The 72,089-nt window shown below is 37.5% G+C and overlaps 3 non-coding genes across 3 annotated transcripts; 1 reads left to right on the top strand and 2 right to left on the bottom strand.

The window, feature by feature from the left end:
• The first annotated feature begins 24,833 nt into the window (after positions 1 to 24,833).
• Positions 24,834 to 24,940, top strand: LOC112534295. Its single transcript, XR_003078591.1, has one exon. It is a non-coding gene; the product is annotated as a small nucleolar RNA R71 (small nucleolar RNA).
• Positions 24,941 to 62,046: 37,106 nt separating this feature from the next.
• LOC112534296 lies at positions 62,047 to 62,153 on the bottom strand. The gene has a single exon (XR_003078592.1). It is a non-coding gene; the product is annotated as a small nucleolar RNA R71 (small nucleolar RNA).
• A 6,038-nt stretch (positions 62,154 to 68,191) lies between these two features.
• LOC112534280 lies at positions 68,192 to 68,298 on the bottom strand. Its single transcript, XR_003078576.1, has one exon. It is a non-coding gene; the product is annotated as a small nucleolar RNA R71 (small nucleolar RNA).
• Positions 68,299 to 72,089: the final 3,791 nt, after the last annotated feature.

Below are 72,089 nucleotides of genomic sequence, written 5' to 3'. Positions count from 1 at the left end.
ATGCATAAAGTTTATGAATATATGTACTGAGAATCTTATCATTATAAATTTGCTTTATAATTTCTCTTACTTTGTATTTACTTTCCATGGTGTTCATCTCTAATGGTCTAGATTATTCCTTAATAATACTAAGACTACTCGTACCATTAAGAATTAAACAATGCCTTTAATATAATTGTATACTATCAATGGTGATGTATAAATTAACATAGATCATCTAATAGCTCTTTGCCTTTAGGGCATACTCTAATACCTTGGTTGCTAGACACCATTCACATCGGGAGTTATGTTCTCTCCAGCCTAATAATTCATTCTTCCACTAATCTGGGAATTCTTCCTTTTATCATTCTCAATCTCCTCGACTTGTAGCACATCATTGTACAGATCTATCAAGGTCTTTCGATTTATCATTTGAAGCCTCTCAACCCAAGATGGAAGGACATTTCGGACCACCATATGAACTTGGTCCTATTCAAAAGGCTTACTTTTCATCAATTCAACCTTATTCCTCAATCTAGTTAGAAAGTCAGATAATGGCTTGTTTGATTTTTGCTTAGTGGACTCAAAATCTCTAATTAAAACTTTGAGATGGGTATTATAGTCATATTACTTTACAAAAGAAATTACACAAATCTCGTCACCCAACTTTAACAGATCTTTGTAAGTTATGGTACTAGTTTATAGTAGGTCCTTCCAAGGACAGCATAAACAAATTAACAATTTGAGATTTACTCAATTGAGTATTTCCTATGATAGCAGCATATTATTTCAGATGGACCTCCGCATCCCCGGTTTTGTTAAACTTGTTCATCTCGGGCATTTTGAACTTTGAGGGCAACTTTTCTTCCTTAGTCAGAACTAGCTTATCAAAATTATAGGTCAGGTCTAAACTCTTGACTTCCACTATCCCTTGCGTCTTGTCCAACCTCGCATTGAGGCCACTCGTAGCTTTATTAGTAGCAAGTGTAGTTTCTATTCTTAGCCTTGTTCAACAGGTATTCATCATAATCCCAAAAGTCTTGGCGCACCCCTCTTCTAGCCTCATTAGTAACAACAACGGTTATGGTAGTAGTAGTAGTAGTTTAAGCAACATTAACGAGAGGATTAGGTGCTACTAGGGCAATTGGACCAGTAGGAGGACCTTGGGTTGCATCCATCCCAACCAAGCATTGTTAGAGCTCTTCCCGAATCGTACCCTTAGGTCATCCATAAAACATTCTAGAGAATCTCAACATCTTGTTCATTAGACCTTTTTCTAGGATTTCAGTGTCAATTGTCATCTCGGTCTCAGTTACAGATGGCAGACTCCTCGGTCTTTCTAGGTATTCCAAAATTGACCAGATCTTCAGTGATATTAGTACCATATCCAACTTACCACTATCTTGTCTCTTCCAACCTAAAAGAGAATCTATATGGCTTTAAAACAAGGAGTTGAAGTGATGCATGAGATGCATGGAGGGCATGGTGCCCATGAGATGCAGAAAGACAAAGGTTAGCAAACATAAGGATAAAATCTAGTACAACCATCCTCCCAACCTTATTAATTTTACACACGATTCAGGGTTAGTCTTTTTCCTAGGATTTTTTGTCTCAACTTACTATCAACAGAGGTTAGTAAGTACCGATGTGCGTGCCAATAGCTCTCAAAGCAATAAACAAACAAGGTGATATTTTCCTATATAAGTGCAAAGCCTACATATTTTGGGCCAAGGCCTTCCAAGATGTGTGCTTCAAACTCTTATAAGAGAAAAAATCTTCAAACTCTTATAAGGGAAAAACTCTCAAACAGCAAACAATTAAGTACTTAAGGGAAATTTCTAGTGTCATTACATAGGCTAAGTCTCGGGTAAGGATAAAGGCTCCTACAAATCAAATATCCTTCCTTTGTTCGTCTCCTCACTCAAGGGTCAATGCGACGAAGGAGATTTACTTGTATTTGTGGGTGATGATTGGCCAGTGTTGTAATTCTAACATTTCAATAGAGCTAAAGAACTACTAACCAATACCATTGGGGCTAATCAACTTCTCTTATCCCTAGTGGAGTCCCCACTATGGGCGGTGGTTTTGGGCTCGTAACCAAGTGTCCTTAGCAACTACAATACGGTAAGGCTTTTCAACCTACTTGGGAACATGCTAACTAGTCATAAAGACTAGTGCAGAGAAAGGGAGTCGCACCTTGGTAAGTCACTAGGACAGTTTTACTTCTTATATGGCATAACTAGATTCCTTACGGAAGCATCGCCACATCTAGAGATGGATCTAGAAACTAACATCCTTAATTGGGTATTCCTACCTTTAATTTTATTAGTTAATAATCCATTCCTTATAAATGAAGCATAATAGGTCTACCTAATTCTAGCCTATTTTATTAAGCCTAGCTGAATCCCCTTTTATTGGTTAGTCTAGTTAACTACTCAATTGCATGCAAAGAGGCTCGTTCAATCTAACCCAACTTTTCTATTAAGTTCAAGTTTACCGGTTTTTTAATCCTAAATAGGCTACATTTTACATACCAAAAAGCATGCTTTAACTCTCTAAGCCTAAATGGGACAATATATTAATTAAACATGGCAAAGTCCATCTATGTCTAATTGAATTTTATGATAAAGCCCAATTTAACATCTTTTTAACCTAATTAACTACGAATTGTATGCCATAGTCTAAATTTTAAAGCATGAGTCTATCTGAATTGTTATTAATTAGCAATCAAACAAGCATGTATTTTTTCCACTATTTACAGATTACATATATTAAAATCAAAAAGCAAAAAGTAAGAAAAAAAAAAGATTACATCACCAAGAAATAGAAATAAACAAAACTAATAAAAAAATGAATGAAATAGGCAAAAACTGGCGAAACCTAATCATAAGGCGAAGGTCCATAAAAAGTTTCCAAAAATCGGGCGATTAAGGAATGAACAGCCGATCAACTATTATACAGAGTCGATCGGCTCTAGGGCTAATTCCTAGGCAAAACATTCCAAAACATCTACACAATCGATAAACATGCATTAATACACAAAAGAAATGATTAATATATGAAAGAACGAAGCAAAACAAGTATATTAACTAGTTTACAAGGCAAAACAACATCAATAGGTTTTAAACAGATGAAAAACATGCAATTAATATAAAATCATATTTAAACAGATAATCAACTAAATATAGCAACTTAATCAAGATTTTTAAAGGATGACAATTTTAAATTCTAATCATACAATTCTAACAAGAATCATGGTAAAAACTTAGATCTAACATGCAATTTTCGAATAGTTATTAGTCTAGATCTTAAGCAATAAAGCCAATAAAATCCACTCCTAAACATGTTACCAAATCAACAAAAGAATCATAAAAGAAAGAGAGAGATTAATCATGAGATGATTTGAATATTTGGGAACCCTCAAGTTGTCACGGTGTTGAGCAAATCATAGTATGTATGCAAAAATCTTACTTATTGTTCTACACTTCATTGCTAACCTAAAAATTGCCCCTTGGCCTAGGGTTTCCTTTTCTATTATAAATCATTCCTTTAGTTATCAATAATTCCAAGAATTATTGATAATTAAATGGACTTATTAAAATTGTTTCTCGATCGATATATACATATTAGGATACTTATCAATAAAAACCTTCTAGAAAGTTTATTTTAATAATTGTTGATGTTTGAAATCGAAAACACTGAAAAATGATGAGAAGATATGAGTTTTGGGCTAATCGGCACTGTGTAGAGCTGATCAGCTCTATGTACAACGAAAGAGCATATTGGCTCTAGGTTGGCTAATTTTTAAAATTTTTTCAATCTAATCCCTTCACTTGGCGATTTGTCTAATTTTGACCCTAAAACTTAATTTTTGGTCAATTTAGTCCAATTTGATTTTGAAAAGTAATATTTAGCTTACTCATAACCCTAATTGAGATTCCAGCCTTCCTTAACTCCGTGACAATCGAGAGGAACAACAACTTTCATCAATGGGTTTTCTGTAATTCCCTTAATATCTTGATTCTAGAAACTAGTGCTTACACATACATATGTCCCTAACATTTTAAGAAAGTAAACGCAATAAGAAATAGTAAGAGGAAAAGCTACTCACATAGGTGCATCCATTCGGAGTGAGCTCTAGAGGAAGAATCGACTTCATGGCTAAGAGATAGTCCATCATGCCAAAAGGACTTCAATATAACACAGTCAAATCTGGGAAGATTGGACCCAAGAATCACAATTGACATGATCGTGGGAGGTGCCTCAGAAGCAGCAATAGTAGATAAACAAGAAGCACGGGTAGCCTTGGGGTAGTGAGTTGGTCGTGCCTCCCTCGACTTAGACACCCTAAGAGCACTAGGACGGGAAGATGTTAGAGTATGCCCTAAAGCCAAGGAATTGTTAGTTTATCTATGTTAATTTGTACATTATATTGATGGCATACAATTATACTAAAGGCATTGTTCAACTCTCAATGGTACGAGTAGTCGTGGTATTATCAAGGAATAGTCTAGTCCGTTAGAGATGAATACCATAGAATGTAATCACAAATGTAAGAGAAATTATAAAGCAAGTTTATAATGATGAGGTTCTCATTACATACGTTCATAAACTTTATACATAATCAATGTTTGATCAAGAATTAGATATTAATAATTGAATATTAATCAAATGCTCGAGATTAATATATTGGGCTTAAGCTCATATATATTGGGCCTAATTAAGGTTAATAAATTAAGAGCTAATCAGCCTTGTGTAATGGGCCTACGATGGGTTTATTATCCATGGATTAGAACTTAAATAATCAAAGTCCTATTAGAGAAATAACAGCCTAGCTTAAGGTAAGCTAGAGTTTTGTAGTATTCCTAAACTTTTAAGGACTTTGATTAAAAGGCCATATATATAGAAAGAGATGTATATGGCGATAGGGATTGATATCTTTGATGAGAAGAAAATTTTCTTAAGAAGAATACCTAGGTGAATCAATCAATAAGATTAATTGATTTATCCCCCTTGCTTGGAACTAGCATTTAATCTCTTACATATCTTCTCAATCTACTAAAAATTATTTAGTGAAATCTTTGCTTAGAAGCTTGTGTAGATCACTAAAAGAGGCTGGTCATTCAAGTAGCTTTGAAGTGCATCAATCATTCTTGAAGAATCAAGAATTAACAAAGCTAGAAGCACTCATTGGAATTGGCAGCATACTCCCTTTATGTGTTATCACTACTTTATATCACTTAGATCCTTGGTGGAAATTGAAAAAAAATTATTCTCTTTTATTGTGCCTTTCTCTATGTTTTAATATTAATTCCCAACAGTGGTATCATAGCCTCCATTGATTGGTTTAGTCATAATAGTTGCATAATTATTAATTGATCAAAAGCATTCAAATATGGAATTTCTAGGCTATTTTAGAGATTTTGTTGGCTGGCATAGCTATACTTTGAATTTTTAGGTGATTCTTGTTTGAGAAGTCCTGTTTTATTGATGTTCATATCCATTAATATCAAGCTTCTCAAAATGACCATTAAAATAATCAAAAGAACCTTTCTCAAGATCAAGTGTACTAGACTCATTAAATGCAACATTCATAGACTACTCAACAACCATAGACCCTTTGTTAAACACACTATAAGCATTGCTAGAGGAGAAATAACCAAGAAAAATACCTTCATCTATTTTGGATGAGAAGTTCCCAAGGTTATCCTTGGTGTTTAGAATTAGCATTTGTATCCAAATACTTTAAGATATGAAGATTTTGGGCTTTCTTTTATTCTATAGCTTATAAGAAGTTTTATTCAAAATTGATCTTTCAAACACTCTATTAATTATAACAACAAGTGTTGATGGCTTCTGCCCAAAATTGTATAATTAAAATCATACTGATTGAGCAGAATTCTAGCCATCTCAACAAGAGTTCTATTTTCCCTCTCTACAACACCATTTTGTTATAGTGTTCTAGGGGATGAAAATTCATGTGAAATTACATTTTCATCATAATAAGTTTCAAATAAAACATTTTGAAATTTCTTTCCATGATCACTTTTTATTTTGGAAATACAAAAACCTCTTCTTTATTTTGAGCTTCTCTTGCAGAACTTTGAAAAGCTTTAAATAGCATCATTCTTATGAGCTAAGAAACCAAATCCATGTAAATCTAGAGTAATCATCTACAAGCAAATGCATAATATTTTCCTCTTATCCAGCTACAAACTCATCCTTCTTGAGGCTATGAATAAGCTCCACGCTTGCATGTCCAAGCCTCCTATGCCACAACTATGAATCTTTACTAAGAGATACAAGACACTCAAAAGATTCATTAGCAAATTTGTGCAAGTTAAATGTATAGGTATTGTCAAACCTTTCTCCTATAAATATTTTCTTGTCACTCTCTAAGGGGGTGACTTGGAAACCTTTAGAATCAAAGATAATTTTGTTACCTTTATCACACAATTGACTTACACTCATAAGGTTATGCTTCAATCCATCAATTAAAAGTACATTATCAATTAGAGGAGAGTCTTTCTTACAAATTTTCTTCAAGTGTGAAAAGAGGTTCGCATTTCCAGTCATGTGCCTTGAATATCCACTATTCACATGCCAATAATCCTTTTTCAAGCATGACTTGAGGCATACCTACAAAAGCAACATTAAGTGTCTTTTCTTTTAGGTACCCAAACTATTTTGTATCCTTGAAGGTTAGTCATGGAAGTCTCTCCTAATTAGAGCCGAGCCTTCCTAATATAACAAAATACATTAATGTGCCTAAACTTCATGCAACAGTGGCATTAAACATTGGGCTTAAAGTTATTTTTGTTCATATGCCTCTTTGCCTAAGGTTCAGGTCTCATCACACTAATTGAAGAGATTTGTGGTCTTGAGGCCTTTATAAGTTTAGTGCTTGCCCTTATGAACCAAGAAAGGGTCGTTGAATTGGTGTATTGAAGGATGGGAAATTAAATTTTTTGCTTAAAGATTAATAGAGAGTAAGTAAAGAGAAAAGAACAAAGGGATTATAGTTGTTCAGGTACTAATAAACCCACGTCCACTCCCTAATTCACAATTGGGTATTCACCATATTTTCACTCTTTATAAAATGGAGATTTTCAAGCTTACTCCTAACTTATTGTTTTAGAGCTCACACCAAACCTTAGATTTTGTGTTTCAATGGCTCATGCACAACCTTCACAAGAGTTTTACTTAGGCTAACTCTCAAACCCAAACCCAAACCCAAACCTAAGTGTTTTGGCTAACACTCAAACCTCACTAGATCATTCAAGCTCTTATAGCAACTAGAATTGAATAAATTAATTGTAAGAAGAGGAAAAATTGAATGCACACTCAAGTAAGCTTTTGGAGGTTGCTGATAAACTATTAAAAGCCATTTGAGGTGGTATCCCTCAAAACCTTAAAGAGCTATTACATACAAAATCCCTAAAAACATACAAAGTTTGCTTTAAGACAATGCATTAAATGCACTTGTCATAATGTAAATCACGGTCGTGAATCTTGCTTTGTGGTCACGAAATACAAAATGTCTTCAATGGCTATCTGACGTGGTAGCATGGTATTGGCGGCTTTTTTAAATGACCGTTGGCGATTTCTGACGAACACTTGTACCTTTGAAGTTCGTTGTCACGCACTTCTGAAGGGCGGTTGTGATTCAAGTCTTTCCAACACATTTCCTACTACTTGGAAACTGCTCAAGTTCACAATCACGGTTGCACCTTCTTAATGCGATGGCAATTTTGGAGGATATTTTCTTTGAATTAAACTCTAATATCAAAATTTAAAAGAACATTAGGTCATAACTTCAATTTGCTTTTTAAGATCAAAATTAAGGATAAAGCTATATGACAAATCATTTAGGCCAACAATCTCTCCCTTTTTTATTTTGACAAATAAGTTAATTAGAGAGAGATCAAAATTAAAATAGTTGACTTTAAGTCTTGAAAGTCTTGCTCCACTTGAACTATTGTCATTTGTCAAATTCAAAAAGGTTAAAAGGAACAAGTTAACTCATAAACAATCATAGGATAGATAAAGAAAAGACAAACATAAGAGAACAAGGATTTAAACAACCACAATTATCATTAACAAAATGTAGAATTACAAAGTGAGATAAGACTTAAGAAAGCAAAAATAAAAACAAAAAAAAGATAATACATGAATGCAAATGATATGAGTGAAGTGTGATGTTTAAAGATCTTTAGAGCCACTTGATTCCTCTTAATTCTCATCCTCCTCCTCACTTGATTCATCATCAGACAACCTCCAAGAGTTTGGTTGGCAAGGAAGGATTCTATGGTGTTTTTGCATCTCAATGAGTTCTTTATGTACATGCTTAAGAAGCCTATAAATCCTTTTAAGCTTTTTGACTTGCTTGGTCATGACAATCATCATTTTGTCCCTTAGGGTGATCTTTCCTTGAGGGACACCCGTCTATTGCTCAGCCCTCTCTTCTTCACTCATTGTTTCTTCCACATCTTCCTCTTCATCTTCACCCTCTTTAATGTTCAACCTTGCTTGTTCCTTGGAGGAGAAGTGATGGGCTCTTTATGCAACCTACACCTAAGGCAGTGAACCTACCGATGCAGCCTAGCACTAGTGAGTATCAAGGTCGTATCCTTGGAGATCGGGTGAACCTAGAGTTACTACTGCTTGCTATGTTATCTAGTCTGAAATAGGGTGTGAAAGTTCTAATATACTAACTAATGGTTATGAGTGCAATTAAGTAAATGAAGGACAACGAACAATCAAAAGACAATTGCAAAGAGAGAAACAAACCCAAAAGGGAGCCTAAGTGATGGAATTCTAAAGATGGATTTTATGGATTGCCGATCTTGCTTACCCGTGCCTAAATCCTGAATTGAATCCCGGTTCCTCTCTCGAGCTTACCGAATTCCTAAACCTGCACTAACCTAATGGAATCTCTTCCTATCGGATTACTACAGATTAGCATTAAGTATGATTTAAAACTATTAAGAGTTATTAATTCTTAATCTGGCGAGTAAATTAACCTTATCTCTAAGTGTTAACTACCAGTCCTTACTATTCAATGTCCAGTTGTAACAAGCATTTCTCAATGTCAAGAAACAACCCAATAAACAATTAATTCAACGTCTCAAATTAACTGAATCAAACTTTTATTACTAAATAGCAAGAAGATTGCAAGAATGACAATTATAAAACAAACAATTAAGCATAATCCATCAACAAAGGTGAACCCCAATGGGTTTAAAAGATCTATCTACTCATGTTCATGGTTAAAGCAATTAGGGAACAAAATAAGGAAAAGAAAATTAAAGGCATGTACACCCTTCTCTTTCAAGCTGAATGAAAAACCCTAAATTTGCAAATTCAAAATCTCAAACCCTAGTTGCCTCTTGAATGCTCCCAAAGTTTGTCTTGATCTTCAATTCGATGTTGGAACAAGTGAAATTCCTCCTTCAATTCATGAATTTGATCTCTTAAGGTCTACAATTGAGGTATAGGAAACAATTGATTAAGTGTGTGTCTTGGAATTGAGTCCAAAATTCGTCCCCTTTTCCAAAAGAATTCAAAATTGCCTATATAGTTGATTCAGCAGGGCCGGAGTCCAGGCAGTGATGATTCAGCACGGCCGGAGTCCAGGCGGTGCTGAATCTATGAAGTCTGTTGTGCTGACTCCTTCCAGGCCGTGCCCAAGCTGGTGCTGAGCCACCACAGGCCGTGCTGGAGGCCGTGGTGGCTTCGAAAGTCGTGCTGAAATGGCACAACTGGGGATAGCTTTTTGGCAATTCAGCACGGCCGGAGTCTAGGCCGTGCTCAACCCTCGGGGTGCTAGTCCTCGCCCAATTTGATGGATTTTGGTCCGTAATCACACGTATTTCCCTCGATTATTGATGATGTCCTTCGAAAATGGCCTGAAACGAGAAAGGAAACAAAAGACAGGTGATTCTAGCATAAAACGGGATAATCATGCATAAAAATGTAAACAATCGAGCATGAAAACATGTGTAGTATGATGCTTATCAAATTACCCCATACTTAAAATTTTGCTTTTCCTCAAGCAATTTACAACTCACTCCTCAAACAGATACCAAATAACTCAATCAAATGCATTGCAGGAGGTTAGCTTAAAACAAATTTCAAAACTCCATAATGATTTTTCCCAAAATCCCCAAATCACTAAATCCTTAAGAGAGAGAACAAACTTAATAAAGTTGCTAAAGTTAAAATGATAAACCATCTAAATTGAGAAATTGAGAACCATGCCTCACAAAATGTCACTCAAAACACACAAGTGTATATAGGTGAAAGAAGATCGCCAAGCTCTCAACGCAAAAATACAGAAAAAGTGCTTACCATAGGCTTGCTTATATATCCAATCTCCACTACTACGAAATAATCAATAATCATGATCAAAGGGTCTTGAGCCAGGTTGTAATGGGGTTAAGGTAGGGTACGTATAAATATGGAAAGTAGGCTACAAGTTGCTGGAAGTTAAGCAAGTAATGCAAGAAAGTAACGAAGGATCAAGTGCTGTACCAAAATGAACACTAAGTTGCTCTAAAAATAAGATGATGCTCAAAATGAACTAAATTAATACAAAACGAAGGAAGAAGCCACTCCTGGCTATTCTGCTTCGACACCAATATCCAAACCTCCAAAATCCCTTACTGGTTTAAACAGTGGTGGAATTACTACGGTAATGCCCCTGAGACTCTTATTCCCGAAGTCTTACCCCTGTTCAACCTCTTCAAAGCAAATTACAAACCAAATTCCATGGAAAAGCGTTTTTCCCCGCTTCTCCTTTTCTGTTCAAATTTCTTTTTACCCTGGGTATGTGTATGGTACTTTCACTTCAATCTGCTTCCAGATGGTGAGATTACACTTATCCGTCGATTCAAAGTAAAATGGTGGGATAAATTCAACCACCAAGACAAACTGTCCCTAAAAGCCGTTCAAAACTTCTTGACCAAACATAGCTTCTTGCCTCCTCCTAAAGAACAAACAACGTTCTTGACACAAAAGTCTTTTCTCCTTCCACAGCTTGCTGCAGCCCAAACCGAAGAAGATTTCCTACAACTTATAAAGCAGTTGTCTGAGACAGCTTCTTCTAAAGGCAAATCCAAAGCCTCATCATCATCCTCTTCCAGTGCTAGTACTGCTGCATTCGATTTGGATGATCCAGCGGGAGACGATTGTTATGGGATTCTCAAAGTCTCATAAATATTATCTTCTTCTTTAAAAGCCCATGGGTTGAAAACCAGAAATGGTAGCCCAAGGTTATTTGTGTTGGGCCAAAAATCCCACACTAAAGCCCAGAGAAAAAAAAAAAGAAAAAGAAAAGAAAAGAAAAGAAAATGACAAAAGACAAAAGAAAAAAAAAAGTCAAAAAAGCAAAAGATTCCTTCAAAGCATGGCCGACAACTTTCTCAAAAGACAGTTGGCATTATCAAAAGACTCCAAAGCAAGTGAAGCATCTCCACAAGACTCCAAGGACAAGTGGAATCATTTCTACTCCACTAAGCAAAGCATCCAAAGCCCGTGACAAGTATCCAAAGCTCCAAGACCTCTATATATAGAGGAGTCCTCCTTCTTCATCTCTCAAAACTTAGAAGAGAGAAGAAAGCATTCTAGAGAGAGAAGCTCTTCTGTTTTCTAGATCTCACAGAAGATATTAGAGTGAAAAGAGTGAGTAAGAGAGAGAGAAATCTTGTCACTCTTCTTGTAAGTCTATATTTTCTTCTGTTTCAAAGTACTACAAAGTTGTATGTTTATTTAAAGCTTTCAAAGATTGTTTATATGTTTATGTTCAAAGCTTGTTATTATTAATAAAGCAATTCAAAGTTTATCTTCTTTATCTATCTTCTTCTTCTTTCCCCATCATCAAGCGTATGCTCTGTGCTTGCCTCGTAAAGAGGATCCTGCACATCAGAAACTTGCTGATTGTTTCTGTTCAAATTTATTTTCAGATCTATAAGTTTATAGGCTAGAAAACAGATTCTGCAAGAGCATTTAAAGCTCCCACAGGCTGTGAATGCGTGAATCTGGTTACAACGCCACGAACTTAGATCTAAATCTTCACTGTTTATTATTTCCTTCTATTTTCTAGATCTTATTTCTGTTTTAGTATAAGAGCCAATTGGGTTCCGGGATTAGAAGCATATCTACATTATAAAGATTTTACATTCATTTTAGACTGCATCAGGTTTCCTATAGGCAAGTTCTGTTCATTTTATCTTGTGATAGTAAGTCCCGACGGACGAGTAAAAGTCGAGAGTCGTGGTCCGTGCTTGTCTAGAAAGTTATTTTGGTTTAGGTTAAAATGAATTTAGAACCTTTCTTCTGTAGATCTTCTTCTTTCTCAAATTCTTCTGCCTCTGAATCATCGAGGTACAAAGGTCTAGTAAATAGTGAAGAAATCACTATTGAAGATTTTTCAAAGCATATTGACGATTGGGAAATACCCAAAGTCCAAAAGAAACAAATTTATGAGTTTTCAAAGTTCCCTCTCTTCAAGACTGATTTTACAATCAAGACTGAAGAAAGAGATATCCAAATTTCAAAGCCTTTTGAAGAGATTTATCTCTTGAATCCAAAGACCCTCCAAAAGCATATGGAGGAAGAAGGAAGCCTGGTTCAACAAACCCATCTTTCTCATCTTCAACAAGATGTGGGTTTGAAGAGAATCCTAGATCAACTGCAAAATGATTTTATTCAAAGAAAAATTTCTGATTTCCAAATGAAGATTGAGAATGAACTCACATTCGATCTTCCAAATGCTTTTTGGAATCGAAAGCAACATATGGTAGATTTGCCATATGAAAATGATTTTTCAGATAAGCAAATCCCTACTAAAGCCAGACCCATTCAGATGAATGAGTCTTTAGAAAGCCATTGCAGATTAGAGATTAAAGATCTTGAGTCTAAAGGTTTAATTTCAAAGTCTAGATCACCTTGGTCTTGTGCAGCTTTCTATGTCAATAAGAATAGCGAGATAGAAAGAGGAACTCCTAGGCTAGTGATCAACTACAAACCCTTGAACAAAGCTCTTAAGTGGATTAGGTATCCTATTCCAAATAAGAAAGATCTTTTACAAAAACTGCATTCTGCATTCATCTTTTCAAAGTGTGACATGAAATCAGGATTTTGGCAAATCCAGATTGATCCAAAAGATCGTTACAAAACGGCATTTACAATCCCATTCGGTCAATATGAGTGGAATGTGATGCCTTTTGGATTAAAAAATGCCCATTATGAATTTCAAAAAATCATGAATGACATTTTTAATCCATTTTCAAAGTTCTGCATTGTCTACATAGATGATGTTTTAATCTTTTCAAATTTCATTGAACAGCATTTTAAACACCTAGAAACGTTTTTCTATGTTGTGAAAAAGAATGGTTTAGTGGTTTCAAAGTCTAAGATATCTCTTTTTCAAACGAAAATTAGATTTCTTGGTCATTACATCTCTCGGGGTACAATTACTCCAATTGAGAGATCCCTTGCATTCACTTCAAAGTTTCCAGATAAAATTTTGGAAAAAACCCAGCTTCAAAGATTTCTTGGTAGTTTAAATTATGTCATGGATTTTTATCCTAATTTAAACTGTCTTGCAAAGCCTCTGCATGATAGGCTAAGGAAAAACCCTCCTCCTTGGTTTGATCAGCATACAAAGATAGTCCAAAGCATTAAAAAACAAGTTTTAGAAATTCCTTGCTTGCATCTAGCTGATCCTTTTGCATTTAAGATTGTAGAAACGGATGCATCAGAGTTAGGATACGGTGGGATTCTAAAGCAAGTTCAAAATTCCATAGAATGTATTGTCCAGTTTACTTCTACTCACTGGAATGATACCCAAAAGAATTATTCTACTATCAAAAAGGAAATCCTTTCGATAGTTCTCTGTATTTCTAAATTTCAAAGCGATCTTTTAAATCAAAAATTTCTTTTAAGGATTGATTGCAAGTCTGCAAAAGAAGTTTTACAAAAAGATGTCCAAAATATAGCTTCAAAACAGATTTTCGCCCGTTGGCAAGCTATCTTATCCGTTTTTGATTTTGAGATTGAATTTATTCGAGGAGAATCAAATTCTATTCCTGACTTTCTAACCAGAGAGTTCTTACAAAAACAGGAGTGATACAAAATGCCAAGAAAATCAAGTCCAAAGAAGAAAAGTCCACTAGCTAGTTCAAAACCGGCCCAAATTCAAAGACCGTTGAAGGAAGTTCTCCCTTCAACTTCAAAGCCCATCAGGACTTGGACTGAGATAATCCAAGAAGAAATTGATCAATCGGATCCAGTTCAACAACAAATGGATCCTTTCAAAGCCGATCAAGCCAAACAAATTCAGGAATGGCTTGCTCAGCAAGACCCTAAATTCATTCAAAGTGTGGAAGAATACAAAAGACAAATGGTTCAATCCCCACCGAACCATCTACAAAGCAAATTATTCCAAAGCCAGAAGCGACTCCAAAGTCGTCCTCTTCCTCTACAAAGGGTAAAGGTATACTATCTATCCCTTTTCAAAATACCGAGATAGAGATTTTCCCTCCAAATCTATCTCAAAACTCAAATAGTTTTTCAAAGCCAAACTCTCAGGAGATTGTTTTGACGCAATCAAAACGTTTTAAATCAAATGAGTATTTGGAAAAACCTATTTTTCAAAATGTTTTAACCATTGAGGAAGGATTCTGCACAGAAAGCCCCTCAAAATTGGTCTCAAAGATTTTTCCTCCAGGTTGGTTTTTTAAACCCTAGAATATTTTAAAGCCTCAGGCTTATTACCAGTCAATCCTTTAGGTTACTGGTTCAGCCAAATTCAAGCATTTCAAAAAAGACAAAGCCCATAAAGACCCTGCATATTCAACATGCACAATCCAAAGAATCCTTCACCCGTCTGATTGGGGTATGGATTTACACTCTCCTCGTTCCTTCCCTACTTCTCTAAAAAGAACCTACCCTTCAAATCTAAACACCTCTTTCTCCTATTGGGATTACCAGCAAGCCTGGTTCAATACCTTTCTTATCCAAAACGAAGGAAGAAGCCACTCCTGGCTATTCTACTTCGATACCAATATCCAAACCTCCAAAATCCCTTACTGGTTTAAACAGTGGTGGAATTACTACGGTATTGCCCCTGAGACTCTTATTCCCGAAGTCTTACCCCTGTTCAACCTCTTCAAAGCAAATTACAAACCAAATTCCATGGAAAAGCGTTTTTCCCCGCTTCTCCTTTTCTGTTCAAATTTGTTTTTACCCTGGGTATGTGTATGGTACTTTCACTTCAATCTGCTTCCAGATGGTGAAATTACACTTATCCGTCGATTCAAAGTAAAATGGTGGGATAAATTCAACCACCAAGACAAACTGTCCCTAAAAGCCGTTCAAAACTTCTTGACCAAACATAGCTTCTTGCCTCCTCCTAAAGAACAAACAACGTTCTTGGCACAGAAGTCTTTTCTCCTTCCAAAGCTTGCTGCAGCCCAAACCGAAGAAGATTTCCTACAACTTATAAAACAGTTGTCTGAGACAGCTTCTTCTAAAGGCAAATCCAAAGCCTCATCATCATCCTCTTCTAGTGCTAGTACTGCTGCATTCGATTTGGATGATCCAACGGGAGACGATTGTTATGGGATTCTCAAAGTCTCATAAATATTATCTTCTTCTTTAAAAGCCAATGGGTTGAAAATCAGAAATGGTAGCCTAAGGTTATTTGTGTTGGGCCAAAAAGCCCACACTAAAGACAAAAAAAAAAAAAAAAAAAGAAAAGAAAAGAAAAGAAAAGAAAAAGACAAAAGACAAAAGAAAAAGAAAAGTCAAAAAAGCAAAAGATTCCTTCAAAGCATGGCCGACAACTTTCTCAAAAGACGGTTGGCATTATCAAAAGACTCCAAAGCATGTGAAGCATCTCCACAAGACTCCAAAGACAAGTGGAATCATTTCTACTCCACTAAGCAAAGCATCCAAAGCCCGTGACAAGTATCCAAAGCTCCAAGACCTCTATATATAGAGGAGTCCTCCTTCTTCATCCCTCAGAACTTAGAAGAGAGAAGAAAGCATTCTAGAGAGAGAAGCTCTTCTGTTTTCTAGATCTCACAGAAGATATTAGAGTGAAAAGAGTGAGTAAGAGAGAGAGAAATCTTGTCACTCCTCTTGTAAGTCTATATTTTCTTCTGTTTCAAAGTACTACAAAGTTGTATGTTTATTTAAAGCTTTCAAAGATTGTTTATATGTTTATGTTCAAAGCCTGTTATTATTAATAAAGCAATTCAAAGTTTATCTTCTTTATCTATCTTCTTCTTCTTTCCCCATCATCAAGCGTATGCTCTGTGCTTGCCTCGTAAGAGGATCCTGCACATCAGAAACTTGCTGATTGTTTCTGTTCAAATTTATTTTCAGATCTATAAGTTTATAGGCTGGAAAACAGATTCTGCAAGAGCATTTAAAGCTCCCACAGGCTTATGTAGGGGTTGTTGGTTATTGACACATACAATAAGACTGAATATCCAAATTGTTTTTTTTTTTTAATTGAAGGGAGCATCTATGAAAAATCTAGCAACTTAGTGAAATATATGAATGCAGATTTATCCAAAATAAAATGCAGTATAAACTTACATAATTTCCAGCAACAATGGTAGAAAGAATGGTCAAACGAATAGAAGTGATAAAATGAGTGTCACTGTTATTATTATCACGAAAGGAAAGGCTAAGGCTCAAAATTGGTTCACTAAGGGAAAAACAGGGTTAGGCTTTTTGGCCAAATTGTGTAAATCCTAAGTGCCCAAATCATCTCACGATTATTGACAATTCATGTAATCTCAAAAGACATCGAAAAGCAAGTTCTAGAAACAGAGATTCTGTACAATGCTCACTAATGAAAGAAAAGGGAGCATAAAAATAGTGATGCACCAATTGGCTCAAAATCTCACCATTTGAGTGGGTTAAAATTGCATGACAAAGTTTCAACAGTCAATCACAATAATAAGCAACAATATTAATAGTGTTCTATATCTAAGATAAAGTAAAATGGAAGAATTAAGGAAAAACACCAGTTTTACCTAGCTGGATTGTAATTAAGAGATTCGTTCATTGCCTTCTTCAGACAAGGTTCGATAAAAGCTATAAGGGAATCCATTCAAAGGAGAAAAAGTCATCAACTACTTAATTAAAACAAAACTCAAGATAGGCATAACATCGGTAGATACCTACCCCACATTTTAGTATAACACTGTCCATAGTGTTAGAGAGATTAAGACTGAGCAAGCATATGATTCACATATTATGGTTATGAAAGATTATGCTTTTTTTTTTAACTAAAAAGGCATAGTGTTCTACTTAACATAAACAAACAAATGCAAGGAAATAACATAAAATTAAGCATGGTACAAGCAAGAAAGTAAAAGGAGATAATAAAAAAAAATAAAATAAAAAATAAAGAAAAAGGAAAGAGGAAAATATCACAAAATTTTGTTTCGCTAGGAGTCTGCTGATGGTGTATCCTCACTGGTTGGATCTGTTGGAAGTTGGGGGGCAGGGAAATTTGCTGAGGAAGGGGGCGGTGGTGGATCAGGGTCTGTGAAGCATGTTGCCAAATCGAACTCCATATCATCAATGAGCCGCTGATTTTGTGCTCCAGTCTCTGCCATCTTTTGAATCTGCACTACTATGAAGTCTGTCTGGGTGGCCTGCCTTTCTAAACCACTCATGAGTTGTTGAAGCACACTGTTCAAACCGCCAAACTGTGCCTTCGTTTCTTCTTGAAATCGCACAAACTCAGTATACTGCTGCTGCTGTAAATCGCAGACTCGATCTAGACGGTCGGCCATAGCACTGATCTGAACGCTCGATGTCCCTGCCGAATGAGAGGATGAGGCTCTAGATGAGGGCATAAACACTCTAGCTAGGTTAGGAATCCTAACATCCGGAATCCCGGCCGACGGATGTTGGGCTCCTCTAGCCGCTGCCTCTCTAGCCTCCCTGATTATTGTGCTCACGAGCCTATATTCAATACCATGTGGATGTTTACTGGCCGTGATCATCTGCATGTTGATCATCTGTCTGATCCCTAGTGGTGTCATGTCACCAATATTTGAAAGCTTCGAGAGAGAGTCGTCCAATACATCCAGTCTCTTAGCTAACCTAGTCACATACGGACCGAAACAACAATGCATCTTGTTCTGGGCGTCTACTATAAATGAACGAACTTGGCTAGCCAATAAATATCCCAAGTCTAACTTCTTCTGATGTTGCATAGCCCAGAGAATAAAGACATCAGTCTGTGTTACTGCCCCAAAACTGTCCCATCGGCTTGTAATAGTGTAAGCTAGTAGGGTGTAAAGGTAGTGGAGATGGTTCGGTAGGCTAGACGCCTTAGACCTGCTTGGGTAGTATGTTTCCGGCCTCATTACCAATGAGTCCCACATGGTGTCATATGAAATTGGGTGGATGTAGAGACATCCCTGATACTCCTCCCCCAAGATTTCTTGTTCAGTCCATAATCCCAAATGCATGCCAAATTGTGGGACCGACATCGAGAACTCCCTTCCCCCAAGCCTGAAATAAATTGCATCAGGCTGATGCTAGTTTATGATCTGTTGCTGCAGGAAGAAGGTGCTGAGGAACTCGATCGTAAGCTCACGGTAGGTTGGCTCAATGATGTCAAAGAATCTCGCATACGGCAGAGTCTCGAACAGTGTGTGCACATCTTGAGCCAATCCCACTCTCTCTAGGGATGTGAAGTCTATGCAACGGCCCGCCATCACTTGCTTCCATCTCATGACTTAGAATCTACTTTCATTGTCTGCATTAGGGAATGTCCACAATGGATGACAGCCAAGTGTGGATGGGTTCACAGCAAGTGCTTTCCAAGGTCGGACTAATTGCTGTTGTGGTGGAGGTAGAAGTGCTAGTGCTGGTGCTGGTGCTGGTTCTGGTGCTGTGGAGGAAGATGTTCCTTCACCACGCGATTGCTTGCTGGTAGCAACGCGTTTCAGTTGCTTTCTACGAGATTTATCACGGTCCGTCATATCACCTGATGCAACGAATTATTAGTTTTTTTTTTTTTTTTACAAGAATTCAAGTTAATGAAAGAAATAATCTACCGAAAATCAATAACATAATGATTATAATTCGACTAACCAAAAACTTGTATAAACTAATAAGCCAATACATACCAATCTAATTTATCGTGAACCAGCAATTGCAATTTTAGTCTAAACATTATTCATGCTTTGCATGCTGTAGGCAAATTTTATTTCCACCAAACCCCACACTTATCATTTTCATAACCGACTATACCGCATACACAACAACTAATGTAAATTAACCTAACCAAGGTCATATGGTTACAATATAAAGCCACCAAGATATCCTAGCATGTCCTAACAAAAGTATATGTATAAAATAGAAGTCAAATCATAAAAAAAAAAATAAAGCAACAAATGACGAGACTTACTTGAGTTCGCTGAGGAGAGTGAGAAGGGTGAGATAAGGGTATAAGAACAACACCTTTGAGCTAAGAAAAACAAAAGGGAAGCAAAATTTTCAGAGGCCTCCCCTTCTTATAGGCACGTGGTCGGCACGGGTGAGGGTATGGCCGTGCTGACCAGCACGGCTAGGACTCAGCCCGTGCTGAGCCTTTAGCCTTCTTATGATGGACCTTGGCACGGGCAGTGGCACGGCCGTTCTGACCAGCACGGCATGGGGTTGTATCCCGTGATGCCTTCGGAAGCTGTGACCATTTATTCTTTATCCTTCAACACGGGCTTGACTCTGGCCGTGCTCCTCAGCACGGCCTGGTGTTGTAGCCCATGATGGCCACGGAAACCATGATGAAACGGGGTGTTTCTGGGCTTTCCTTTGCCATCTCGAGTCGCCTTGCTCCATACCTGTATTTAACACATATACGCACGTAATTAGATTATAGAACAAGTAGATATGGTCAAACGGAAAAGTCTGTCCTCTCCGATTACATAAGTCCGAAAAATTAAAAACCCTAATTACTGTTAAGCAACTATAATAAAGTCAAAGGAAAATAATGAAACAATCACAACTAATTAAAAACATGAAAGTATAATCCAAGTCGAATGTACAGAAGTGCTTATTTATTTATTTATTTAGCAGAGTCTTAAGCTTGACTCATTCGGATCACCCTTCCTGTGCATACAAAGCCAGGTCAACTCGTTGCTCACTAATCAACGAGTTACAATAGTATCGCTTTAGCCGATGGCCGTTCACTTTGAAGTCTCCTTTCTCTGGATGATGCAACTCTACCACTCCATATGGAAAGACTTGTCCGATCTGAAATGGTCCAGACCAACGAGTCTGCAGCTTTCCGGGAAACAAACGAAGGCGAGAGTTGTAAAGCAACACTCGATCCCCAACCTGAAACTCCTTAGGCTCACGAATCCTTTGATCATGCCATTTCTTAGTCCTTACTTTGTAAGTTGAGGAGTTTTCGTACGCCTGCTGGCACCACTCATCCAGCTCACTCGGCTGCCATTATCGCTCCTTACCTGTAGAATCAATATCAAAGTTACAAGTTCTAAGGGCCCAAAGTGCCCTATGCTCTAACTCAACAGGCAAATGACATGACTTTCCATAAACAAGGCGATAGGGCGTAAAACCTATAGATGTCCTAAAAGCAATCCTAAACGCCTATAATGCATCATCTAACTTAAGGGTCCAGTCCTTCCTACTGGTACTAACGGTTCTCTCTAAAATACGTTTAATACCCCTATTAGTTACCTCAACCTGCCCACTAGTCTGGGGATGATAGGGAGTAAAGAATTGATGAGTAACTCCGTACCGTTTAAGTACTTTCTCTAATTGGGCGCTGCAGAAATGTGTTCCTCTATCACTAATAAGCGCCCTAGGTATGCCAAACCTAGCAAACAATCGCTTAAGGAATCTGCAGACAACCCTGGCATCATCGGCTACAACCGAGCTTGTGCCACTTAGAGAAATATTCAACAGCAACCAGAATGTACTTATTACCATATGAAGAGGGAAAGGGTCCCATGAAGTCAATGCCCCAAACATCAAAAATCTCAACGACTTGCACACCAGTTTGGGGCATCTCATCACAAGAAGAGATATTACTTTCGCGCTGGCAAGGGTCACAAACCTGAATAAATATTCGTGCATCTTGGAAGAGCGTAGGCCAATAGAATCCTGCCTCTAGCACCTTCCTCGTTGTATGGTTTGCTGCGTGATGACCTTCAGTGGGTCCCTCATGGCAGTGCTTCAATATTTAGAGAGTCTCTTCGCCATATACACAATGACGAATCACCTGATCTGCACATACTTTAAACAAAAAGGGATCTTCCCAAATATAGTATTTCAAATCAGCGAAGAATTTCTTCTTTTGCTGATAAGTCATACCCTTTGGTAGAACCCTAGCAACCAAATAGTTAGCGTAATCTGAAAACCAGGGAATATCAGTGTATACCTGAGTGACATATAAATGTTCTTCTAGAAATCGATCGTTTATGGCCGTCTCATCAAGTGCATCCAAGTGAGGATTTTTCAATCTCGACAAATGGTCCGCTGCCAGATTCTCCGCGCCCTTCTTATCCTTGATCTCGACATCAAATTCCTGTAACAGAAGAATCCATCGAATCAATCTCGGTTTCGCATCATTTTTCAGGAATAAGTACCTCAACGCCGAGTGGTCCGTGAAGATAATGGTTTTGGAGAGGACAAGGTATGATCTAAACTTGTCGAAGGCGTAAACAACAGCCAATAACTCCTTCTCTGTGGTGGTGTAGTGTTCCTGGGCTCCTGTCAAAGTCTTGCTAGCGTAGTAAATGGGTTGAAACTTCTTTTCAATCCTCTATCCAAGCACAGCTCCAACTGCATAATCACTAGCATCGCACATCAGTTCAAAAGGCAGCCCCTAATCAGGAGAAACCACGATTGGGGCTGTAGTTAGAAGTTTCTTAAGTAACTCAAAAGCTGCCAAGCATGCATCATCAAAAATAAAAGGTACATCTTTAACTAACAATTAAGTGAGAGGCCTAGCAATCTTAGAAAAATCTCTAATAAATCTCCTATAAAACCTTGCATGGCCCAGAAAACTCCTAACAGCCTTAATAGAACTAGGAGGAGGTAGCTTAGATATTACTTCTACCTTAGCTCTATCCACCTCCATCCCAGCCTGAGAGATCTTATGCCCTAAAACAATCCCCTCTCTCACCATAAAATGGCATTTTTCCCAGTTTAGTACCAAGTTAGCCTCAATACACCTAGCTAACATGCGCTCCAGGTTTGCCAAACAAAGAGAGAAAGAATTACCAAAAACAAAGAAGTCATCCATAAATACCTCCATAGACTCCTCAATCATGTCCTTAAAAATAGCCATCATGCACCGCTGAAATGTAGCCGGTGCATTGCACAGTCCGAATGGCATCCGTCTATAAGCGAACGTCCCATAAGGGCAGGTGAAGGTAGTCTTCTCTTGGTCCTTAGGTGCAATAGGAATCTGAAAGTAACCTGAAAAGCCATCAAGAAAACAATAAAACATGTGGCCGGCTAAACGTTCAATCATCTAATCAATGAAAGGAAGAGGGAAATGGTCCTTTTGAGTTGCATCATTAAGTCTACGGTAATCAATGCAAACTCGGAAGCTTGTTACCATCCGAGTAGGGATCAGCTCATCCTTCTCATTCCTTACCACTGTAATGCCTCCTTTCTTAGGTACAACCTGCATAGGACTAACCCACGAACTGTCAGAAATGGGATATATCAAACCTGCATCAAGAAGTTTAATTACCTCCTTCTTTACCACTTCTTTCATGTTCGGATTGAGTCGTCTTTGAGGATGAACAACCGCCCCAAACTGGCCCTCCAATGAAATCTTATGAGAGCAGAAACTTGGATTTATGCCCGGGATATCGGCTATCTTGAAAGCAAAGGCCTTCTTGTACTTCCTTAGAACTTCCAACAGCATGGCTTGTTCTTTAGGAGTTAGATCGGCTGCTATGATTACTGGTAAGCGCTTCTCTTCATCCAGGAAGGCATAAACCAAGTGGCTCGGTAACTCCTTCAGTTCTAAGACTGGTAGGTCCTTGAATGAAGTCTTTACTTTCTGCACCCCAAACCTGTCAAGAAAAAGATAGAGATCAGTTGACAAGCTCGGCTCAGAAGCCAATAAAACAGCGAGTTGCTCCAACACTTGCTCGTTGGACAACTCCTCCTCATCCTCAGCTAATGCTACTTGCAAAGGGTCAGAACATAAAATTTCTTGCAAATGGACTCAACCACATCATCAATCACATCAATAGAATATACAATATTATCATAGTCCAGTGACTGTCTCATGGAAGTGGCTAGGTCAAAGGTAATGGTCTCATCATTAACTCTAAGCTTAAGCTTTCCATCGCTTACATCGATAACAGCCCTCGATGTAGCTAGGAAAGGCCTACCCAGGATAAGAGGCACAGTGCTCTCACCCTCCATATCCATTACCATAAAATCCATAAGAAAGATAAATTTATCTACCTTTACAAGTACATCTTCAACAATACCTCTAGAAATTTTAACAGTCCTATCTGCTAACTGAACACTCATCCTAGTAGGCTTAGGTTCATGCAACCCTAATTTGGCAAATAAACTAGTGGGCATTAAGTTAATACTAGCTCCTAAATCAGCCAATGCAGTTTGTTCTGGAGAATAGTTGAACACTCCTCATTAAGCACCACCTGACCAAGATCCTCCAACTTCCTCTTGTTGCTCAAAATCTCCTTTAAAAACTTGGCGTACTTCGGCATCTGTGAAATTGCCTCAACAAAAGGTAAGTTAATTTTCAGCTGCTTAAATAAGTCAAGAAACTTACTATATTGCTTGTCCACCTTATCCTGCCTCAACCTTGCAGGATATGGAACCGGGGGCTGATGCTCCCGCACAGGGCTCTTTTGCCTGTCTTCTTTCATTTTCTCATTCTCTACCACCTCAAGGTCCGGTCCTTCCTTACTGGCTCGACACCGCACGATTGTATTATCCTTATCACCAAAGGCAAAGAACCAGTCAATTTCTTACCTGAGCATAAGGTGATAGCCTTGCAATGCTCCCTCGGGTTTGACTCATGAGTGCTAGGGAGCGATCTTGAAGGTCTCTCCGAAAGCATCTTAGAAATTTGGCCAATTTGAGTCTCCAAGTTCGAATCGAGGCCCTGCTGATTCCTAAGTGCACTATCGGTCTGCTGGAATCTCGTTTCAGAGACGTCACAAACTTCATCATAAGCTCCTCTAAATTTGACTTCTTTTCTTGTGGAGGAGGAGCTTGTGCAGCCCACCGGTTGTTGCTTTGTGGTACGTTGATGAAGTCTTTGAAAACCTAACGGACCCTGGGCATTATTGTTCCTCCAACTAAAATTGGGATGATTGCGCCATCCAGGGTTGTATGTATTGCTGTAAGGGTTATTCTGCTGCCTTGGGGGATTCCCCATATAATCAACCTGTTCAACATCAGAAGACATAGTAGAATTAGATGGAAAACTAGTAGAAGAAGAAGCAAACATACCTCCCGCAGTACAGTTCGCACTGTAATGTGGGCCACCACAAAACTCGCAGCCAACGTTCGCTACATGAACCGACATCTGGAGTTGGTCGATCTTTTTGGCTAGAAGCTCCACTTGAGCTGCCAAGGCTGCTGTAAAGTCCACTTGGTTGACCACTCCCTGTCTTCCTGGTCGGCTCCTAGAGGATTGCCACTGATAGTTGTTCATGGCCATTTCCTCTATCAAGTTCTGAGCCTGCTCGGGCGTCTTACTATTTAGGGCCCCACCTGCTGCAGCATCCACCATCTGCCTCGTTGCAAGGTTCAACTTGCTGTAGAAGGTTTGAACCTGCATCCACACTAGCAATTCGTGATGTGGGCAGCATCTCAAAAGATCTTTAAATCTCTCCCATGCATCGTACATGCTTTCATCATCAAACTGCACAAAAGAAGATATGTCATTTCTAAGTTTAGCAGTTTTAGCGGGAGGAAAATACTTATATAAAACTTTTTCGGCCAACGCCTTCCAGGTAGTGATCGTCTGTTGTGGAAAAGATTGCAGCCATCTCTTTGCTCTGTCCCTCAAGGAAAATGGAAACAATCTCAGCCTAATGGCATCATCGGTTGTTCCATTTATCTTGAATGTGTCACAAATCTCCAAAACGTTGGAGATATGTGCATTGGGATCCTCGCTGAGCAATCCTCCAAACTGCACACTTTGTTGGATCATCTGGATAACATTGGCCTTTATCTCAAAATTGTTGGCCGCTATAACAGGTCTGTCTATACTTGTTTTCGTCCCATCTAAAGAGGGTCGAGCAAACTCGTACATAGTCCTTTGATCATCATCGGCCTGGGTGTTGAGGTTCTCCATCGCGTCAGTTCCTTAAACCTGAACCGTAACTCTGTCCTCCTCCTCAACTGCCTGCAAACGTCGTCTCAATAATCTGAGAGAGCGCTCCGGGTCAGATAAGGGTGCTATTGGATCAGGGTTAGAGCTCCTAGTCATATACTACCTGAAATCGACAACCAAACAACCACCAATCAATCAAATAATATAACAATAAATAATAATAAAAATAAAGAATAAATGAATAAACAAATAATGACTAAATTAACACAAAAACAATTCACTCTAGTTCACCGTTACTGTTTCCCCGGCAACGGCGCCAAAAACTTGATGGGCTCTTTATGCAACCTACACCTAAGGCAGTGAACCTACCGATGCAGCCTAGCACTAGTGAGTATCAAGGTCGTATCCCTGGAGATCGGGTGAACCTAGAGTTACTACTGCTTGCTATGTTATCTAGTCTGAAATAGGGTGTGAAAGTTCTAACATACCAGCTAATGGTTATGAGTACAATTAAGTAAATGAAGGACAACGAACAATCAAAAGACAATTGCAAAGAGAGAAACAAACCCAAAAGGGAGCCTAAGTGATGGAATTCTAAAGATGGATTTTATGGATTACCGATCTTGCTTACCCGTGCCTAAATCCTGAATTCAATCATGGTTCCTCTCTCGAGCTTACCGAATTCCTAAACCTGCACTAACCTAATGGAATCTCTTCCTATCGGATTACTACAGATTAGCATTAAGTATGATTTAAAACTATTAAGAGTTATTAATTCTTAATCCGGCGAGTAAATCAACCTTATCTCTAAGTGTTAACTACCAGTCCTTACTATTCAATGTCCAGTTGTAACAAGCATTTCTCAATGCAAGAAACAACCCAATAAACAATTAATTCAACGTCTCAAATTAACTGAATCAAACTTTTATTACTAAATAGCAAGAAGATTGCAAGAATGACAATTATAAAACTAACAATTAAGCATAATCCATCAACAAAGGTGAACCCCAATGGGTTCAAAAGATCTAACTACTCATGTTCATGGTTAAAGCAATTAGTGAACAAAATAAGGAAAAGAAAATTAAAGGCATGTACACCCTGCTCTTTTAAGCTGAATGAAAAACCCTAAATTTGCAAATTCAAAATCTCAAACCCTAGTTGCCTCTTGAATGCTCCCAAAGTTTGTCTTGATCTTCAATTCGATGTTGGAACAAGTAAAATTCCTCCTTCAATTGATGAATTTGATCTCTCAAGGTCTATAATTGAGGTATAGGAAACAATTGATTAAGTGTGTGTCTTGGAATTGAGTCCAAAATTCGTCCTATTTTCCAAAAGAATTCAAAATTGCCTATATAGTTGATTCAGCATGGCCGGAGTCCAGTGATGATTAACTGCCGAGTCCTGTTCGACTCCTTCCAGGCCGTGCCCAAGCCGGTCTTGAGCCACCACAGGCCGTGGTGGCTTCGGAAGTCGTGCTGAAATGGCACAATTGGGGATAGCTTCTTGGCAATTCAGCACGGCCGGAGTCCAGGCCATGCTCAACCCTCGGGGTGCTAGTCCTCGCCCAATTTGATGGATTTTGGTCCGTAATCACACGTATTTCCCTCGATTATTGATGATGTCCTTCGAAAATGGCCTGAAACGAGAAAGGAAACAAAAGACAGGTGATTCTAGCATAAAATGGGATAATCATGCATAAAAATGTAAACAATCGGGCATGAAAACATGTGTAGTATGATGCTTATCAAGAAGGAACTTGCACCCAAGATTATGTCTAAAGAGTCATCACTTTTCTTTTTTCTCACTTTGGAATGAAGAAAGTAGTGAAGAGTGATGTAATTAAAGCCCATGGTTAAAGGATGTTTTAAGAAGACAAGGTTGGTAGAGGTAAGAAGTTTGAATAATTTTCAATTACGAAAACATTCATTCTCAAGAAGATTTTGAGAGATGGACAAAGTGGTCAATGAGAAAATAGGTTAACTGCATGGGTTTGTTGTGGATCATGCAATAAAGAATGCATAGATCTTTTTAGGTGATTTTCTCATTGCCATCATACCTTCCATGAATAGTAAGGGTGATGATCCTATGAAGGGTATAATGAAGAAGACACTTAAGTTGGAGTTTTTGTCTAGTTTTATTTTTATAGAAATTTCTTGACTAAACTTATTTGGAGATCTCCTAGAGCGGTGATGCCTTGCTTTTGGAAGTTGAATATGGTAGCAACTTCACTTCTTGTGAGGGAGAATATCTTACCAAAAAGGTTGAAAAAGATGCCAAAATATCCAAGGTATCCTCCTTGACTCTTACTCACTTCCAAAGAACATAGGAACTCTAATATAAGTTACTTTTGGCCATCCATGCTTAGGTATACAAGCTTCTCCATTTGAACATTGTTGAGATGCTTGAAAACATCTTCATAATCCCAAGTTTCTTAAGATCCGCGTTGAGGGGAACCCTTGATGCTTCTAACTTTTTCTTTGCAATAACCTTGTATTTACTTCTTGCTTTTTGGCTTGTGCCCTTCATCCTTGTTAGGGTGTCTAAAGAGGAGGCAAGCAAATCTTTATCTAGGACCTTACCTTCGCCCTTCTAGCCTTGAGATGAAGTTTTCTTTGGAGCCATGAGAATGAGATGAAATAATGAACAAGTAGAGAAGACTTTGAAAAATGCTTTTCAAAGAGAATTTTGCTTTGAGAGAATAGGAATGAGTTAAAGTTATCAAGGAGTTATCAGGGGGTGTATTTATACACAAAAAGTTGTTAAAAAATAGTAAAAAAGCATTGAAGAGGTGTAACTCCTCGTAAATTGTTCAAAATAACGATAAAAGAATTATAGAAATTGTGTAGTTCACGATTGCAAGCATGGAGTGTGACCGTAGATTTTGAATTTTTGTTAGAATAGCTAGTTTGACTAGCTTCACAATCGCGATTGCTAGGGTGTTGACTATGAAAATGCGTAGAATTACCTAGAAGCAATGCTTCAATTCTCTCTAGTTTTCACGACCGTGCCTTTGCATCACGACTGCGATTTTTGAAAATTTAGCAAAAGTTAAGAGATCTTAAAGAGAAAAGATATTAGTTTTTTAGTCCTATGAAACAAGTAATTCATATTGATGTATGAATGGATGCAATGACAAGGAATGCATTTATTGGCTTCTTGTATGGTTCTATTCAATCAAATTCCACAAACACAGAATCAAACAAGACATTTCTATTTGAGACAATTTCCATGAAACGTACCTAGTTCCTTTCTAATAAAGTTTAATCTATCTTCACTAAGGGGTTTGGTAAAAATGTCAGCAAGTTGATTACTGCTATCAATAAATTCTAGCACTACATCACCATTTTGGACATGATCTTTGAAAAAGTGATGCCTAATATCTATGTGTTTACTCCTAGAGTGTTGAATAAGGTTCTTAGATAAACTTATTGCATTAGTATTATGGCTAAGCACTTGGTCACAATCCTTAAGTTTTTATTTTATCCAAAGAATTTGAATACAACAACATCTTGCCGCAACATATTCTGCTTCGGCGGTGGATATGGCAAACCGAGACTTGCCTTTTGCTAATACAAGATACTAAGCATTCACCTAAGAATTGGCAAGTTTTGGAGGTACTTTTTCTATCTAAGAGACTACTTGCATAGTCGGCATTGGAGAAGCCAACTATGTTAAATGAAGTATCCTTGGGATATATAAAGACTTAAATGCATACTATCATGCAAATATTTCAAGATTCTCATAACGGCATGCAAATGAGACTTTTAAGGACTAGATTGAAAATGAGCACACAATCAAACACTAAACATAGTGTCCAGTCTAGAAGCCATTAGAAAGAGTAGTGATCCGATCATACCTCTATATTTCTTCTAATCAATTGGCTTACCTTTTCATCCTTGTCCAATTTTGTTGATGAGCTCATTGGTGTCTTGGCAATCTTACATCCCTCCGTTCCAAACTTTTTGAGAAATTCCCTTGTATATTTGGATTGATTGATGAAGATACCATCCTTGCATTGCTTGATTTGCAATCCTATGAAGAACTTGAGTGCATCTGTCATGCTTATCTCAAATTCCCTAGACATACACTTAGAGAATTCCTCACACAAAGATTCATTAGTACCACCAAATGCTATGTCGTCAACATAAATTTGAACAATTAAGTTGTCATGCTTATGTGTTTTTATTATTATGCCAACCTTCCCTTTCGTAAAGCCATTTTACAATAAGAAAAGTGTTAAGCCTTTCATACCAAGCTCTAGGAGCTTGTTTCAAACCATACAAGGCTTTACTCAATTTGAAAACATAGTTTGGATGTTCATGATGTTCAAAATCGAGAGGTTGTTCAACACACAATTCTTCCTCTATAAAACCATTTAGGAAAGTACTTTTGACATCCATTTGAAAAATTTTTAAGATTCATGTGACAAGCATAGGCTAGCAATATCCTAATGAGCATAGGTTTCATCATAGTAAATGCCTTCCTCTTAATTATAGCATTTGGCGACCAATTGGGCTTTGTTTTTAGTAATTGAACATTGCTCATCAAACTTGTTTTTATACACCCATTTACACCCCATAATTGGATGATCTTTGGGTCTAGGAACAAGTTCACAAACATTGTTGCTCTTAAATTAGTTGAGTTCCTCTTGCATAGCAATCACACAACATTCATCATCAAGAACCTTACTAATGGTCCTTGGCTCAATTTGAGAGATAAAAGCAAGATTATTATCTAAATTTTTGAATTGGGATCTAGTACTTACACCTTTGGTGAAATCACCTATGATTAGTTCTTTGGGATGCCCCTTTGGCTCCCTCCATTCTTTAAGAATCTCTTTTGGTGTTTCTTCTTGAGGTGTCAAAGAAGGTTCAACCTGTTAATATTGAGTTTGAAAAGATTCTCCCATTTGATTGTCCTCATCATTAAATTCAAGCTTCTCAAAGTTACCTACAAATTATCAAGAGAACCTTTCACAAGATCAAGTGTACTATACTCATAAAAACCAACATTCATGGACTCCTAAACAGCCATAGACTTTTTGTTAAACACCCTATAAGCTTTACTAGAGGAGGAATAACATAAATATATACCTTCATCCATTTTGGATGAGTATTTTTCAAGATTGGTCTTGGTGTTTAAAATGTAGCATTACTTCCAAATACTCTTATATATGAGATTTTAGGCTTTCTTCCATTCAATAGCTCATAAGATATTTTGTTCAAAATTGGTTTTTTGAGAATCTATTAGTTAAATAACACGATGTATTGATGTCCTCAGCCCAAAACTAAGTGGGTAGACCATACTTACTGAACATTGTTTTAGCCATCTTTATAAGTGTTCTATTTTTTCTTTCTATAACACCATTTTGTTGTGGTGTTCTAGGGGATGAAAACGCATGAGAAATACCATTTTTATCATAAAAGGATTCAAAAGAGATATTTTCAAATTCCTTTCCATAATTGCTTCTAATTTTAGAAATACAAAAAACTTTTTCATTTTGAACTCTTTTTGCAAAACTTTTAAAAGCTTCAAAAGCATCATTCTTATGAGGTAAGAAACTAACCCAAGTAAATCTAGAGTAATCATCAATAAGGACATGCATAATGTTTTCCTCCTAGACTAACAACTCTAGTAGGGCCAAACAAATCCATATGAATTAATTGAAGAGGTCTGGATGTACTTACTACACTTTTGTCTTTAAAGGAAGCTTTGTATTGCTTTCCTATTTTGCAAGGTTTGCATGTTTTACCCTTTGTGGACTTTACCTTGCCCAATTCAATCACTAGTTCATCCTTCTTTAGCCTATGAGGAAGCTTTATGCTTGCATGTCCAAGCCTTCTATGCAAAAAGTCTTCACTAAAAGAAGCAAGACACTCAAAAGAAGTTAATCGTGTAGTTGTTGCTAAACTTTCTCCTCAAATATTTCCCTAAGGAAGTGACTTGGCGACCTTCAGAATCAAAGGTGATCTTGTTACCTTTATCACACAATTGACTTGCACTCATTAGGTTATGCTTCAAACCAATAACAAGAAGTACATTATCAATAAGAGGAGAGTGTTTCTTACTAATGGAGCCAATGCCTACAATTCTAGATTTGGCATTGTTTCCAAAAGTTATCTTTCCTTCATCAATCTTCTTCAAGTGTGAGAAGAGGTTGGCATTCCCAGTCATGTGCCTTGAGCAATTGCTATCCACATGTCAATCTCCTTCTTTCAATGTTGATTTAAAGCATATCTAAGAAAATGAAATTAGGTTTCTTTTCCTTTAAGTACCCAAATAATTTTGGCTCCTTTAGGATTAGCCATAAAGGTTTCTCCTAGTTAGAGATGCGCCTCTCTAATGAAGTAAAAGACATTGATATGCCCATTCCTCATGCAATAGTGTCATTGGAAATTTGGGTTGAACTTCTGTAGGTGGTAGTTTTGGGCGCACACCCAAATGTCTTTAGTGACTACGGTACTATAAGGCTTTCCAACCTAATCGGGAACACGCTAACTAATCACTAAGACTAGCGCGGAGATAAGAGTTGCCACCTGGGTAATCACGGTGACACTTTTACTAATGAGTGGTGTTTCTTAAATTCTATAAGAAAGCTTACGCCACAAATCCATAGATGGATCCGGAAGCCAACTTCCTTATTCATGTTTGTTAGTCTTTAATTTTATTGTTTAATAAAAGCAAACAATTTATACACAGGCATGCTAAAACAATACACATGATTCATCTAAGTTTAGCCTATTTTATTCAAGCCTAGCCCATATTAGAGTTGTTAGTCAGTTATGCATGTAGCCCACTTAGTCTAGCCCAATTACATGTTATGCTTTTGATCTCCAACATCTAGATCTAATGGACTACTTATTATGATAAGGCCCGTCCATTATGATCCTAATCCTAATTAAGCTCCAACCTTAACTAAAGCATGCCAAGGGTTGGTAAGTCTACTTGGGTTTTAGAGTTTTAGGCCCAATTAAAGTTGGTTAACCTTTGGACTATAGTATTCATGTTGGATCTAGTTTTGATCCCAAGTCTATGTGGCCCATTTTAATTAATCAATCACCTATCACATAATTAATTAACTATACAATAAGCAAAAATAAACAAAATAAAAGCAGAAAATAAACCTAATTAATACAACCTCGCTTACAACTACGATTACAAAAAGAAAAAGACCTAAAAATTATACAAAATGCCAAAATACATCAAAAATCATCCAAAAAAATAAATAAAATGGAGGCTAGCTTTGCACAACGATCAGCTATAGGTTCCAAGCTAGTCTTTCATTGATTCTTCACTGTATTTTGCATCCCTATAGCTAAATTTCACAGACACGGACAGAGAAATTAATTAGATGAAAAAAATAGGATAAAAATATTAAAATAAAAAAAAAGGAGTCAATTGAACAATAAAAACCCTAAATTGATAAAAAATCCTAAAAAAACTAGAAGTAAAATAAATGAATAGATAGCAAATTAATCATGCAGTCATATTAAACATGTCTAATTACCTAATTATAATGGAAATATAAACTTAAACATTAATAATATGGAAAGTTTCTAATCAGATCCAAAACCCTAATTGGCAAAATTATCAAATTCAAAACCTTAGAGTTCTTATTATCATATTCAAAACCCAATTAATATACAGATTCAAAAAAAATAATCTAATCATAATAATCATAAATCATAATCCTAGTCCTGTTTCTAAAAACAAACAAGAAAAAGGAATGAAGGAACTAATTTCTAGGATGATGGTGGATGCATATTTAAATGAACCCTCAAGTTGTCATCGTAGTTGATAGATCTACGAGTCTCAAGTGATGAGAATGTAGTTGACTCAAAGACCGGGTAGTAGTCTAGTGCTGGATCTAGTGTAGAAAAACTATTGTCGATTTAGAAACAGGTTTCCAAAACACGATTCTTTCTTCAGTGGCTTGTTTCTAAAAACAGTTCTTTCTTAGTGGCTTAAGTCTTTTGTAGTCAAATAAGAACGATAGTCTCTTTCTTTCTTTTCTCTCTCGATTTTGTCTATGTATTTTCTATCTCAGTGTTTTTCAAGTATTAATATCACTTATTGTCGAATCTCAGTTCTTTATCATTCACCCTAACCTTAATCACCTCTTTCTATTTATAAAGATAGGGTTTCAAGGGAAATCCTAAGGGAGACGGTAGATTTTAGAATTATATCGATAAAAATCTAAATTTATTTTTAAGATTTAAATAATTATCAATAAGAATTATGATTATCATCAAGAAAACCTTCTAGAATCTATACCTGGATGTAAATCATTGAGGAAAATGATGTCAAAGAGCAAAAACCCAATTGGCTCTGTGTAGCAGAAGTTTAAAACTTTATAATTAGGTCTCTAAACTTGTGAAAACTATAGTTTTGACCCTCAAACTTTATTTTTCTTGATAATTAAGTCCAAATTGATTTTAAAAAGGTAATTCAAGCTATATTAACATTAACCCTAGCCTCGAATTTGCTTGTCCTTCATCTCTTCAGACCCAAGAAGGTAGTAACTTCATTATAGGGTTTTCCATTTTTTTCCTCGATATCTAAATCAGAAAAGAGTTGCTAATAGCTGCCCCTGATTTTTCAAAATTTATGAGCATGCAAATTCGTTAAATAAATTAAGACAAATCATAGACATAAAGGATATAGCAAAAGGATATGTGAGCTATAAAAGCCACACCTCGTAAGCTCGAACTTCGATCACTGATTCGATGTGGACTTCGCGTGCTTGGGTTGAGGACTTCGCCTGCTTGAGGACTTTGCTCCTTAGATTGAGAACGTCGCCTGCTTTTTGAAGGAAGTATGCCCGTTGATTTAGGATCCATGCCCATTGAATTGGGAGCCACACCCATTGAATTGGTGATTGCAGAGACTTCGCTCTAGCTATTTTCCATTCTAGGATACAATTTACCGCTTTGGGTCAATTGGATAATTTTTCACTTTCGGGTACTTAGGTTGAGATTTCCCACCTCGAGGAACAGTCTAAATCATTTTGACTCTTTTAAGAAGCTATACTAGCATCTGGCCCATCTAAGGACTAAAACATAGTTTTACTGGGCCAGGGACCAAACTTGTGATTTTCTCAAAAATTCGCCCTCAGTGTACCAATCAGGCTTCTATTTGTTTTCTACGGATATGCACCAACATTATGGACTAAAACTTGATTTCGACGGGTTGGGAACCTAAATGACATTTTTCCCCTTCCTTATGACATATATGTAGGCTTATGTCCATATTTCTTTCATTCTATCCATTTTCCTTAGTTTTCTCTATAAAGCCTTTGCTCTTTTTTTGACTTCTCCCTCAATTCTTAACCGTTTTACATGAAATCAGTCTTAAAATGGCAAGCTCATCTTCTAGATTTGCTAGATGCATTCCAATTGTACTAGAATGAGAGTTTTCTGCCCCAATTTCTCATTAAAATGATCTTGGACTTGTGAAAGGAGAGGAGATTCCTCTTCTAACAAAAGTGAACACTCATCGCGTTTCTCTATCCATCGAAGAGGTAATTTCTTGGCTTAAACTTCATTTTCTAAGATAAAAAAACTTGGTATATGCATTGTTTGCTCGAAATACATGGAATATTGCAAAAAAAGCAAGAAAAAGTTTGAAACCCTAACCTATAGAGCCGATTGGCTTTACATATAGCCAATTGGCTGTGTATAGCCGATCGACACTACACAATCGGTCATGCATAGGCCAAATGAAGGTTTTTTGGATCTTTTTATGAAACATAACATTAGATAGACATATACTTACCTCTTAAAAGTATTTTTGTATGCACATGACATTCAAATACTTGTGTTTTGACCTTTTGAGGTGATGTAGTGTCAATCCAATTTTTTAAAAATTTCTACGGCGCATCCGAGTGGTTTAATTAGGTATCTAGCTTCGTCCAAGCCAAGATTGGGGACACTGACTTTCTTTAATTTGTGGCCACACTCCTATCTGTTACTAGGAGGGTCGATCAATACTTTAGTCTACGCTTTACTCGAGAGGTGGATGGACACAACTCACACCTTCCACACTCTGGTTGGTGAGTTGACTCTCTCTCCTCTTTCTTTTTCTGCTATTACTAGTATCGACTTCTCTGGCATGTCTGTGCCATTCGACAATGCGATTCACCACTAACATTCCATTATTCGAGATAGCTTTATCACTCACTTAATCGGGTTCTTGCCGACGTTCAAGAACTAATGATGCATCACTTACCTATGCATCCCTCTCCATTAATAGGGCTTCATTCCTTAGAATGCTTGGGAGGTTGATCAGCTAGCCCGAGCATTTCTAGTGTCCCTATTTGGTATTACCTTGTTTAATGACTCGGAGAACTCATTAAACTTCCATTATCTAGCTCTTCTACGGGACTTGGACTAGGTCTCTTCTTATGATTGGGGATCTGTGGCTCTCGCATATTTATGCCATCAGAAAGACATTATCGTCCGAGGCAGCAAGAGGATCTGCGATTTCTGGCATGCAATCCATGTAAGTTGGGCACTAATCTTCTTTTCCTTAGTTCTTTTTATATAGACACTGCGTATGCTGATTCTTTATTCTGCAAGTTTGGGCTCGAGAGATTGGCCTTTTGATGGGCTCAAAGGCCATATGCATTTTATGGGCTCAAAGGCCATATGCACTTTATGGGCTTTTCCTTGCTTGAGTAGATAGGGGTCGAGGAGGACTGTTATATTGGAGTGGTCATAGGTTCACGTGCACTGCATGTGAATCAATAGTTTGAGCTAGGACATGGTAAATATAATTTATTAGTAATATTCATGCTTTATTTATACTGTTATTTACCTTTTTATAGTTTCGCATATACAGAGCGATTGGTTGGGAGACTATAGCCAATGAGAGCCTTATATGCTATCTGTAGCTGACCTCGACTAGAGAAGGATCCTACTGGCAGGACCTACCTGTGGGCAAGGTATTTAGGTGAGAGGATTTACGACTGGGAACAAGGTTCAAGTAGGCGTCGAGTCCCATTATCTCCTCCTTTTTCCATGTTATGGACAACAGATCTCTTTGGGGAGGAGCCAGCGAGATGTTTAACTGGGTATGACGAGCTTAAGGACCTTACCATCCAATCTTGGCTAACGAACTATACCTCATTCATCCCTCAGCTGTTGAAGGTTGTGCCTCTTGGTAATAATGTCGTAGCTCAGGTATTTTCTCGGATTCACTTAGAGTTCTCTTTTTGTCATGTACTGCTCTTTTAATCCTTTATTTGTAGCTTGTCCATAAGGCTTATGCTGCTCATGAGCCAATTGAAGAACGGTCCCCCCGATGCTCCAGGCCTTCCACGTCACAGGTTCTTCTACTAGTGTAGCTTCTACAGCACCTCCTACGGCCATGTCTGATGTGGTTCTAGAGATTGTTTCATTCCCTTCTGATCTGATGGTCTTGTATTGGAGTCCACTCGATATGATGGAGCACCAGCTCGCCATGGATTAGTATTTTCCCCAATAGTTCATTTGGAGCACTTGCACTCACATAAGCTACTCTTCTCTTATATGCTTTCACCTCTTGGCTTTTTTAAAAAGGTTAGTGACATATATACAAATACAGGCCTAGAGGGATCAACTCGAGCATGTTCATCGACTAGTCGATGCTGCAAGGAGACAATTCTTCGTTCTTAGTAAAGACTAGCGGGTAAGAATCAAAGTAAATTATCAAATGCAAATGTATGCATGTATATAATGCGCTAACTAATCTCCTTTTAGGTTTTCAATAGAGGGAACATGAAGGATTGCAGGGGCATTTGGACGATCGATAGTGTCAGTTTGATGCTCAGCAACGTTAGATCAATATACAAACCCTTCAGTTATCAACCTTGCAGACCCAAAGGATGGACACTGAATCAAATAACAAGATGGGTGATTCAGAAGAGAACTTTAGCTTCTAATCCTTTTTTGCTTGTACTTTTCTTATTATTGCTTGTAAAACTTGAAAATTTTATAGACTTTTTAACTTTTAAAGAGATAAAATGTGGTTTTGGATTTTGGATTATCTCCATTTCGCTTATTTCTTTTCCTTATTATTGCATTTGTATGAGCTTGCGTGCACTTAAAATCAAGTAAGCATCTGAGAAACTGCCAGAATTAGGCTAAAAATTGCACTAGGGTGCCATATAGCTGATCGGATGTATGCTCAACTGAATTAGCTATACGTACAGCCAATCGGCTCTATGGTTGCAAAGTTTGATTCAAACACTAATTTAAGGCCTATATAACCCACTAGCCTTGCTTACTTGTTCATATGCAATTTCATACTTCAAAAGTCAAAAAAAATATGTCTCAGAAAAGCGCCAAGAGCGTACAAACTCTTCTTAAAACCTTAACTAGTGATGATTGGACCAAACTTGGAAAATTCCATCTTTCATCTTTTAAGGCCATGCAACATACCAAGCTTGATTATGGGTTCCTCCATTCTACTATCAAATTTTAATGTCCAAGAGACTATGTTTTTAGATTCAACGGACAAGAGTTGTGTCCTATGCTTGAAGAATTTTCTGTTGTTCTTGGTATTCTCATGGATTCTACACATCCTATTACCTTGCTAAGACTTAATGAGCCCTTCCATGGAAAACTAGTGGATTTATTCAACATTCCCTTAACTGAGGTACTTTTCCATTCTGCTTACGAGTACATTACTCTTACTTCATTGATCTCTTATTATGAAAAGAAGGAGAAGGGCCCGCCATCTTGGATCCTGATGTTGGGCTTTTGCCTTAGTGTCCAATTTTTGTTGATTTCTCCTTAAGGAGGGGGAGGTATCAGAATCGCTAGCATTATAAATTAGGTGGAGCATGGAGCGGACCCAATTCCAGTCATTTTGGCTGAAACCATCATTGGGTTAGACATTGTACAAAACCCATCAATAGTTTGGTGGCAGCCTCATTCTCTTATAGGTACACAACCAAATCTATTTTCTCTTATCTTCTTTATTCTTTTGCCTTAACTTTTACTTAAGCCGCCCTTTTAGTTTTTTAGCTTAGCAAGCTTTTGTCTCAACTTTTGCCTAAGCCGCTCTTTTGGGTTTTCAACTTAGCTTCTTTTCTTCTTTTCTTTTATTTCCATTTATTCATCTGTTTTTGCAGATTTGGTTATGGGAGAAGCTTCAAATACTTACCATCCTAAAGGATATTGTTAAATATGAGCCCAAGCATGTGCAAACCTGTTCTGTCATTATCCTACGAGGTAATGATGGCTGGATTTCCTAGATGAAAGGCATTCCACACACCCTTTCATTGGAATTATCCTTAGTGGAGAATTAAGCATATCACACTCATGTTATACGGTGATTGTGTACCCTTAACCGGACTGCGAGCATCCACTTTCTACACTCCTTCAAGACTTTCCCATCAGTACGGGCCAAAGTAATGAATTTTGAAATTTTCTCCTAAATCCGAAGGCTTCCCACTTCGATAGAATTTCCTAGATAAGATTAAGAGACTCTAGCCCTATCGAGATGTAGAGTGGAACCTTGACTTTGAGGGTGATTTGACCACTGATGACAACTTTAAGGCTTAGGTTCAGCTTCAGATTTCCACTTCTCCCGGATTTGCCCGATTAAAGAGGACTCGAGAACTAGCTATTATATCTAAGAATGCAGATGCATATGCGAAGAGAATGAGAAGAGATTATGCTTCTTTTTAGATCTCATTTATTTTTCTTAGAACTTTTAGCTTTGTTTTTATTCAATTAGTGCGTAAGATTTTAAATAGATATACATATGTTTGATAACAGAATCTAAATAACTTTATTCATTTAGTAAAAGCCCATATGGGTACATTCTGATTTCTCGTAATATAACTCCTGTCATCAGCCAGTCTTTTCAAATTTTCTAGCTGATTAATTTCTCTCTTTTGCCTTGACTTTTGCTTGACTAGCCCTTTCAGGTTTTCTGATCAGTAGACTATCTTTTTCTATTATTCATTTTTTATTTTATTATACATGGTATTTCTTGAGACGATTATGTTGATTGGCTCAGTGAACTTGTTCCTCTCTAGGTTTGAGATCTTAGCTGCACCATTGGGCAGGATCTTCTTTACCAAGTACAGGCCTTTCCAGTTTGGCCTGAACTTCCATCTCAGGTCGAATACAGTATGTCTTGCACGCTTCAATACTATATCACCAGCTCTAATCTTTCTTGGCTTTACTTTCTTATTGAATGTTGTAGCTATCCTTTTCTAATACAAATGCATATGGTATAGGGCTTTCATTCTTTTCTCATCAACCAAAGCCAATTGTTGGTATCTTTGCTCAACCCACTGCTGCTCCGATATTTTAGCCTCCAATACAACTTTCAAAGACTTTAAATCAAAAGGCAAAATTGCCTCAGTCCCGCAAACCATAGAGTATGGCGTTTGTCCAGTTGATGTTTCCTCGGTTGTCTGATATCCCCAAACTGTAAAGGGTAATCGAAACGACTAGTCCTTGTGATTCCACACCATCTTCGAAAGTATTTTCTTCATATTCTTCTTGGTCGCTTCTACTGCTTTATTCTTTTAAAGTCTATACGAAGAAGACCTATAATGCTTAATCTTGTATTCCACTAACAGGTCCACTATCTCACCCATGAACTGTACCCCATTATCTGTCATGATGTGATGCAGGATCCTGTATCTACATATCAGGTTCCCTTTTATAAATTTGACCATTTGCCTTGCCCTCACAGTAGTGAATGACTCGATTTCGACCCATTTTGAGAAGTAGTCAATTACTACGACTATGAACTTGTTCGAGGGAGGTTTTTATCTCATAGATAATGTTGATCCCTCAAGCTGTAAAGACCAAGGAGATGTTAAGTTATGTAGCTCAATTGGAGGCACATGACTCAGGTCACTATACAGTTGGCATTCACGGCATTTCCTCAATAGTGCTATATAATCTTTCTCCATTGTTAACCAATAATATCCTTGTCGTATGATCTTCCTAGTTAACACTATGTCATTTGTATGAGGCCTGCATACTCCTTTATACATTTCCTCCATCACTAGTTAAACTTTTGCTTTAGTCACACATCAAAGCTGTACACTCGACACCATTCTCCTATATAGGAATCCCTCATGGCTGATGTAGTTCCTAGATTGAATCTGCAATGCGTATCTCTCTTTGGTTGTCACTTCTTTTGGATATTCCCTACTTTCTATGAACTTCTTCAGATCGTAGAACCATACTTTCTCTTATAGTCCCGTCTGAACTTGCATTATATGATCTCCTTGATAACAAGGCACACCTGATTTCATGATCACCAAAGGCTTCATTGATAACCGCAAGGGATTGACCAACATAGACGACATAGTAGCTAGTGCATCCACCATCTGATTCTCATCTCAAGGCAATTGTACAAAGGAACACATGGAGAAGATCCATACTAAAGTTTTGAGATAATTGACGTACTGCTTCAGCCTTTTTTCTTTTATTCCCATTCCTCAAGGGCTTGTTGAATTCCCAGCATAAAATCCTTGTAGGCCATCAAATGCTTAAGTCTGCTTAAGTCTTACTGCCGCAACCGCTTCTAATCCAAATAAACATGCTTCATACTCTACCATGTTATTAGTCACTTTAAAGTCCAATCTCTTGGCCATTGTCAGCATCTCCCCTTCTGGCATGATCAAAACTACTCCTAAGCCTGCCTCTCTCGTGTCTAGAGCTCCATCAAAGTACATCTTCCATTTATCAATCTCGATTGCCTTTAAATTCTCATCAAGAAATTCTGTATCCCAAGGGTCATCTACTTCGATCGCGTTTTGATCTAGAAACTCAGCTACAGCCTTACCACCTTCTTAGTGATGTAGTCTTTGTCGAATTCTATTAGGAGTACTAACCATCTAGCCAGCTTCTCCATAAGATATGGAGTTTCAAATATGTACTTCAGAAGGTCTAATTTTGAAATTGCTTGCACCTTATAAGACTGAAAGTAGTGCCTCAACTTTCTCATAGCCCATATCATGGCTAGGCACGTCTTTTCCATGAGATTATACTTTGCTTCGTAAGGCAGTAACTTCTTATTGAGATAATAGACCACATGCTCTACATCATTGGATCCGCACTGTGCTACCATTGCTCCCATAACTTCCTACTCCAAAACCAAGTAAAGGATCAGCGGCTTGCCATCTTTCAATAGCTTGAGTACCGGGTGGCTTCATCAGATACTCCTTGATTATGTCGAAGGCCTTGTGATAGTGTTTATCCTACACAAGGGGCTGATGTTTCCTTAAAAGCTTAAAGATAGGATCACATACCATTTTGAGCTTGGAAATGAACCTGCTGATGTATTGCAAGCATCCCAAGAAACCTATGATTTCTTTCTCGGTCTTCGGTGATGGCATCTCTTGAATGGCTTTGACCTTGTTCGAATCGATCTTTATGCCCCGCTGACTTACTATGTCCTTAATAGCTTCCCTGATGTAACTCTGAATACACTCTTCTTCAGGTTGAGTCTCAGGTTACACCTTTCCACTCGTCCTAAAAGCTTATCAAGAGCTTGAAAGTGCCCTTCCCTTGTTGCAGACTTTACCATCATGTCATCAACATACACCTCCACCTCTTTGTGCATCATGTCGTGAAATAAGGTAGTGGCTGCTCTCTAATAAGTTCTCTCGCGTTCTTTAGTCCAAAAGGCATTACCTTGTAGCAATATGTCCTTAACTCGGTATGAATGATGTCTTCAGCTTATCCACTATCGCCATCATGATCTGGTTTCACTTAGAGAACCCATCTGTAAAGGAGTACATCGCATTTGAAGCAGTACTGTCGACTATTACATCTATATGGGGAAGAGGAAAGTCGTCCTTTAGGCATGCCTTATTCAAGTCCCCGTAGTCCACACAAATTCAAACCTTACCATCTTTCTTCGGGACTAGAACAATGTTCGCCAACCATTCAGGGTAGTCAACCATATTAATGAAATTGGCCTTAACCTACTTAGTGACCTCTACTCATATCTTCTCTGTCCATTACGGAGTCTTCTCATCTTTTGCTTAACTAGCTTGATATGCAAATGAGTCGGGATATAGTGCTCTGCTATTTTCCTGTCTAGACCTGACATGTCATCATAGGACCAAGTAAATACCACTTTTCTTTTTTCTATTATTTTCTCGAATTCTCTCCTCTCCTCAAGAGTCAAATCATGAGCTATCAAAATGTTCCGTGGATTTACATCTACGCCTAAATTAAATGAATCAACTTGTATGGAATTGATGTCAAACATGCACATATTATGATTATCAAAATGCACACTAGCATTAGAAAAAACATCACACAAGTATGCAAAATCATTCATATCATTAATCTTAAAGAGAAATAAAATATCATCCTCATAAGTGTCAGATATTATTACATCATCATAAAATACACCAATCATATATTCTCAATAAGCGCATCTAGTTCCTCTTAGCTTATCTTTTCTGAATGAGTAGCAGGCTTTTCTAGTTTCAGCTCTTCTATCTTGGTGGTGACCTTCTCTCGGACTTTCTTGATATAGCTCGACCATCCTGTCGATAATTCGGTTCTTGAAAATCTCGAACCCTGGTACTTTAGTCCCAGCTATTAACAGGTTCGAGCTCCCCAAAAGTAGGGCTTGTACTCCTAGACGAACACGTCTTTTAGACTCTTGCCCTTTGTCTTGCCTTCATCTTCTTCTTTAGAATATAACAAACCTCGTTAAATCTTCTGACCTTTGATGTCCGGCAGCTCCATAACAACCTATTGATTTTTTCCCAGCCCCATTCTAGGCATGAAGTTCATTTTCTTAAACATGCTAGCTACTTTAGGATCCATGTAGTCCTCATAGAAAACAACCACTTGGAATCCAGTGGGGGCACCTCTTTAACAGCTTCTTGAATTGTTGAGACAATCTTACCACTTTTGACATTGATGGTGACAATCTCGCCTTCATGAGGGAATTTTACCTTCTGATGTACTATAAAAGGGACTCCTCCTAGGGCATGGAACTATAGCCTTTCCAATAACAGTGCAAAAGTCATCAGGATGTCTAAGACAATGAACTCCACCCAAGATTCAATAGAACTTGTCTTCACTAGTGCTGAAAATGTCCCTTCTACATCTATTTTTTGTCTCGTCATAGGCCCTTGTGACCTTGTTTAATGGTTTTAGGTCCTTCATAGTCATCCCTAGTTTAGGGAGTATGCAAAAAGGACAAATGTTGATAGCTGACCCATCATCAACCATTACACATGGGGTTGTCTGTCCTTTCATTTTTGCTGCTACGTAGAGGGCCTTGTAGTGCTCTCTTTCCTCAAATGGTAGGTCTTTATCTGAGAAGGTGATCATCTCGATGGTCTTGTCAATTACTGTTTTGATCATCTCCTTAATGGTAGCTGTTGCACTTACACTTATACTAGATAAGGCCTGAATTAGCCTCTCTGTGGTCTGACAAATGCATCAGTAGTTCCCAGACATTAGCTGTCTATTTCTCCTTCTTCCAATGTACTAGCAACACGGTATCCCCATCTTCAGGCATTTGCTTCTCTTGCTTCAGCTCTTATACCCTGGCTTCTTTACCCTTTCCAACTAGTTCGACTTTGGAATCACTGTCTACCTAGATGTCCTTGGCCTCAACATCTTGAACTTCACTCTCATTCCTAAAGCTATACCAGATGTCGATAGCCATGACCGACTTCTTTTCCTTTTCTTTCCAGACCTTTAGGAGGCAAGGCTCACAAGTGGCTTGATCATCATCTGATCCCCAACCACTTGGCACTATATCCTCAATTCGAAGGGTGGCCTTGAATATTGAACCTTAAAGTCATATTTGCCTGAGGATTGCCCAAGCAAGTCTTTACACTCATGTCTAGGAAGTTGTTTAACCTCCCATTCTCTAGAGTTAATTAAGTCCTGAACTAAGTGCCTAAGACGGTTGCACTAGTCTGTCACATCCCTAACAGCCTGGTAATACTCACACCATTATGAGGTTTAAGATTTCCTTTTCGGGATTGGGGCTTAAGCTTCCCGCTCTATTTCAAGTGTCAGAACACCATGGATAATGGTGCCTTTAGCTCAGTGAAGGTTGTTTATGGGCTATCTAGATTGGCTTCTAGCTCGATTTGGAGTAGATCCACGAAAGAGTTCATGATCTCCTCTTCGCTGAAATCAAGGTTGATCATGGACACTTAGCTTGGGGGTGGTGTATTATTATAGTTTGGTAAGGGGTTCCTTCTTGTGCTGGATGCAGTTATTGATATGGTGGCCAAGTGCTTGTTAGAATTTACAATAGGTGTTGGGTTTGTATCCGGGTGCGTTACAGTTTGGTAGGTTCTTTAGGGTGGTAGGTTAGAGCATGCCATTCTGAATCAATCTCTGAAAGATTTTAAATAGAGGTTGCTTGAAGTTGGAGAACTTCCTTGGTTGATGTACAACATTTACATTTAGGGTCTTGCCCCCCCCCCCCCCCCATCTTGGTACTTCACCCTTTCGCCGATTCTCATAGTCTTTCTTTGTCATTCTCTATGTCCTCGACCTGTAGCCCATCATGGTGTAGATCCATGAAGATCTTAGGTTCATCATTTGCAACCTTTCGACCCATCTTGGAAGAATATTTCGAACCGCCATACGAACTTGGTCCTTTTTAGAGGGTTTATTCTTTATCAGTCCCGCCTTATTCCTCCATATCGTTAGAAAATTAGAGAAGGACTCATTTAGCTTCTGATTAATGGATTCAAGATCCTAATTGACACTTCCAAATAAGTGTTGTAGTCATACTGGTTGACAAAAGAATTGCATAAATCACGCCATTCAACTTTGGCGGATTTTTCCAGATCATGATACCAGTTGACAGCAGGTCCTTCAAGTGATAGCATAAACAGCTTGACATTCTAGGTCATGCTCAGCTGAGTAGTTACCATGATAGTTACATACTGCTTCAGACGAACCTTCGGGTCACTAGTCCCGTTGAAATTGTTCATCTCAGACATCCTGAACTTCATAGGCAGCTTGTCTTCCCCTATCAAAACTAGCTCTTCGAAATTATAGGTAGTGTCCAAACCTTTGATTTCCATCATATCTTGCATCTTGTCAAGCCTGGCGCTCAGACCACTCATAACTTTATTATTGGAAAAGGCAGTCTCCCTCTTAGCTTGGTCTAGTATGAACTCATCAAACTCCCATAAATTTTAGGGCACTCCCCTTCTAGCTGGGTCTTCAGCATTGGCATTAATATTAGCCACAACAGCAGTAGCAGCTGTAGTGGTGGTAGCAGCGGCCTCAGCAACAACAACAACCGGGTCAACAGTAATAGGGGGTCAGTCAATGCAATAAGATCAATAGGTGTGGCTTGATTTGCAGCCATCCTGGCCAAGATTTTTTGGAGCTCTTCTGGAATCACACCCCTCAAGTCATCAATGACAACATTCTTAAGGATCTCGACGTCTTGTTCATTAGCTCTTTCATTGGCCATTTCTTTGGTAGCTTGACATCTTGGTCTTTTTAGGTACTCTAACACAGCTCTGATTCTTAGAGAAATGGGCACCCTTTCCAATCTCCCACTATCTTGCTTCTTCCAACCCACAGGAGAGTCTATATGGATAGAAAACAAAGGTTAGTATGATGCATGATGCATGTGCAATGCACAAGGACATACAAAAAAAGGTTAGCACATATAATGATATACAATTCATCCTTCCAACCTTATTGCTCTCGCACACGGTTCATAGCAGTCTTTCCTACATAGGATTTTGGGTTCGGGCTTCCTATCAACAGGGGATAGTAGGCCCGACGCGCACGCTATAAGCTCTCAAAGCATATTAAAACAAATAAAGTGACATTTCTCAATATTAGCATAAAAGCCTGCAAATTTTGGGCTTGGGGCTTGATTCCACATTTCTAGGCCAATGCCTTTCAATACTTAGGCTTAAAATACTGACAAGGAAAAACATCTTACATAGTAAGCAACAAGGCACCTAACGACCCAAAAAGCACTTAATCATGATCACCTTTTAGGCCTACTTGGGTATTGAGCATTTACTTGTAAGAATGAATTCCTTGCAATGGATAATTAATTGCAACTCTGGAAAAAGGAATCCAGTCAATTTTTTATTACATAATATTACATAAAATCATTCATATATGTGTAGACATGGCTAACATTTTACATTTTATAAGATCTATACATATAAGATTTTTTTTATATGGATCTGTTTGATTCGTTTGATTCTTACTCGAGCTGGATGATGAAAAATTATCATGTTTGGTTCCTTCGGAGGATGGATTTATAAGAATTCACCTATCCTAATAACAAAAAAACCTGACTTGAATGATCCTGTAACTACAGTCATTACCATGAGTTAAGTCTTAGATAAGGATAAAAGGCTCCCCCAAGCAAAAAGTGTTCTTCCTTGGCTCGTCTCCCACTCAAGGATCCATGCGACAAAGGAAATTCACTCATTACTTGTGAGTGATGGTAGCCAATGTTGCAATTTTAGGATTTGAGTGGAACTAAAGAACTGCTAGTTGATGCCATCGAGGCTATAGGAACCAAAGTGTACAGTGTGTGAAAGTATAGTGATGCGAGAATAATCTGTTAAATAATAAAATTAAATACAAGCATACACTAGAATCAGCTTCTCTTATCCCTAGCGGTGTTGCCACTATAGGCGAGAGTCTCGAGCGCGCACCAAAGAGTCCTTAGCGACTATGGCACTCTAAGGCTTTTCAACCTAATCAGGAACAAGTAAAGGCACATAATCGCCATATACCTTAAGTGTGACAGGCCTGATTCTCCACTAGGAACAGGACCATTGAATAAGTGTATCCAAGATGCCTTTCATCTAAGAAATCCAACCATTATGGTCTCGCAAAGTAACAACTGATCAAATTTGCACATGCTTTGGCTCGTATTTATAAATGTTCATTGGGATGGTCAGTATCTAGAGCTTTTCATGCAACCAAATATGTAAAAGGAAAAGAAAAACAAAAAAAAAAAGGAAGCTAAGTTGAAAACCTAAAAGGGCAGCTTAGGCAAAAATAGAGTCTACTAAGTTGAAAACTCGAAAAGGGCGGCTTAGGCAAAAATTAAGACAAAAAGCTTGCTAAGTTGAAAATCCGAAAGGGCTGCTTAGGCAAAAATTAAGGAAAAGAATAAAGGAGAGAGAGATTTGGTTATTGTGGGCAGCGGTTTCAGGCTCGAATTAAGGAAAAAAAATAAAGGAGAGAGAGATTTGGTTATTGTGGGTAGTGGTTTCAGGCGCGCACCCAAGTGTCTTTAGTGAGTATGGCGGTGTAAGACTTTTCAACCTAATTGAGAACATGCTAACTAGTCACTAAGACTAGCGTAGAGATGGGAGTCCCCACCCGAGTAATCATCGGGACACTTTTACTAATGAGTGGTGTTTCTTAGATTCCATAAGGAAGCTTACGCCACAAAATCCAAAGATGGATTCGGAAGCCAACTTCCTTATTTGTGTATATTAGTCTTTAATTTTATTATTTAACAAATTACTCCATATAAATGCAAGAAATTCATACACAGGCATGCCAAAACAACATACATAATACATTTAAGTCTAGCCTATTTTATTCTAGCCCAACCTGTATTTAGGTTTGTTAATTTAGCTTACTAGTCAATTATGTATAAGGCCCACCTAGTCTAGCCCAATTACCAATTATGTTCTTGAATTCCAGCTTTTTAAACCTAATGAACTACTAGTTATAAGAAGGCCCATTATTTGTGATCTTAATCCTAACTAAGTTCAAACCCTAATTAAACATGTCAAAGCCCGCTAGTTTACTTGGATTTTAGGGTATTAGGTCCAGTTAAGGTTGATTAGCCTACTAGACTACCAGATTCACGTTGGAACAATTTTTAGTCCTAAGTCTATGTGGCCCATTTTAATTGATCAATCACTTAATCATATATTTGATTAACATATAATAAAATAAAAAATATAAATAAAATAAAGCATAAAGTAAAACCTAATTATTACAACCCGCCTAAAACTACAATTGCGAAAAGTAAAAGACCTAAACCTATACAACAACTAAGAGTACATCAAAAAAATTGCTAAAAATACAAAAAATGGGAGTCTGGCACGAACAATCGATCTACTCTATGTGAAGAGCTAATTGACTCTAGGGCCCTTAGGCAAATTTTCATCGATTTTCCTTCAATCCTCAACACAATTTTGCATTTCTAAAGCCGGTTTTTTCACATGCACAGACATTAAAAATCATTTAAAATGAGAGAAAATAGATTAAAAAAATCAAAATAAAAGAAACATAAGCCATTTAAACCATCAAAACCCTAAATTACTAAAAGAAATCCTAAATATTACAAACTAATAAAAGGCAATCAAAACAAAGGCTTTTACAGGTTCAATTACTTAATCACAATGATAAATGGATCTAAACATTGATCCTATAACATGTTTCTAATTAAATCTAAAATTCTAATTGGCAAAACATCATATCTAAAAAAAAACCCTAAGTTCTTATTATTAGATTCGAAATCCTATTAATCATGCATATTAAAAAATTAATCTAATATTATAGATCAAAATCCTAATCATATTTCTAAGAACAAATAGTATACAAAAATGAAAGAAAGAAATAAAGAACCGATTTTTATGATGAATGTGCATGTATGGTGGAAGGAACCTTCTGACTGTCATCGCGAATGTTGGATCTGTGAGTCTCAGGCAATGAGGAAATAATTGAATCGAAAACCGAGAAGAAATTCAGTGTTGGATCTAAACTTAGAGAAACCTTCCGTCAATTGAAAAATAGTTTCCAAAAATGCTCTTTCTTTAGTCACTTATTTCCTAAAATAGTTCTTTCTTTAGTGACTTGGATTCTCAAATGATGGCTATGACCGACAGTACTTTTTTCTATTCTTTTTTATTTTCTCTCTATTTGTTCTCTTTCGATATTTCTTCTCTTGATTTCACTTACAGTCAATTTTTAGTTCTTGGTTCCTCCTTGAAATTCTAAACACTTCTTTCTATTTATAAAGGTGAGGTTTCAAAGAAAATCTTAGAGAAAGCGATAAATTTTATAAAATATCGATAAATATTTCATTTTATTTCTTAGAATTTAAATAATTATTGATAAAACAATGATTTTCATCAAGGAAACCTTCTAGAATCTACATCTAGACGTAAGAAGTTCAAAAAAATAATGTCGTAGTGTCAAAATCTCAATCGGTTCTATGAAGAGTTGATGGGCTCTGATGTTCGTAAAATACACACATCTAAATGGGGTTTTTAAGATTGATTTTATGGACATTTGGATGTGAATTGGTCTCAACACTCACCTTATACATATGTTTGTGTGCATTAGGTCCAAAAGAGGACAAAGGATGAAAAAGGAAAGAATTGGAGCATAATTGGACGTCAAAGCTGTCGAAACGAGCTAAGTACGAGCATGAGGAAGCTGAACATGGCCGTGTTGATCTCAACACTGGTCGTGTTCTCAACACGTTCACAAACATGGGTCGTGTTACCAACACGGGGACAAACACGGCCGTGTTGGACATCAAAGAAGAAATAGATTTTAGGGAGCACGGCCACAAAGAGGAACACGGCCAGGAACACCATCCCGTGTTGAGAACACCCCCAGGAACACGGCCGTGTTGGAGGTGACAGGGGGTATTAATTAAAAGAACGAAAAGAGAAAGAGAGGAGGCTAGGGTTAGAACGTCCCAAAACCCTAATTTTTCTCTCCCTAAGGGTTTTCTGAGCTGAAACCAAGGGAAAAGCAGACTTGGATCAAGGTTTCAATCAGATTTCCTTGAAGGATCGAAGATTGGGCAAGGTTAGTTGATTGATTTTCAAATCGAGCAAGAGGAACAAGAATCGATTCAATTGGAGCAAAAGGATTTGGGGCTGTTTACTCTCATCCAAGGGTATAATCGGGTTTTCTCTACCTTTGCTTATTGTTGTAATTGAATTCTTGTATATTTGAGAATGAACATGATTAGCTAGATTGATTAAATCCATTGGGATTTCTTTACTATGTTGGCTTGATATTATATTATTGGATTGTTTGAGTTAGTTTTGTATTCTTCTTGTTTTCAGTATTAATAAGATTATGCATTATTCATGAGACGTTGTGAATTGTGATGTTTAGATTGCTTTATGAGATTGAGAAATCCGTTTGGCAATTGGAATTTTGAATAGCAAGAACTGGTTAATAATCGCTTAGAGATAAGGATAATTAACTAGCCGGATTAAGAATTAACAAAGCTTAATAGAGGCGGTTTAAAGCTTAATGCTAATTTAAGAATCAATCGTTAGGAAGAGATTCCAACTTTAGGTTATTAGGTTTAGGAATTTGGTTATCTCGAGAGAGAAACCGAATTCGGTTAAGAATTCGTCCACGGGTAGCATAATTAGACTCACCGATCCTTTATCTTTTGTTTGATTGCCAACTAGTTTAGATTCCCTTTGGGTTTGTCTTCTTGTCTTGATTATTTCACTTATCAATTACTCCTACATCTCCCTTAGAACTTAGCTCGTAGTTAATAGTTAGTTTAGAATTTATTCATCATCCATTTTAGGTTAATATAACAAAGAATAAAGGAGTAACTCTGGGCTTTCGCTTTCCCGAGGAATACGACCTTGATACTCGCCATTAGTGCTAGACTGCATCGATAGGTACACTGCCTTAGATTGTAGCTAACACGAGTAGCACACATCAGGCTCTGTAGAGAAAGCTGAAAAATTTGCAATGTAGTCCCTGATTTTTTTAAAAATTATTTTGACCCTCAAACTTAATTTTTCTAACAATTAGGTCCAAATTGATTCCAAAAAGATAATTCCAATTGGATTAACCTCACCTTAGCCTCAAATTTGCTTGTCCCTCACTTTTTAAGACCCAACAAGGCATTAACTTTCATCATACGATTTCCGCTTTTCCTTCAATATCTAGATCTAAAAAAAGAGTGTTGACAGCTGTATACCTGTAAGAGAATGAGGCTGCTTCTAAACCGTTGATGAGTTTTATACAAGTCTAACCCAATGATGGTTTTAGCCAAAATAATGGGTATAGGATATGCTCCATACTCTACTTGATCAATGATGCTAGCAATCTTAATATCTCCACCTTTCTCAGGAGAAATCAACATAAATTGGACATAAAGGCAAAAGCCCCGCATCTGAGTCTAAGCAGGTGGTCCTTTTTCTTTCTTCTCACAACAAGAGATTAAAGAAGTAACGGTAATATGCTTACCAACATAGTAGAATAGTACTTCAGCTTGGGGCAAGTCAAATAGTTCTCCTAGTTTACTAGGAAAAGGATCATCAAGCCTTAGCAAAGCAATCAAATAAGAGGAATCCATAGGGCCTCTAAGGATGGTGTAGATCTCTTCATTTATGGGGCATAACTCTTTCCCATTGAATCTAAAGACATGGTCTCTTTGACACCAAAAGTTGACTACATAATGAAAAACCCATGATCAAGCTCGGTGTGTTGCATGGCTTTAAAGGACGAAAGATGAAATTTCTCAAGTTTGATCCAATCATCACCAGTTAGGATTTTGAAAAGGGTTTATAGGCTTTCGACACCTTTTCGAGACATGTTTTTCAACTTTTGAAGATGAAAATTATGTAGGAGGAAGTGTGAGGGTCCATGTGTATTTATAGGCCTCAAATTAGTGTTTTATTTGAACTCTAGAACTGTAGAGCTAAATGGGCTAATCATACAACCGATCATATGTGCGCACAGCCAATCAGCTGTTTGATGTCATCAGGCCGTTTTTCGACCTTTTGAGGGTTTTTCAGGCCCTAGTTTGGTGTAAGTCCAAAATGTGCAATATATAGCAAAAAAAGGAGGATTTAAACACCAAAAGTGGGAAATTTTATATATCAAAAGTCGAGTTTACAAAAGAAAAAAATAGTAAAAAGAAAAATACAAACAATGACAGAAAAATCAAAAGCTGGGGTTCTCTCCCAAGTCTCCCATCCCATCGTCTGAATCAATGTCCATCCCTTGAGTCCATAAGGTAGATAGCTAAAGCGTCAGAGTATCGATCCTGCGCTACTAAGCATTAATTCGATGATGTCGGCCGTCCACCTACCCTTGCAAGCTCTCATGGTCTCTCTATGGAAAACCTAAAAGGAGATTAGTTAATATGTTTTATACATGCATAAATGTTATATTTCATAAAACATTTTTTGCTCTTACCCGCCAGTCTTCGCTGAGGATGAAGAGTTGCCTCCTCGCAGCGCTAACCAATTGGTGTACATGCTCAACTTGGTCTCTCTAAACCTGTGCGATTACTATTATGTGTTACTAACCTTTTAGAAAGAAAAGACGTGAAAAATACAAAGGAGAATGTTACTCACGTGTGTACAGGCACTTGGAGTAAATTTCGGCAGGAGGCAGTGCTCTATGGCAAGCCAGTGCTATATTGCACCATGAGGACTCTAGTATGAAACCATCAGATTAGGGAGGAATAGGACGCTCCCTGGAATCATGTCTGATGTGGCTATAGGAGGTGCTTCGGAGGCAGCACCAACAAAAGAACTTAAGATATATGAGGGTCTAGAGCATCGAGGAGATTGCCCCTTGGTCAGCTTAGGAGCTATAAGGGCACGAGGGATGAACTACAAACAAAATGGTTGGATAAATAAGCAGAATAAAGAAAAATAAAAGATTCAAAGTAAGTCAGAAGAAGTACATGAACCATGGTGTCATCATCGAACAACACAACCCCTAGCAGTTGAGTAATGAAGAAGGTATAGTCTGTCCTCCAGGATTGTAGTGAGATCCTCAAGCTCATCATATCCCGCTAGGCATGTCACTAGCTCCTCCCTAGTAAGGTCTGCTGTCCAGAACATAGAAAGGGACGAAGACAAGGGGACTTGGTGTTTGTTAAGACCTAGCTCCTATCTATAGATCCTCTCACCTGGCTAACATGATCCTCCTATGCTCGAGATCAGCTATAGAAAGCATGTAGGGATCCCAATGATAATGCTCCCCCAGCCAATCGCTTTGGATCTATAAATTGAAAAGGTAAGTAACTTTATACATAAATTTTAAATATGACTAATAAATCTTTATTTACCTTGTCCTAGGTTAGGGAGTTGATCCACATACAGTGCACATGAATTTGAGCCTACTCTAATGGGACACTCCTGCTCGAGCCCTAGTGACTTAAGCGAAGGAAGCCCCGTGATGTGCAGATGGGCTGTAAACCCACTAGAAGGCTGATCTCCAAGGCCCAGACTTGCAAAATAGAAATCAGTAGTCGTGATGCAAATAAAAGGGGAAGGGGCAAAAATAAAAGATAGAGTGGAACTTATGTGAATGGTGTGCCAGACGCCGTATGTCCTCTTACTCCTATAGATAGTAATATCCATTTGGCGGTACAAATAAGCAAGAGCAGATAACCCCTAATTGTAGGAGAAGACCTCGTCTAGATCCCGCAAAGGGACCAGATAGTGAAAGTTTAGTGAATTTTCTGAGTCATTGAACAAGGTAGTCTTAAAAAGATACACCAGGAATGTCCGGGCCATCTGATTCACCTCTCAAGCATTTTCAGGAATGAAGCCTCTATAATGGAGAGGAATGCTCTAGTATGCAATGCAGTGGGTGTTCTTGCATGCCAGTAAGAACCCAAGCAAGTCCATGATATAACACTCTCGGACATCAAAGCACTGATCGTGAATGGTATCATCAAAAGGTACAAGTGTATTGGTAAAATTGATCCTCGTAATAATAGTAAATGAAAATGGCAAAAGAGTCAGCTCACCAATTGGGATGTGAAAGGTATGGGTAGTATCCATCCACCTCTCAAGCAGCGGGTATACGAATGTATGATCCGTCCTTCTAGTAACGGACGGAAGTGTAGCCACAAGTCGATTAAAGTTGGTGTCGCCGATCCTAGCTTGGACAAAGCACAAGAGCTCGTCAAACCACTTACGGCCCCCATAATAGTTTCCGATGAACTGGATCAATACAATATCACTCTGGAACAATGCAAACACAGGTATTAAAACACAATGCACATAAAAAAAGGACTCCAAACAAGTAAGTATTGGATTAATCTAATTTCTTTTACTATAAGATACCCTAAAACCTCATTTTCTGCCTATGCACAGTTGATTCGGACTGTTCAGAGTTGATCGGCTCAACACAGAGCTGAATCGGTGCTGCAAAGAGAGAATCGGCTCTACATATAGCTAATCGGCTTTGTAGGTTAAGGCACTTAGTTTTCTTCAATTTTTATATAATTTCTCATGCGTTTTGAGTAAATAACGCGTGTATCTAGTATATAAGTGACAGGAGACAAAGTTTAAATTTGAAAAGAATACCTCTCTAGCGGCCGAAGATGCTCAATGAGTGTTCAATTTTGCCAAGAGAGGAATTTCCTCTTCTTTTACAAGCCCTAAGTCATTCTAGCGAGAAATCAGTGGTGAGAACTCCCAGTTGGGTGCAATCGGAGTACGTTCGGGTAATCTAGAAGATGAGGCTACCATTTTGAAACTAGTTTCACGAAATTTGATCAAGAATTGGCTGAGAAATCAAGAAAAAGCAAAAGAGAATTTGAGAGAAAACAAAGGGAAAATGAGATAAAGTGATTTGTGAGTGGATGTGAGGATATATATATATATGCCTTAAAGAGGGCAAAAATGTCATTTAGGCCCCTAACCATTTGAAATTATATTTTAGTCCTTAAATGGAACGAGCACCAATGCAAGTTCCCAAATGGCACGTGGAAGGCTAATTTGCATCTTGAGGCAAAAGTTTTTAGGAAATTACAAGTTTGGTCACTGACCCATTAAAATCACATTTTAGTCCTTGAGGAGGGTCAAATACCAATGTAGCTTTCAAAGGACATCAATTGAATCAGATTGCACTCTAAGGCTGGAATTTCTAATAAAAAAATACCTAGAAATGGAAAATAACCAAATTGACTCAAAATGGTAAATCACCTCTTGAATGGAAAATAGCCAAAGAGTAGTTTCTGAAAAAGTAAGCGGGCATGGTCCCCAAAATGATGGGTGTGGTACTCATATCAAAGGGTGCGGCTCCCATATTAACAGGCATGCCTCTCATATGAACAGGCGTAGTTCCCAAGTCGACAGGCGTGGTTCCCAAACCGGCGAGCGTGGTTCCCAAACTCAAGCAAGCAAAGTCCTCAAAACTCAAGTGGGTGTGGTCTCCACATCAAATTAAATTTCTTTTCGAGCTTACAAGGCGTGACTTCTATAACTTATCAAGGTATCATTTTTACCGTCCTTGATATTATGATTTGTCTTAATTTATTTAAACGCATGCATGCTTATAAATTTTGACAAACCGGGGGCAGTTGTCATCGTCCATTTTTCGGATCTAGATATCGAGGGAATTACGGAAAACCCGATAATGAAAGTTATTGCCTTTCTCGAGTCTTGGAGATTGTGAAGGGGCGAATCTGAGAGAAGGATATGAATAATTGGACTTAAAATTACTTTTTTAGAATCAATTTGGATCCAATTGACAAAAAAAGTTTGAGGCATAAAACAGCAACTTTCACAAGTTCATGGACTAAATTGTCAAAATTTCATGAACTTTTGCTTCTTAAAGCCAATCGGCTTTGTGCACAGCCAAATCGCCTCTCCATAGAGCTGATCAGCTTAACAAAGACCTAAATTGACTCTATTCAGAATCGATTAGCTCTACACAGTACTGATTGGCTGTTTTCAAAATTTGACACCGTTTTGTGTATATTTTCGACCTAAAATGCTAGAAATTGGTAAAAATAAGTTTCTAGAAGGTATTTATGATAATTATTGAGATTTTTAAATATTTCTTAAAAATAAAAGATTAAATCCATTTTTATGTGATATTTATATGATAAAGTGGAGGGATAATTACAGTCTATTTTTTAAATAATTAAATAATTATTAGTATCTCTTAGGATTTTCTGACTCTACTGCTATAAATAGATGAATGCACCCTAGAGCTAGGGTTGACAGAGCTTAGCATAGAGTAACACTGATTAATTATTAGAGCAAGAATTCCTTAAGGTTTTCTACATCAACATATATGTAGAGTGTACCCTTGGCAAGCCACGAAAAAAGAGCTCCTAAATTAGGAAACCCATTGAAGAATGATAAGAACCTTTTTAAAATCCCAAAAAGCATAACTAGATTCCCATATACTCTTTGATTCAACAACTTCCTCATCTCTTGAGACTTGCAAAACGACAACCTAAGACGAGGCAAGCACAGAGCATACACTTGTTATAGAATATGCATAAGGGGAGATATTAACAAGCTTCTGATGTGCAGGATCCTCAGACGAGGCAAGCACAGAGCATACACTTGTTATAGAATATGCACAACAATGTAGAATGAAAATAACAAATTCTTATTGATAAATAAATATACAAACTTTGAAATGAAAGCTTTAAAATGAAAGCTTTAAACAAAGAAATATAACTTATAAGAGTAGTAGAATACAAGAGGAAGGGTTTTCTCTCTCTTTTTCTCATTAACACTCTCTTCTCACTATATTTCTTATAGTAGGACTTGAAGAATACAAGAGTTTCTTGTGATTTTTCAGTCTGCCTTCTTTGGTAGCTCCTCTATTTATAGAGGTCTTCAGCCTTGAGCCTCAATAATTCTTTCTTTGGATGCTTTCGATAATGGAGTGAGGGGCTCCATTTCTTTTCTGAAAAGAAGTAGGAATTGTCTGCCATGCTTCATTATTAAGGAATCTTCATCATTTTCTTTTTTCTTTGTTTCTTTTTTTTTTAAAAGTAACGGTGCAGAGTCTTTTGTCTTTTTTTCTCTTTTTGAAAAGACTTTATTATTATTATTATTATTGGGTATTTGGTCTATTGCAGAAAATTAACCTGGACTGCCATTTCTGGTTTTCAACCCAAGGGTTACAAGGATATCATTTGATGGGCTTAAATATCCAAAAATAGTCATCTTCATTCAAATCACCATCCAAATCAATTGCTGCTGAGCTGGTGCTGGAAGAGGAAGATGAAGCTTTAGATTTTCCTTTTGAAGAGGCAGTCTCTAACAACTGTTTGATTAATTGTAGGAAATCTTCTTATGTTTGAGCCGCCGCTAGCTTTAGAAGAATTAAAGACTTTTGTGCCAGGAAGGTAGTTTGTTCTTTGGGAGCTGGCAAGAAGCCATTTTTTGTAAGAAAACTTTGTACCACCTTTAGAGATAGTTTTTCTTGGTGGTTGAATTTATCCCACCATTTAACTTTGAACCTTCGGGCAAGGATGATTTCTCCATCTGCTACTTGGTTGAAATGGAAATACCACACACATACCCATGGGAGGAAGAAGTTTGAACAAAATAAAAGCAAGGGAGAAAAACGTCTTTCTATTTTGTTGGGTTTGTAGTGAGCTTTGAATAGATTAAACAAAGGGAGAACTTCTGGTATTATGGTTTCTGGAACGTTACCATAATAATTCCATCATTGTTTAAACCAATATGAGATTTTGGAAGTCTGGATTGTGCTTGTGTTGAAGTAGAAAAGCCAAGAATGGCTTTGTCCTTCATTTTGTAAGAGAAAGGTATTAAACCAAGCTTGCTGGTAATCCCAATAGTTAAAAGTTGTATTGAGGCTTGAGGGGTAGGTGTTTTGGAGGGAGGTTAGAAAAGATCTTGACGAGTGTAAATCCATTCCCCAATCAGAAGGGTGAAGGATTCTTTGGATAGTGCATGTGAAATAAGCTGGGTCTTTGTGGTCTTTATGCTTTTTGAAGTATTTGAATTTTGTAGAACCAATTACCTCTAGGATAGACTGGTAATAAGATTGGGGTTTTGTTTTATTCTAGGGTTTAAAGTACCATCCTGGAGGAAAAACTTTTGAAACTAATTTTGAGGGGCTTTCTGTACAAAATCCTTCCTTAATAGTTAAAATGCTTTGAAATTTTTGCTTTTCTATGTATTCATTGGTTTTCAAAAGTTTTGTTTGAGACAAAACTATTTCTTGTGAGTTAGGCTTTGAAATGCTTTGAGAGTTTTGAGATAGGTTTTGAGGAAAAATTACTATCTCAGGTTTTGAAACAGGGATAGAGAGTATACTTTTACCTTTGTTTGAAGAAGAGGATGACTTTGGAGAAATTTCTGGCTGAACTTTAGCCACAGGTTTTTTCTTTGAATATTCTTCGACTATCTTTAAAACTCGGGAGTTTACTGTGCAAGCCATTCTTGAATTTGGAATTGCTTTTCGGCTGGGTCTACTTTGCTTTTGTCTATTTCTTCTTGGATGATCTCAGTCCAGGTTCTGATAGGCTTTGAAGAGGAGGGAAAAATCTCCTTTTTTAGGCTTTGAACAGCTTTTATATTTGTTGTTGGCTTTTCTTCTTTATCTTTTGCTCTCATTTTTCTCGGCATTGTCACTCCTATTTTTGAAGGAACTCTCTAGTTAGAAATTCTCGCATTGAATTCGAATCTCCTCTTATGTATTCGATTTCAAAATCAAAAATGGAAAGAATGGCTTGCCATCTGGCAAAAATCTATTTTGAAGCTATATTTTTTACATCTTTTTACAACACTTCTTTTGCAGATTTATAATAAATTCTTAAAAGAAATTTTTGATTTAAAAGGTCACTTTGAAATTTTGAAATGCATAATACTATTGAAAGAATTTCCTTCTTGATAGTTGAATAATTCTTTCGAGTATCATTCCAGTGTGCAGAAGTAAACTAGACAATGCATTCTTTTTTGTTGTGAATTTGTTTGAGAATTCCACCACAACCTAAATCTGATGCATCAGTTTCAACAATTTTGAATGCAAATGGATCAGCTAGATGTAAACATGGAATTTCAGAAACTTATTTTTTAATGCTTTGAACAATCTTTGTATGCTCATCAGACCATGCAGGGGGATTTTTCTTTAATCTATCATGGAGGGGTTTAGCTAAATAGTTTAAATTTGGATAAAAATCCATAACATAATTTAAACTGCCAAGGAACCTTTGCAATTGAGTTTTTTCTAAAATTTTATCTGGAAATTTTGAAGTAAAAGCTAGAGATCTTTCAATTGGGGTAATAGTTCCCTGAGAGATGTAGTGTCCAAGAAATCTAATTTTCGTTTGGAATAAAGATACCTTGGATTTGGAAACAACCAGACCATTTTTCTTAAGAACATAGAAAAATGTCTCCAAATGTTCGAAATGTTACTCTAGAGAATTTGAAAAGATTAATACGTCATCGATGTATACAATGCAAAACTTTAAATAAGGATTAAAAATGTCATTCATAATTTTTTGAAATTCAGAAGGAGCATTTTTTAATCCAAAAGGCATCACATTCAATTTGTACTGGCCAAATGGAACTGTAAATGCAGTTTTGTACCGATCTTTAGGATGAATCAGGATTTGCCAAAATCCTGATTTCATATCAAACTTTGAAAAAATAAAAGCATAATGAAGCTTTTGAAGAAGATCTTTTTTGTTTGGAATAGGATATCTAATCCATTTTAGAGCTTTATTCAAAGGTTTGTAATTAATTACCAATCTAGGTGTTCCCCTTTCTATTTCACTATTTTTGTTGACATAGAAGGCTGCACACGACCAGGGGGATATGGATTTGGTAATTAAACCTTTTTGTTCTAAATCATTGATTTCTATTTGATAAGCATCATACTACACATGTTTTCATGCCCGATTGTTTACATTTTTATGCATGATTATCCCGTTTTATGCTAGAATCACCTGTCTTTTGTTTCCTTTATCGTTTCATGTCATTTTCGAAGGACACCATCAACAATCGAGGGAAATACATGTGAATATGGACCAAAATCCATCAAATTAGGCGAGGACTAGCACCCCGAGGGTTGAGCACGGCCTGGACTCCGGCCGTGCTGAATTACCAAGAAGCTATCCCCAATTGTGCCATTTCAGCACGGCTTCCGAAGCCACCACGGCCTCCAGCACGGCCTGTGGTGGCTCAGCACCGCTTAGGCACGGCTTGGAAGGAGTCGGCACAATAGACTCCACAGATTCAGCACTGCCTAGACTCCGGCCGTGCTGAATCATCACATCCTGGACTACGGCCATGCTGAATCAACTATATAGGCAATTTTGAGTTCTTTTGGAAAGGACACGAATTTTTGACTCAATTCCAAGACACACACTCAATCAATTGTTTTCTATACCTCAATTGTAGACATTGAGAGATCAAATTCATTAATTGAAGGAGGGATTTCACTTGTTCCAACATCGAATTAAAGATCAAGACAAACTTTGGGAGCATTCAAGAGGCAACTAGGGTTTGAGATTTCGAATTTGCTAAATTAGGGTTTCTCATTCAACTTGAAAGAGAAGGGTGTACATGCATTTAATTTTCTTTTCCTTATTTTGTTCCTTAATTGCTTTAACCATGAACATGAGTAGCTAGATCTTTTGAACCCATTGGGGTTCACCTTTGTTGATGGATTATGCTTAATTGTTAGATTTGTAATTGTCATTCTTTCAATCTTCTTGCTATTTAGTAATAAAGGTTTGATTCAGTTAATTTGAGACGTTGAATTAATTGTTTGTGGGTTGTTTCTTGACATTGAGAAATGCTTGTTACAACTGGACATTGAATAGTAAGAACTGGCAGTTAACACTTAGAGATAAGGTTGATTTACTCACCGGATTAAGAATTAATAACTCTTAATAGTTTTAAATCATGCTTAATGCTAATATATAGTAATCCGATAGGAAGAGATTCCATTAGGTTAGTGCAGGTTTAGGAACTCGGTAAGCTCGAGAGAGGAACCGGGTTCAATTCAGGATTTAGGCACAGTTAAGCAAGATTGGCAATCCATAAAATCCATCTTTAGAATTCTATCACTTAGGCCCCCTTTTGGGTTTGTTTCTCTCTTTGCAATTGTTTTATTTTTATTGTTCGTTGTCCTTCATTTACTTATTTGCACTCATAACCATTAGCTGGTAATGTTAGAACTTTCACACCATATTTCAGACTAGATAACATAGCAAACAGTAGTAACTTTAGGTTCACCGGATCTCCAGGGATACGACCTTGATACTCACTAATGCTAGGCTGCATTGATAGGTTCACTGCCTTAGGTGTAGGTTGCATAAATAGAGTATCAAGTTTTTGGCGCCGTTGTCGGGGAACAGTAACAGTGAACTAGAGTGAATTGTTTTTGTGTTAATTTAGTCATTATTTGTTTATTTATTTATTCTTTATTTTTTTATATTATTTTTGATTGATTGGTGGTTGTTTGGTTGTCGGTTTCAGGTAGTATATGACCAGGAGCTCTAACCCTGATCCCATAGTACCCTTATCTGACCCGGAGCGCTCTCTCAGATTATTGAGACAACGTTTGCAGGCAGTTGAGGAAGAGGACGGAGTTATGATTCGAGTTCAAGGCCGACGCGATGGAGAACCTCAACCCTAGGCCAATGAGGATCAGAGGACGATGTACGAGTTTGCTCGACCATCTTTGGATGGGACAAAAACTAGTATAGTCATACCTGCTGTAGCGGCCAACAATTTTGAAATAAAAACCAACGTGATCCAGATGATCCAGCAGAGCGTGCAGTTTGGAGGATTGCCCAGCGAGGATCCTAATGCACATATCTCTAATTTTTTAGAGATTTGTGACACATTCAAGATAAACAGAACAACTGATGACGCCATTCGACTGAGATTGTTTCCATTTTCCTTGAGGGACAGAGCTAAGAGATGGTTGCAATCTCTTCCACAGCAAACAATTACTACTTGAAGGGCATTGGCTGAAAAATTTTTATATAAGTATTTTCCTCCCGCTAAAACTACTAAACTTAGAAATGACATATCTTCTTTTGTGCAGTTTGATAATGAAAGCATGTACGATGCATGGGAGAGGTTTAAAGATCTTTTGAGATGCTGCCCACATCACGAATTGCCAGTGTGGATGCAGGTTCAGACCTTCTACAGCGGGTTGAACCTTGCAACAAGGCAGATGGTGGATGCGGTGGGGCACTAAGCGATGGAGACGCCCGAAAGGTGCTCGGGAACTGATAGAGGAAATGGCCATGAACAACTATCAGTAGCAATCCTCTAGGAGCCGATCAGGAAGATAGGGAGTGGTCAACCAAGTTGACTCTACAGTAGCCTTGGCAGCTCAGGTGGAGCTTCTAGCTAAGAAGATTGACCAACTCCATATGCCGGTTCATGCAGCGAACGTTGGCTGCGATTTTTGTGGTGGCCTGCATTACAGTGCGATCTGTACTGCGGGAGGTATGTTTGCTTCATCCTCTACTAGTTTTCCATCTAATTCTGCTATGTCTTCTGATGTTGAGCAAGTTGACTATATGGGGAATGTCCTAAGGCAGCAGAACGATCCTTACAGCAATATATACAACCCTGGGTGGCGTAATCATCCCAACTTCAGTTGAAGGAATAATAACGCTCAGGGTCCACCTGGTTTTTAGAGACTTCATCAGCAGTCGCAGCAAGATTCAGTTGGGCCTGCATAAGCTCTTCCTCTACCAGAAAAGAAGTCAAATTTAGAGGAGGTTATGATGAAGTTTATGACGTCTACGGAGATGAGATTCCAGCAAACTGATAGTGCACTTAGGAACCAGCAGGCCTCGATTCAGAACTTGGAGACCCAGATTGGCCAAATCTCTAAGATGTTGTCTGAGAGGCAGCAAGGAGCGCTCCCGAGCACCACTGAGTCTAACCCGAGGGAGCACATGAACGCCATCACTTTGTGTTCAGGTAAGTTAGTTTCAGCTCCTTCTCAGCCTATTTTTTATGACACCACTATTGATGTGCAGGTTGAGGCGAGCAGTAAGGATAGGGAACTTGAGGGACAAAAGGTGAAATCAATTCTAGTCAGGGAATATCAACCTAAGATTCCTTATCCTGCTAGAGCTAAACAAGCAGAGGCGAAAGAGCAGTTCAGTAAGTTTTTAGATATTTTTAGAAAACTGCATATTAACTTGCCTTTTATTGATGCATTAGAGTAGATGCCGAAGTATGCTAAGTTCTTAAAGGACATACTTAGCAGAAAAAGGAAGTTGGAGGAGGTCGCCTATGTTCAGCTTAACGAGGAGTGCTCAGTAGTGTTTCAGAGCAAGTTACCAGAGAAACGTCACGATCCAGGGAGTTTCACTATTCCCTGCACTTTAGGTAATTTGTGTCTTGATGATGCATTAGCTAATTTGGGGGCTAACATAAATGTCATGCCCACTAGTTTGTTCAATAAGCTAGGTTTGGGGGAGGCAAAATCCACTAGGATGTGCATTCAATTAGTCGACCAATTACATTAAGCTTCCTAGGGGAATTGTGGAAAATGTGCTAGTTAAGGTAGATAAGTTCATATTTCCTATGGACTTTGTGGTTTTGGATATGGACAATGAGCATGGTGTACCATTAATTTTGGGGAGACCTTTCCTTGCCACAGCTAGAGCTAAAATAGATGTATTTGAGGGGAAGTTAGAACTTAATGTAGGGGATGACTGTGTCACTTTTAGTTTACCCTCATTTGATAGTTCTTCCACCGACCATGTTCATGCCATTTGTAGTATTGATGGAATTGATCTTGCATGTAATACACAACCACAAGATGTACAAATGGATGATGCTATACATGTTTCTTCCCCTATTAGTATGTGTTATTCATCTGAAAAAAACAACTTGTATCAATATGAGACTTTGTGCTATGATAGACCCGAGAAGGGTAGTTGCAAGTTTATTTTTTGACAGGTCACTTAGCCGGAATTCGGAGTGGATGAATGGACATCCCAAATTGGTCCAGAGAGCGCCTCCTTGGTCATCTACCGCACACATCAGACCTTCTCATTGCGCTTATATGCCTCGAGCCCCAACTTACATTGAGCCTACCTTTTTAATTTGCCCGCGATGCAGGAATGCTGATGCAGAGTCCAGCTAGATGACTCAAACAAAAAGAAGCGCCTTCGGGAGGCATTCCCGAATCTATTTTTGCCTTCTGAATTTTTGGACATTTTTATTTTATTTTATTTTATGTAGTTATTTGTAATTAGATATTTCAGTCTGTTTTTAGTGAGTTTGATTTTGAGGACATGCTATCTTATTGAACCTTTTACTAGATGTTGCTTGGGATGTGTTTATTCTTGAGTTTTGCAGGAGTTAGCCTACTTGATGCTCGTACGTAATTTCGAGGACTAACATATTTTGAAGCGTTAAAGTACATATCAAGAGCAGTATCTAGTAGACTTTCTAGTTTTTATCTCTTTTTATTGTCTTCTTTTTCTCTTAGTTTTCCAATTTCTTTTATGGACTCCCATAATTAGTTTCATTTTACGTATTTTATTCCTTTTATTTTGGAGTGCCTACCTTGTTCACACTGAGGACAGTGTTTTTCACAAGTGTGGGGTAGGTACCAGGTACCAATTTTGTCTTTGCTGTTTTTATCTTGTTTTAATTTCCTTTATTGATTGAGTCCGTTCATTATTACTGTCCTTATCTTGAGTTTTGTTTTAATGGAGTAGTTAATGATTTTCTTTCTTTTGAATGGACCCTTATTGCTTGTATCGAATCTCTGTGGGAAGAAGGCAATGAACGAATCTCTTAGTTTCAATCAAGCCAGGTAAAACTGGTGTTTTTCCTTAATCCTTCATTTTACTTTATCTTAGATATAGAACACTGTTAATATTGCTGCTTATTATTGTGATTGACTGTTTAAACTTTGGTTTGAGAATTTATGCAATTTTAACCCACTCAAATAGTGAGATTTTGAGCCAATTTGTGCATCACTATTTTTATGCTCCCTTTTGCTTCATTAGTGAGCATTGTACAGAATCTCTATTTCTAGAACTTGCTTTACGATGTTTCTTGAGATTACATGAATTGTCGATAATCGTGAGATGATTTGGGCACTTAGGATTTACACAATTTGGCCAAAAGCCTAACCCTGTTTTTCCCTTAGTGAACCAATTTTGAGCCTTAGCCTTTCCTTTCGTGATAATAATAACAGTGACACTCATTTTATCACTTCTATTCATTTTACCATTCTTTCTACCATTATTGCTGGAAATTATGTAAGTTTATGTTGCATTTCATTTTGGATCAATCTGCATTCATATATTTCACTAAGTTGCTAGATTTTTCATAGATGCTCCTTTCAATTAAAAAAAAAAAATTGGATTTTCAGCCTTATTGTATGTGTCAATAACCAACAACCCCTACATAAGCTGTTGTAATATATATACATAGTATATAAATTGAAAAAAAAACAAAAAAAATAAAGAAAAAGAGTATTAATTTAGTTCAAGCATCATCTTATTTTTAGAGCAACTTAGTGTTCATTTTGGTACAGCACTTGATCCTTCGTTACTTTCTTGCATTACCTGCTTAATTTCCAGCAACTTGTAGCCTACTTTCCATATTTATCCATAGTCTACCTTAACCCCATTACAACCTGGCTCAAGACCCTTTGATCATGATTATTGATTATTTCGTAGTAGTGGAGATTGGATCTATAAGCAAGCCTATGGTAAGCATTTTTTCTGTATTTTTGCGTTGAGAGCTTGGCGATCTTCTTTCACCTATATACACTTGTGTGTTTTGAGTGACATCTTGTGAGGTGTGGTTCTCAATTTCTCAATTTAGATGGTTTATCATTTTAAATTTAGCAACTTTATTAAGTTTGTTCTCTTTCTTAAGGATTTAGTCATTTGAGGATTTTGGGGAAAATCATTACGGAGTTTTGAAATTTGTTTTGAGTTAACCTCCTGCAATGCATTTGATTGAGTTATTTGGTATCTGTTTGAGGAGTGAGTTGTTGATTGCTTGAGGACAAGCAAAAGTTTAAGTATGGGGTAATTTGATAAGCATCATACTACACATGTTTTCATGCCCGATTGTTTACATTTTTATGCATGATTATCCCGTTTTATGCTAGAATCACCTGTCTTTTGTTTCCTTTCTCGTTTCAGGTCATTTTCGAAGAACACCATCAACAATCGAGGGAAATACAAGTGAATATGGACCAAAATCCATCAAATTGGGCGAGGACTAGCACCCCGAGGGTTGAGCACGGCCTGGACTCCAGCCGTGCTGAATTGCCAAGAAGCTATCCCCAATTGTGCCATTTCAGCACGGCTTCCGAAGCCACCACGGCCTGTGGTGGCTCAGCACCAGCTTAGGCACGGCTTGGAAGGAGCTCCAGACGGCTTAGACTCCTACCGTCAATCATCACATCTTGGACTACGGCCATGCTGAATCAACTATATAGGCAATTTTGAGTTCTTTTGGAAAGGACACGAATTTTTGACTCAATTCCAAGACACACACTCAATCAATTGTTTTCTATACCTCAATTGTAGACATTGAGAGAACAAATTCATTAATTGAAGGAGGGATTTCACTTGTTCCAACATCGAATTGAAGATCAAGACAAACTTTGGGAGCATTCAAGAGGCAACTAGGGTTTGAGATTTTGAATTTGCTAAATTAGGGTTTCTCATTCAACTTGAAAGAGAAGGGTGTACATGCCTTTAATTTTCTTTTCCTTATTTTGTTCCTTAATTGCTTTAACCATGAACATGAGTAGCTAGATCTTTTGAACCCATTGGGGTTCACCTTTGTTGATGGATTATGCTTAATTGTTAGATTTGTAATTGTCATTCTTTCAATCTTCTTGCTATTTAGTAATAAAGGTTTGATTCAGTTAATTTGAGACGTTGAATTAATTGTTTGTGGGTTGTTTCTTGACATTGAGAAATGCTTGTTACAACTGGACATTGAATAGTAAGAACTGGCAGTTAACACTTAGAGATAAGGTTGATTTACTCACCGGATTAAGAATTAATAACTCTTAATAGTTTTAAATCATGCTTAATGCTAATATATAGTAATCCGATAGGAAGAGATTCCATTAGGTTAGTGCAGGTTTAGGAACTCGGTAAGCTCGAGAGAGGAACCGGGTTCAATTCAGGATTTAGGCACAGTTGAGCAAGATTGGCAATCCATAAAATCCATCTTTAGAATTCTATCACTTAGGCCCCCTTCTGGGTTTGTTTCTCTCTTTGCAATTATTTTATTTTTATTGTTCGTTGTCCTTCATTTACTTATTTGCACTCATAACCATTAGCTGGTAATGTTAGAACTTTCACACCATATTTCAGACTAGATAACATAGCAAACAGTAGTAACTTTAGGTTCACCGGATCTCCAGGGATACGACCTTGATACTCACTAGTGCTAGGCTGCATCGATAGGTTCACTGCCTTAGGTGTAGGTTGCATAAATAGAGTATCAAGTTTTTGGCGCCGTTGCCGGGGAACAGTAACAGTGGACTAGAGTGAATTGTTTTTGTGTTAATTTAGTCATTATTTGTTTATTTATTTATTCTTTATTTTTTTATATTATTTTTGATTGATTGGTGGTTGTTTCGTTGTCAGTTTCAGGTAGTATATGACCAGGAGCTCTAACCCTGATCCCATAGTACCCTTATCTGACCCGGAGCGCTCTCTCAAATTATTGAGATGACGTTTGCAGGCAGTTGAGGAAGAGGACGGAGTTACAGTTCAGGTTCAAGGAACTGACGCGATGGAGAACCTCAACCCCAGGCCAATGAGGATCAGAGGACGATGTACGAGTTTGCTCGACCATCTTTGGATGGGACAAAAACTAGTATAGTCATACCTGCTGTAGCGGCCAACAATTTTGAAATAAAAGCCAACGTGATCCAGATGATCCAGCAGAGCGTGCAGTTTGTAGGATTGCCCAGCGAGGATCCTAATGCACATATCTCTAATTTTTTAGAGATTTGTGACACATTCAAGATAAATAGAACAACCGATGACGCCATTCGGCTGAGATTGTTTCCATTTTCCTTGAGGGACAGAGCTAAGGGATGGTTGCAATCCCTTCCACAGCAAACAATTACTACTTGAAGGGCGTTGGCTGAAAAATTTTTATATAAGTATTTTCCTCCCGCTAAAACTGCTAAACTTAGAAATGACATATCTTCTTTTGTGCGGTTTGATGATGAAAGCATGTACGATGCATAGGAGAGGTTTAAAGATCTTTTGAGATGCTGCCCACATCACGAATTGCCAGTATGGATGCAGGTTCAAACCTTCTACAGCGAATTGCCACTGCCTGGACTCCGGCCGTGCTGAATCATCACAACCTGGACTCTAGCCATGCTGAATCAACTATATAGGCAATTTTGAGTTCTTTTGGAAAGGACACAAATTTTTGACTCAATTCCAAGACACACACTCAATCAATTGTTTCACATACCTCAATTGTAGACCTTGAGAGATCAAATTCATCAATTGAATGAGGGATTTCACTTGTTCCAACATCGAATTGAAGATCAAGACAAACTTTGGGAGCATTCAAAAGGCAACTAGGGTTTGAGATTTTGAATTTGCTAAATTAGGGTTTCTCATTCAACTTGAAAGAGAAGGGTGTACATGCCTTTAATTTTCTTTTCCTTATTTTGTTCCTTAATTGCTTTAACCATGAACATGAGTAGCTAGATCTTTTGAACCCATTGGGGTTCACCTTTGTTGATGGATTATGCTTAATTGTTAGATTTGTAATTGTCATTCTTTCAATCTTCTTGCTATTTAGTAATAAAGGTTTGATTCAGTTAATTTGAGACGTTGAATTAATTGTTTGTGGGTTGTTTCTTGACATTGAGAAATGCTTGTTACAACTGGACATTGAATAGTAAGAACTGGCAGTTAACACTTAGAGATAAGGTTGATTTACTCACCGGATTAAGAATTAATAACTCTTAATAGTTTTAAATCATGCTTAATGCTAATATATAGTAATCCGATAGGAAGAGATTCCATTAGGTTAGTGCAGGTTTAGGAACTCGGTAAGCTCGAGAGAGGAACCGGGTTCAATTCAGGATTTAGGCACAGTTAAGCAAGATTGGCAATCCATAAAATCCATCTTTAGAATTCTATCACTTAGGCCCCCTTCTGGGTTTGTTTCTCTCTTTGCAATTGGCTTTGTTTTATTGTTCGTTGTCCTTCATTTACTTATTTGCACTCATAACCATTAGCTGGTAATGTTAGAACTTTCACACCATATTTCATACTAGATAACATAGCAAACAGTAGTAACTCTAGGTTCACCCGATCTCCTGGGATACGACCTTGATACTCACTAGTGCTATGCTGCATCGGTAGGTTCACTGCCTTAGTTGTAGGTTGCATAAATAGACTATCACTATTCTATAATGTCTTGCTAGAGTTTCATTCATTTAGATAGGCCTGGCTTTGGTAGGAATTTATTTTTCACTAAATTCTTTTTCATATGGTAAATCTACCATATGTTGTTTTCTTTTCCAGAAAGCATTAGGAAGGTCAGAACAAACTTCTTTTCGATTTTCTTTTGCAAATCAGAAATTCTTTTTTGGACAAAATCATTTTGCATTTGGCTTTGGATTCTTTTTAAACTCATATCTTGTTTTAGATGAAAAAACTAGGTTCTTTTTCCTTTAATTAAAGCATTTATCTCAAAATTATAAATTAAGTGAGCTTTTATAAGATTAGGATTTCTTTTCTTGGGTTTTTCTAAAAAAGGAAAAACAATCTTTGAATCTTTGACTTTAAAAATGATACCAGCAGTAGTTACTTTGAAGGGAGTAATTAAATTGATAAAAGGGGTTCCCAAAATAACAGTTTGTTGTAAATCCTTTGTAAGAATAAAAATATTTTTTAAAGCAATATTGTTGTTTAGAATTGCAGCTTCAGTTTTTCCCACAATTCTGATCTTTGAATTATTAGCAGAGGTGAGTCTTTCTTTCGTTTCTTGATGATATCTTTTAGGAACCAACTCATAATTGATACAGTTGAGGTCTACTCCTGTATCAAATAAAGCTATAGTTTCTATTTGGAAATCATCAGGGAAAATGAGTTTTATCTGAATCAGATATTTTCTTGAGGTTATTTCTTTTAAAACATTAATAAAGTTTTCTGGGACGTTCTCAGAAACCTCAAGATTTTGAAAATCATTTTCTTCTTCAGAATCAAAATCACTATTTTGTTTAAGAATCAAGCTTTGGAGCAAAACAGAATCATTTTGTTATTTTTCTTTTAATTCTTTGAGTTCTATTTTAATTTCTTTTTGGAGTTGTTGGATAGTAGGGAGAGGGTTCTTTTGCTTTTTCCCTTTTTCCAAGATCATAGTAAGATCATAGGTGTTCTTACTAGAAGAAGGGATGAGGACTTGTTTTTGAATTTGAGGGTCATTAATATGCTTGACAGCTTCAAGAAGAGCTTCTTGTTGCCTAGTAAGCATATTAATATTTTTTGGAATATTATCTAATTCTGATTCAGAATATTCGGATGAGGTTTTAATTTCATCAATTTGAAATTCTTCCTCGTCATTAGAAAATTCTGATTCAGAGGTATCAACTAGAAGAGCTGAAATTTTGCTCAAAATTTCTTCTTCTATTTGGAGCTCCTGAAGTTTTTTAGAAAACTTATAATACTTTGAAGTGTGCCCTTTTTTGCCATATTTTTAGCAAGTAATTTTGCCAAAATCTTTTTTGGAACTCTGTTTTGAAAATTTTGAAGAGGATGGTCTTTTGTAGAAATTCTCTCTGTTTTTTGGCACCTTTCTACTTTTGAAAAAACATTTTTTCTTAAAAGGTTTAGAAAAGTCTTCTTTGCATTTTCCTTTGCAGGTGGGGGAAGGTTCTATGGGATTATACTTAAACTGGTTACAAAAGCTACCTAGTTCATGTCTAGTCTTCTTCATTTTCCATTTGAGTTGTCTTTGAAGTTTAAGGTTGATGAGCATAGTTTTACACATATTTGCTTGCATATTATTGCGTATGTTCTTAGCAATTATTGTGCTTTTATTCCCAGATCACCCGTGTTTTGTGTTCTTTTGCATTTCAGGAACATTTATAGGACCATCATCGGTGTTTAAGCAATTATAGATCAATACGTGCGGAAACGGACGAGAATTCATCAAGATCATACAAGAGCCCGCAATGCATACATTGAGCACGGCCTGGACTCGGCCGTGCTCAACCATTGGCTTTGATTCTTGAAATTTGCACTTTGGGCACGGTTTCCATAGCCACCACAAATTTTCAAAGACGGCCCGTGGTGGCCAACACGGGAGAAACACTACTGCAGAAACCCTACTGTGAGATCCAGGCCAAAGACGGCCCTGACTTCACAGAGCCGACGAAAGCACAAACCTTGAACACGGCCGTGCTGAGTTAAATATATAAGAAAAATGAATTTTTCTTAGAAAGGGGGAGGGAAAAAGAGTGACATAGAGCCACAGCTGGTTCGGTTCTGCAAAGATTGAAAGTAGAGAGTCATGGGGAGTAAGAATCCCGGAATCGCAAGGTTCCGAGTGCAAAACCGTAGTGGAAGTAATTCAAGAGGCAGTTTGGGAGATTAATCAAAGTGTAGATCCAGATTTGGAGCTGTTCATCCAATTTGAGAGAAAAGGGTGTACATGTTTTATTTTCATTATTCTTTCATTGTAATTGATTTCCTAGATTGTTTTAAACATGAACATGTTTAGCTAGACTGATTTAATCCATTGGGATTACTATGTTGGCTTGATATTATATTGTTGGATTGTTTGAGTTGGTTTTGTATTCTTCTTGTTTTCAGTATTAATAAGATTATGCATTATTCATGAGACGTTGTGAATTGTGATGTTTAGATTGCTTTATGAGATTGAGAAATCCGTTTGGCAATTGGAATTTTGAATAACAAGAACTGGTTAATAATCTCTTAGAGATAAGGATAATTAACTAGTCGGATTAAGAATTAACAAAGCTTTGCTTAATAGAGGCGGATTAAAGCTTAATGCTAATTTAAGAATCAATCGTTAGGAAGAGATTCCAACTTT

The sequence above is a fragment of the Ricinus communis genome, chromosome 6 (genome assembly GCF_019578655.1).
Source record: "Ricinus communis isolate WT05 ecotype wild-type chromosome 6, ASM1957865v1, whole genome shotgun sequence".
In the NCBI taxonomy this organism is placed as follows: Eukaryota; Viridiplantae; Streptophyta; class Magnoliopsida; order Malpighiales; family Euphorbiaceae; genus Ricinus; species Ricinus communis.
Note: the sequence above shows the minus strand (reverse complement) of the source record. Positions and strands in the feature narration are given on the sequence as shown.